Source organism: Triturus cristatus, chromosome 2_1 (genome assembly GCF_964204655.1).
Source record: "Triturus cristatus chromosome 2_1, aTriCri1.1, whole genome shotgun sequence".
Lineage (NCBI taxonomy): Eukaryota > Metazoa > Chordata > Amphibia > Caudata > Salamandridae > Triturus > Triturus cristatus.
Genome location: NC_140581.1, coordinates 359,758,491 through 359,830,203, shown reverse-complemented (window position 1 = coordinate 359,830,203; position 71,713 = coordinate 359,758,491). Strand labels below are relative to the sequence as shown.

Sequence of the window (71,713 nt, the reverse complement as noted above, 5' to 3'; positions counted from 1 at the left end):
AAGCTCTCCATCATTCTCCTTATGTGTCCCAACTCACAGATGACATCGCTGGGGCCACTCTGACTAGACAGTTGTTCTTGGCTCAGAGTCATGACACCAGCAATGTCAGCCATGGCCTGTTGTAGAGCAAGGAGCGGACAGTGTGTCCCCGTTAGGGACTGTGAGTGGTCCCTGATGGGACTTAGGCACCCACGTATGACATCTAGTTTGGCTGCCACTTGGTCGAACCCCACCCTCTGCTGGTCAGACATCTCCTCCTGGCACCCTAACACACGGCGTTGGAAGGCCATGTGTTGGTCGTGGGGGCCTGGGAGACAGCCGTGGTAGTGGGTGCTTCCTGCTGTGTGGTCTGTGCAGGGCATGGGGCTCATGGATGCAGCTGGGCTGCCTTGCTCCTGGAGGTGGGGTGCCTGAGCTGTCCCTGAGCTGTTGGAGTGCGTCGGTGTAGATGTTGGGGAGGTCCTCTTCATCATCAGTGCTGTGTTGTTGGGTCTGCTCTGCAGGAGGAGTTAATTCTCCCTCTGCAATGTGAAGGGGAGATGCAGATTGACATTGCGTTCACAGGTATGTTCACGCATTTTACAAGTTTACAGTCAGACTGCATGGCAATGTACATTGTGACCGTTTGTGAGGAGACGCCTATTTGAAGCCGGACAGTTGACATTTCTACACCATCAGGGATGTGAGGTTGTACTTGTACATTGTCATCTTGAAGTTTCCTGCTATGCCAATTGCGAATGGCCATTTTCTACACACAAGCGGCAGCAGTTGTGTCCTCTGTTCTGTTGTGAAAGTGTTGCAGTTTGTACCACATTGTTGTCAATGTTGGGGTGCTCTGCATCTTATGTGTGTGTGCTGCATAGTGGGTGAGTTGCCCTTTCAGCTCTGATTTGGCTGGCCCTTATCCCTTTCAGGTGGTGTGCCTTTCACTTCTGTGCTTATACAGTGCTGAGATGTTGCAGACTTGGGTAAATTGGGCTCTTGGTCGGAGTTCTGACTCTTGGGCATGGTTTGTCCGCAGATGTGCTCAACTTAATTGTGCATGTATGCTATTGTGCCCATCTCCCCCCGTCCCCCTAGTCCTGGTCGTTACTCACCCTGTTGCTTTTGGCTCAGGTCATGTTGTGCAGTGTCTGGTCCCTCAACTCTTGCCATCGTCTCCCCATTGATGGTCACAGGCTGGTCCTCCGTGGGGCTTGGGGGGTTCTGGTTGTCCTCTGTACTTGCATGGTGTTTCGCTGTTGTTTGTGTTTTTGGTTGCCGCTTTTATAGTGATTTTAGCTGCCTGACTTGTGGGACTTGCAGGCCTGGCGTTGCTTCCCGCTGGATTTTTTATCGCAGTTGTGCCCATTGCAAGTTTTTTCACGTTCGGGTTTAGATTTTTATCGCCGTCCAGGGACTTTTATCGCGGACATTTGACGAATTGTTGGGAAACTATTGCATGTTACTGCCGTGTTGAGTATACGACGTTGACATGGAGTTATTTCTCCGCGATAGACGGTGATATGAAAGATTGTGATTTTGGCGATGATTATCGCACGTTCTTGAGAATATACCCCTTTGTGCGGTAATCATTTATTCAAGTAAATATTGTTTTCCTTTATTTTTTCATTTGTTTTGTTTTCGTTTTAGTAGAAAGAGAAAAGGTGTGTTGTAAATTAGTTATTGTGACTTAGTTGTTCTCGATGTCTTTTATTTCTATGGAAATTGTAACCTCTGTCCTACGAGGTTCCTTGTGAAGGTTTGAACTGGAACGTTCCTCTGAGGTCAGTTTGCTTGCTGGTCAGCTGAGGAGAAAGCAAAACCAAAGGGGATGATGGACGGAGTGTTGAATAATGCAAGCACTCACCCCCAGTCAACTGACCTGGGTTTAATCCATCATCATTCTTGAGCTCACTCCACCACCCCAGTTCAGACATGGCCATATGCAAATCAGTCTGACCCTGTGCCTCATGGGAACAGTCCAGCCTGAACTACCAAGCCATGTCTTCCCTGGACCGAAAACAAGCATCCTAGGACCAGTTTCAGGCATTTCAGCCGTCTTCAGCCAGGCTTGCTTGAATCCAGTGGCAAAGTGAGCAAAGGACTCAACGTCTGAGCATACCCTGCCAACTTATGGAGAACAAAGCGGTACAAAAGGGGGTGGTGATGGACGGAGCATTAGAACCAATCAAACACTCACACCCAGTCAACAGATCTGGGTTTGATCCATCACCGTTCTTTAGCCCACTCTGCCACCCCAGTTCAGACATGGCCATATGCAAATCAGTCTGACCCTGTGCCTCATGGGAACAGTCCTGCCCGAACTGCCAAGCCATGCCTTCCCAGGACCGGAAACTACGGGGCGACGCCAGTGCAGTGAAGGTGGATTAAAAACAGCAGGCTGTGCTGATGAGTATTGAGCAGTGTGATATCGGTGGTGACCAGCAGATTCGAGTAGAGATCATTCATTCTTTTGGCTGAAGTGTCTTTTGGAAGGTTAATGTTGAAGAGGAAGGTGTTGTTCACACAGCTGCTCATAATCAGATCAGATATCTGAAGTTTGAATGCAGGGTTATTGTTTACTGGTCGATACATGAGGTGGGAAGTGATGGCCAGCGTGGCAGATGGCAGGAAGGTGCAGTAGAAGAGATTCAAAAGGTGTTCAGGTAAGATTGTTGTGGGAACGTCTAAGGCCACAATGCACCATAGATGTTTCCTTTGCCACCTCCTGATTTTATCAGTGGCTTGATGTGCTAAATGCTAAAAGTTTGTGAAACTAGGAATAGAGCATGAACTAGTCAGGCTGAGCTAAGCCTCCGTAATGAAGATATCATAGAAGTTGTTAGAAGTAATGATAGCATCTGCCTGCATGACTGCAGAATGAGCATTGATCAATGTGAAATGCAGCACAAAGCCAGTTTGCTTGCTTATGGTGGTGTTGAGTGGGATATCGATTTTGATACCTGGTTTGAGGTTTATGCAGGGCTGTGCTATACGCTTGTGTGTGAGATGGTGAAGATGTTGCAGGATGAAGTAGAGTGAATGCCCATTGAGAGCAGAGCTGTTAATCTGTGCAAGATAAAATGTGCAGGGGTTCAGGCGCTAAGTTTGCTTAGAAAGGTGTGGTGGGAAGTATGTGATTCTGCTTTTGATTGGCTCTAGGGTCTGTGTATAAACATCTGTGTTGTAAAATGGACTGTGTTACAGTGTGCCCCACATTTTGCTGCTAGATGCTGGCTGTGGTAGTTGATCTGAAAGTGTGCTTGGACCTGCTAACCAGGCCCAGCACTAGTGCTCTTTCCCTCAAACTGTAAATGTGAATTGGTACACCAAATTGGCACGTGCTTTTACACCCCTTTAAGGCCCTAGTATGTGGTATCAGTGGGACCCAGGAGAGGGATGTAAAAGGGGTACTAGGGCTGCAACATGTATTGTGCAACCCTGAGTGACCCGAGTAAATTCGAAGTCTGCAGGTCTGCCATGTCAGCCCTGCACGAGCAGCTTGCCTGCTCGAGTGCGACCCTGAACACCCCATGTGTGACAGGGTCACCTCACTGCTTTTAATATATGTCAGTCACCCCAAAGATAGGCCTTCTATAGCCCAGGAGGCAGGGTGCCTTATGTTATATGGTGGGAGTATATGTGCAAGCATATACTACCCCATGGTAGTGTTCTAAACGTATTTCTACCGCAAGTGACTGGCAGTCCATCAGAGAACATGGGCTGGCATTAGGACATTACTTATATATACATTTAGGACATTACTCATATATACATTACTTATATGTCCAGCTCCATGATGGCCTGGTCAATTTCTTTCCTGTTTGGTGTCACACTGTTTTTTAACCCCCGATATACTGGTGGTGTAAAGGTTTAACCAGCATGAACCCAGGTGGTACTTTCCAAAGGGTTTTGCTCAACTCACCCCGCAAGTACCTTTTTGCTAAGGTAACTACTTGAACACTGCAAGTCTGATTAACAGCTCCATTTGACAGCTGAAAGTGCACCTCTGCACCCCGCTTCCCTGAGCCAGGTACAATTGTGCTGGCTGTTGTGAACTGGTCTAAGGACTCTCGAGACTTTAATTCTAGTAGGTTCTGATGAACTCAATCTCTAAAGTATCGACTGCATATATGTCTTTTTCCTATTGACCACAGCGTTAATGTTTTTCACAATGTAAAGTATTGATTTATTTATTGCTTGAAAATTGATGACTCTGGTTATACTGTATGTATTGATTTCATTTTGGTGTCTCAAAATTTATAAAAATCATAGCTATTTTTATAAACTGGTGTCGGATTGCTCTCGAGTCGTGTCAATTATTTAGCATCCATGTTGGTATGAAATGCTTAATAAATGTTCCTCTAAGTAGCCTGTCTGCTCTTTACCACTCTACCATGACTGAGAGAAGGTATACTGAGAGAGCACCCGGGGTCCATCTTTGCGTATTTTTTTAGTATTACTTGGTAAGTCACCCCTGCCATACCACATAATACTTCTACCTTGCAACAATTAGGTCATGTAAACTGCCACCAGTGCTCCAGCAAGCGGTTTGGTGTTGCTGGAGGGTTTCCACTGTTTTTTGGGGAGAAGGGTAGATGGCAGGGTGAACATCAGTCTGCTTCTGGTTGACCCTCACAGTGTGTGATGGTCAGGTTATGTGACTAGTCTCTGGATCTTCAGCATTTGGACAGGTAACTCTGTCAGTTTTCTACAGTCTTATGGTCAGGGGGGTTGATGGGAGGAGTATGTAATCTTAGTTCTCATGTAGCTTTTGATTAAATGGTCTTTAAAGCCTGTATTCTGAAATGTACATTGTAACAACCCTTTCATAATTTTTCCTTTTCTTAAACATTATTAGAAAGGTAAGTCTATACTTACTTATTCCCAAGAATTCTTGAAGATAATTTGTTTCTTGATCTTGGAAGGAGGCCCATTATTCACATACGAACCCCCAAGCAAATGGTCTTGAAAACAAAATAGTCATAATATAGGTTCTCTGATACTTTTTCATAGATATACCGCCAATAATGTGAGATGGTGGGACAGCAGGCAAACTTGTGGATATCATCCGTGGGGACAGAGTGCACTCGTATGAATTGTAAATACTGTTGAATCTCAACTACATTTCGCTGCAGCAGTAGCTAGATTTCATCTCAATTGCTCTCCATGCCAGCACCATTAAATTTACTTACTGACTGTTCCAAAAAAAGGCATGGTACGCTCCCCAATGTTCAAACTTGTGTCAGAAGATGATGACATACCTATCACTTAAATAAAAGGAAGGCTGGTTCTAGATTGGATATTTGCCATGCTAAACTACTATCCATAAAATGATAGACATTCTTAATTGCTCATTGAAGTTATGAGAACATACTCTGACTTTATGAATGTGGATGGTAAGCCTCTCCAAAAATCCCAGTGCAGCCAGAGTGTGTTTTTCAAAAACTAGAATTGGTACTTCAGTGTGTTCATATCTGCTTAATTCTTTCTTTTTTAGCAGGTCCAACTGCGTAGACACGACCCAAAGTGAGAGCGCTTCACATGAGGCCATTTGATGAGTTATTGGTGTAAACTGAAGTACAGACTGCACTCAAGTAGATAGACCTTAATTTCTGACCGAGTTGGACACGACAGTCAATATATTTCAATAACGTGAAGCACATTAGGCCTCACAAGGATGACAGAGAACATTAGTTTTGCAAACCATGAAAGTTTATTAAAAATGAGCAAAGTTACAAACTCAAATCATCAAATTAGCTGTAAATCATCAATACTGGATTCATAAATGTATTAACCAATATATTTCACAGCAATTCAAAATTTAAATGCAAAAGCAAACTGTTATAAAGCTGTCACAAATAGGAGAAACCTGACTAAGTTCCCTGGGAGGGAAAACCCCACTCGGCGAAGCTTGGGAAAGTTGGGGAGAAGTCACGCACAGGTTTCTGCATGAACAGCCTCTGAAAGGCAGTATCAATGCAGCAAATAAAAATGTGTCTCGCAAGTACTGAAGTTGTCTGTCCAAGAGTCTAATTCCTTTGGGCAAAGGACAAAAAGAATCTGTTCTAAAGGAAACTGGAAAAATATCTAAGTGCAAGTCTACATTGCATGATTTCAAAAATACAATTTTCCTCAGTTTACTACTGATATACATGATTCCCGTCAAGGGAACCAATCACTTTAAGGTACATTCTGATAAGGTAGCCTAATAATTTCACAAACTAAAGTACAATAACATCTATACTACGCGTCTTTCAACTGCAGTATCTGGGACATTAGAATATACTCTCATTCCAGGATCTTCTCTCCCCAGCAACTTGTTAGCAGATACTTTGAGGATTGCGTAAAACTAAACAGTCACATATGAAAACATCAGCAAATCATACAGCATTCAAAGTTAAGGGTACAGCTTTTTTCCTGAAATAAAAACAGAAAGATGTGGAACCTAATGTTGTAATGTTGGACATGTTAATATGCGAACCATGTTAAATAGGCTAATTCATATGTGAAAAATGAACTGCTAATATATTTGCATGCTGCATGTTAATATTGTTATGTTCGCAAAACATTTAAATATGAATACATTCACCCATGAACATACAATATTAATTATGAGAGTTAAAATCACAAAGATAATGAGAGTAAAATGACAATCAATGCTCTACCTACACGGGCTATATGTCTAACCTGGGATCTAAAAACAAGATATAGTATAAAAATTTGTGTATAATAGAAAAATGTAATAATGTTGGTATATATATCTATATATTGACTTTTAATGCGCTCTTTCTATTGTTCTGCCGGCCCTCACTACACGAGGATATCCGAGGGGAGAGACTTACCCGAATTGCCAGGAGGGTGTATTCTGGGACTTGTGGTTTGCTGATGCTGGCTGCAAGGAAGCGTCAATCACTAACTCGGCTCAGCTGGCTCGAGGCGATTATCGCGAGAGCGAATGAACAGTTTAAAAGAAGTGTTGGGGAGCGATTTGTGTTGTGAAGGGCCTTTGAAAAAGGCAATTATGCAGAAACACGTCAGGCCATCAGCACTATTAAAGACATTCTCCAGATATCCCTGTTGTGTCCCTCCAGTTCTTTCAGAGTGGGGAGAGCGATATCGTCATGTTTTGCATGTTGGCCCTTGGCGTGCCGGAGGGACCCGTCCAAGAAGCGTCTGGATTATCATGGGGCAATTGGTGAAGTACTCCGAGGTATCGGGATTTTTTCCAGACTGCCGCATCCACAGTAAGCAAAATGCCGTTGCAGATGCAGTCCGTGATTTCATGGAGAGGCTCCAATCATGGTATGGTAGCCTCAGGAATTGCTGGTATGTGGAACATGCGGCTGGACGTTGGGGACACGGGAGAGGCTTTAATTATTGCTGCAGCATTCATTTTGCGCACCCATCAGCACTGTTAAAGACATTCTCCAGATATCCCTGTTGTGTCCCTCCAGTTCTTTCAGAGTGGGGAGAGCGATATCGTCATATATATATATATATATATATATATATATATATATATATATATATATATATATATATATCAATTGTATGATGTTGTGGCTCTCCAAATATTGTAGGTAGTTGGCATTGGTATATGTCCTTTAGAGTGTCCAGTGTCCTGGAAACAGCAAACCATTCAATTTGTTTTTAAGGTGTCATTAGAAGTTAATGTCTTGGGGATGGATACAGATCCTGAGAGCACAATCTGAGAAAGATTGCTTCAGTGACTGAGAGATGTGGTGTTATAGGATTTTCTGTAGGAGTGCGTCTGCACTTTTTATTTAGTTCTAACTTCCTGACACTGTCAGTTTCATAGCTAAATAGTATGGGGAGCAAGAATGAAGAGCCTTATGATATCTTACTTTTTCCTTTGACCTAGTATTAGCAATATATAATACATAAGATTCTGCAATCTGGGTATAAAAACCTGACTCTAATTTCTTTATAATGCATTATTCAAAATTCTGAAGTTTGCAAATAAGAGATACAATCTACATCAAGTCATAGACTAATCTACAAGTATCAAATTAAGGGGGCAGGAAAGGGCAGTAAACTGAAAGGCTTTCTGTCCTACAAAGTGACTGGTTGTGCAGCCGGGCCACCAATTGTTTTGAAACTATGACAAACTTCTTTGTGGTTTGGGTGAAAGTCAAGCCCCATTTCTTGAATTGGGGCAATTTCTGTTCACCATGCCATTCTCTTACTCACACTATTCCCCCAGATGGTAAACTAACTCCATTGATTGCCTCTATGGTATGAGCACAAGCATCTGGGTGCCCCTCATTATTATATTCTGATAATGAACATCTTACTAATGCATACGTTTAAAACATCAACACTTGAGCGAACAGATGAGGGGGCATATTTACAGGCCCATATCGCCACCACAGCGTCACTTTCAGTGACGTTGTGATGGCAATAGGGACATCGCCTTATTAACTTGGCAGCGTTAAGCCACTTAACGTGGCTCGACGCTGCCTTGTAAATAAGGCACCCTTTCACGGTGTACTTAGCGTGAAAGGGGAGGGCAATGGGTGTTGTGGTGGGCGTTCCACCGCAACACCCATTGATTTTGAAACTGCCCCCTATTTAGAAGGGTGGCATAAATAGGAGGCAGCAACAAAATAAAGACTAGGAAAAACCTGGTCTTACCCTGGCGCAACGAGGAGAAATGTTTAATTTCTTCTTGTTTTTGCTGTTTTCATGTGTGCTTCATTGTGTGGATTATGTGGAAGAAGGGACCATTTTCAAAAACTGACGTTTTGCAACTTCTATGTGTGCTGCATTAAGCAGCACACCTAGAAGTTATAAAACGCTATTTAAAGATTGTTTATATGCAGGAAGGGAGACCTTGCTGCACATAAACAATCACTCCCATCAACTCAGGCACCCTTACAACATAGTGCAAGGGTGCCTTCATTGGTGCTAAACTTAGTACCAGCGCAGAGGAAAACGCAGAGCCGCACCAAATTCTTGTGAATATGGGGCAGCCCTGCATTTCTAAAGTGATGGAGCGTGTCGTTAGCCTTGTAGGCTTAACAACACACTCCGCCACTGTTTTTGTAAATATGCTCCTTGGTTTTTTGATACTTAATGAGGCACCATGCAGTAACAATTGTATACCCAGTTATGTTACTCTAACCCAACTTTTTTCCTTTGCACATACACACCCATACTCACTTTACATTATTAACTGGGTATCACTGGGGGCACTGAGCACCTGAGCTACTGTCTAGTTGAATACACTGATTATCTCTTTTGATTTCCCAAAGCATTCAGTGTGTTCTGCTCTCCATAGTGAAAATAAGTTCCTCTATCATTACTGCCCACAAGCATCACGTGTTGTAGAGAAAATGAACAGCATGATCAAACTTAACGTTGCCAAGGTGTGTCCCTCCACAAATATTAAGTGGCCTGATGCACGTCATCTTGTTCTCATGAGCATTAAAAGTACTCCACACAAAAAGACTGGTCTCTTCCCCTTGAAATCTTAATGGGCAGACCCATGAAAGTATCATTCATACCTTCAGCAACACTTGTATCAATAACTGATGACATTCTTTTAGATTACGTTAAAGGTTTGGCTGATGTGGTGAAATCTGTCAGGTTACTTTGGCAACAATACGGACGATAGAAACTCCGTGCCACTCACAATTAAATGAGGGAGCTGGATTTTGATCAAGAAGCACATTAGCAAGAACTGCCTGGAGCCGAGATGGAGACTACCACATCAAATTGTGCTTGTGACTAACAGTGCTATAAAGGTTTTCAGAATCCCACAGTGGAATTAGAGTGAGGTATTGATGCAAAGACTTGAGTAACATGAAGAAACAGTCTCTGATCTAGTTTTTGAAAAAGTTACATTGAAAATTCAAGCCTTGAGAACCCCCGTGGGAAAATGATTCACAGTGCGTCAGGTTGCTGATTGAAACACAAGTTCGACTATGAGTGAAGAAGATTCAACAGGACAGGTTAGTGAGTAGTTATGGAGAAAATATTTAGGCTAATTTATTAAATGAGTACGTCAGGATTATCAGTAGGGAAATTCTTTGCGTGTTTTCTCCCTTCTTTTGCGGGTGAAGGAGCAACCATTATCAACTACAGTTTGGCTTCTATTGTTTTTGTTAGTATATCAAATAAGCAAGAGTTTCTATAACCGTATCTTTTGGACTTCAATGGTTTGTTGAAAGAGCTTCCGGTTCCTGAAATTTCTGGGTATTTAGTGGCCTATTCTAAATATCTCAAACTTGTTGCACAAACTAAATCAAAAACTAAATTGACTAAAATGTAGTATGTTTTTTGATTTGAGTAAAGAGCATGAATTTGTTAAAGGATATAATGGGAGGAGAGTCAAAGGTTTGTGAAACTGGAATGATGAGAACAAGATTAGAGAACAAATTGAGGTTGAAGACAAATTTAGAAATTCAAATTTACATCCAAGATTGAGAATTGAGCACGGGAGAAAAGATGAATAATGTTTGGTGTCTATAGGACTTCAATCAAAGGAGTTTGTTGGAAACTGTGAGTGTGAAAGGAAATATATTGTTAGTGGTTAATTTCTGGTTGGTGAGGAGCCAATACGTAGAGAAATCTATTATGTGTGTGAATAAAATGCTTATTTTAACCTGCCTTGTAATTGGATGGGTCCTTACTACCTTGCTATGGTTTTCTCAAGGGTTTACCATGTGTAGGAAATGAGAGATGCTGCTGGTCTGAAAAGAGTGAAACAAGGAATTAGATAAATTGTGTTGGATGTGTTAGAAACTATGGGGCAGATTTATGAGGCCTGTTGCACCATCGGAACGTCACTTTTTGTGACGTTCCGTGGCGCAGAAGCCTGCGTGATATTTATCAGGCAGCACTGAGCCACTTTTTTTGGCTTAATGCTGCCTCATAAATATCAGTCCCTTTAACGCAGTGTTCTGCGTTAAAGGGGCGTGCAATGGGTGTTGCTGGGGGCGTTCCCAGCAACATCCATGGTCTTTTGACACTGCCCCAGATTTACGAGAAATCGTAAATCTGAGGCAGCGCCAAAAGCTTCCGCCTCCCCAGGGGAGGCGTAAGGGAGGCGCAACGGGGAGAAATATCTTCATTTCTCCTCGTTTTTCCTTTTTCTATGTGTGCTGCATTCTGCAGCACCCATACAAAGAGGAAAAACCTCTTGTGATTATTTATGTACAGAGAGGTTTCCCTTCCTGTACAAAAATATTCATCTCCGCAACGCAGGCACCCTTGCACCATGGTGCAGAGGTGCCTGCGTTGGCGCAGGCAGCCCATTGTGCACCGGCGCAGGGGAAAAGGACTGGAATGCGCCGCATTTTATAGATAGGGCGCATCCCTGCCCTTTTCTTTTGCCGTAGGGAAGCGCAGCAGGAAGGCCTGCTGCGCTTCCCTACGGCAAAACCTCATAAATCTGCCCCCCTGATTTCATCTATTGGAGTAGCTATAAATGATGTGAAATTTAAAAGACTTTCCACTAGCTCTGTTGGTGTATGTATACTGCAAGCTACTTTGGCTTTCCAAGCCCCCATAAAGGCACTCAGGCCTTTTGTCTGTATGCGATCATGGAACTCCTCCTTGACTTTTAATGGCGTTGTAATGTACAGGTGAGCCTGCATTAGCCGATATATACAGACATCACTTACCAGCTGTAATAAGAAAGTTACAGTTACTCTACCGTAATAACAAATGATAGTTGTGTTGTGATCTTACAATGGCAACTGCCAGAGCCAGCAGACAGAGCGAAATTTAGGCTCCTCAGCTAAATTACAACTTCTTCTTACGTAAACAAATGAAAAATTCAGATTTTCACATCCCGTTTTTTAAAGTTTTTCCTTAGAAACTCACATCCATTAACCACTGAGAAAATATTTATGACAGTATGTTGTTTTATTGTACAAAAAGCTGGAATCTATCTATACATTACTACATATGCTAACCTATATCTGTTTGTGACTTACATTAGACTGCTTTACACATGTCTGCAACAAGTTATACAATGCAGGTTGTGTTATTTTATTTTCAACATACAAACAGCTAAATGATGTCTAAAATACGGAGAAGTATGACACCATGAATTTTAATGACAATTTTCAGGAAGGTAATGGTGTGGGCTAGCATGTACTATAAGGAATAAAACACCCCCTGTGATACTTCAAAATGATATTATAAGTCACATCAGCATTCCACTAGCTTAAAAAGGAAATTTGCATTTGACCTTGCTCATCAATATTATGCGAGAACTCCTCAGACACTTGCAATATCCTTATATGTAAGAATATAGGGTATTTTTTCCCATATATTCACCAAAAATTCATTTTTTCAGTTTTTGAAATCATCTACATGATACGGAGTTATTGATATACCCTTAGATGCACACTTCCTAATTTACACCTTAGTACTAATACAGAACGAAATTATCATTCCAAATCTCCTCCGGTCATTTTTCTTATCCAGTTCAGATAGTCATCTGTCAGAAGTGTGTACACAGCAGGCTTCCTTGAGCCACATGGTTGAGGGCCAAATGAGGTGATGCCTCTGAGTTCTCTATTGCAGATCAATGGGCCGCCGGAGTCTCCCTAGGAAGAAAAATGTACAGTGCTGAAGAATGTAGAAAGCCTTGGCAACATTCTAAAAGACCTGCTTTTCTTTAAGCCAATCATTTGTCAACATTTAGAATTGCTTGACGTGGAAAATGAGTCAACCTAGCTGCAGTGAAGATAAGTTTTGTTTTTGGATGTTTGGTGCGTGTGTGTATGTATGAATATAAACATGTGTATTTGAGTGAGTGTTGTGAATGGGTGTGTGTGTGCATGTGTGTGAATGTATGGATGTGAGTGAGTGTGTATATGTGCGAGTGTGGCCTCCCACCTTGCTAAAGTTACTGTCTGCCACTTATTTGAAGTGTTTTATTTGATTGCTTTATGGTGACATAACATTGAATTAAATTACTCACAGTGCATGTGTCTTTCCCACCCTTCTTGTCACCCGCGCACAGCATGTTCGTTGTTATTTTCGGCTTTGAACGGTAGTGTTTCCGGTCATTGCAGGTGGTTCTGCTCACGACAGTGACATTGACTGCCATTAGCGCTTTAGACAGATTTTTATCCACGTTGTTTCTCCGGCCCCATCCAGCTGCCTCGCACACTGTCCCTTCTTTGACATCATCTCCTTTCCTCGGAGGTGGAAATGGAGATACAGCTTTACTGCGCTTCACTTTCTTATTCAGCTGTAATAAAAAACCCATAAAATTCAAATGTGGTTATGAAAAACTGTTGTGTTTCTCTCATTTCAATTTATAGAATAATTTACATTGTATGGACTGTGTACTTTTAATTTTATTTTCTTTTAAGAGGTAGAGAACTGCGTTTTTTGCACAATTGGAGTCATCCTATAACTTCTTTGTAGCTCTGGATAAAGTTACCTATTGTGGAAAAAAGAATTACCAACAACCTTTTCAAACCTGCACAGTCCCTTGCAATGCATCCCTCACAATAGCTGCTGTGCAACTGGCAATGCATATTTGGTTGCTTTTTGCTGGTGAAGATGTGTCAGTGAGTTGATTATTACTGGCCACATTCCCGAGATTTCGTATACCTGAGAATGCGTCAAAAGCTTACACGTACCCAGGGGAGACTAAGGGAGGTGCAACAAGGAGAAATACCTTTATTTCCCCTTGTTTTTAATTTTTCTTTTTTCAGGTTGTTATAGTTCGTACCAAAGATTCCATAGCAAAAGTGTTTTTTGTCTTGCCAATAACTTTGGCGCAGCATGACCTTTCTTTATAAAGCTTCCCCTTTTTGGTTCAGCTGCTATGTTGACATTTTTGGGGTGACCCGTCAAGTGGTGGGCCGAGAAAAAAGGGGGATTCCAAAATGCGTTTTCCCCAGGGTATGTCTATGGGGATTTTTCATTTTTTGAATATGACTACAGCCCGAACCGCTGATCGGAATTACACGAAATTGGTCAGAAAGCTAGATATTAGTCCAGAAAGCGTGCTTTGTGTGATTTGATGTAAATCCATTCAGTAGTTTCTGAGATATTTCACACACAAAAAAAAAAAGATATCTGGGAATCGAGTGCTTGCAGTGGACTTGCGGATCCTCCTAAAATTTGATTGGCTGCCATCACTTCAACCAGGAAGTGTTGCCATCCATCTTGGTACTCTGCTTGACAAAAATAGTAAAAAAATAATGAAAAAGGGGCATGGTAGGAAGACATTGACCCCTAGATATGGTGGTGGGTCACACAGGGACCCAGCTGGAGTTTAAAAGCCTTTTTTAAGTATTGTTATTTTTAAATTTTGCTGTGTATTCGTGAATACACAACAACCTTTAAAGAAAGATGGGCAGCACACATAGAAAGAGGAAATTGCCTCTTGTGATTATTTTTGTGCAGGAAGGTGCCCCACCTGCCCAAAAACAATCATCCCTTCAACGCAGGCACCATTGTGAACCAGCACAGGTCGAAAAGGAGAGGAATGTGTATGATAGATACAGCACGTTCCTGCCCTTTTCTTTTGCTGTAGGGCAGCACAGCAAGAAGGCTTGCGGCCTGCCCTTCGACAAAATATTGTGAATTAGGCCCTGCAATTTTAGGACTTTTAAACCAGGTACGCAAAAACAATACTTAATGAACTCTTTACAGTATAGAGCTACCTACCGCTCTCTGACACAAGATATTTTTGTACAACTGACTAGTCTATAGCTCTATGCAAGTGAAACTTTTGGCAGAAACCATGACAAGCTGAAATAACATGCCACAGCCCAACATATGCCATCAGAACTTATATTCCTTGAGAAAGAAAAAACAGTATATATATATATATATATATATATATACTGATATATATAAGACAATCAGATTTTAATTAGGTCTCTTTTGTTTTTTATTTTTCAGGTTTTTTGCACTTTTTTTGTTGGCTGGCTATCTAAACAACTTTATATCAAGATATCTCGGGGAGATATATTATTCAAGTTTCATAGTATGAATTGATGATATATTATGGACATGGAAGATAATCTCTGAATGTGACTGATTGTTGCAAATTGATATTGAACAACATGAGGAATACTATATACTTTGTTTGGTGATAAAGGCCCACTTGGGCAGTATTCAAATTCGATCTTTATTCTAATGAGATTTATTCTAATGAAATCTTCACAGCAAGACGGTGTGTTTGAAACAGAGGTGTCTCTTATACATAGAGGCCTATTGTATTGAGATCACACTGCTGAGATTATGGAATATTTATCAAATAGAATTGCTGAAATTCAGTATAATACGATGTTGTTTGAGATGGGTGAAATTACTAAAATGTATCTTTACATATTTACCCGCAATCTTCTTAATGTATATTGATTGTTGATTGATTTTTGATTGTCTTTCATTTCCAGATTCTTCCCTGAAATATGTACAATCAATGCAATGAGAGTAATTGGAATGATATAAATGCAAGATTATATATTACAAGATGGCCGCCGTTTTTACACGGTGATTTGAATGTTCACTGTCTGTCTTTTATGTTTGACACTGCATTTAAAATAATGTGCAAAAACGCCTGTCACTTAGCGTGATCAAGGCGTAAGCTGAAACGCGTTGCTATGCAGCCGGAATAAAACCTATTGCTGCAATTGCCTTTGTGTCCGTGATATTTCCGTAATTTGGAAAGTGGTGGATTAATATATATATATATATTGACAAGAGATGTGGATACTCTCAAAATAGACCTCTCAAAATTCCTGTATCAGACTATGGCAATCAGATTTCTTATATCTGTCAATACACAGTATCATAAAAGTGGGCCAGATACCACTACTAACAGACGAAGGGGCATATCAGCAAGGGCCGGCGATAATTATCGCTCAGCGCTCTTAGCGTGAGGATAATTATCGCTGGCTAGTGTGGATTTTTATTGCTGAGATAGCGTGCTATTAGCAACGCTTATCTCAAAAGCGATAAAAATCCTAGCGCTAACTGCCTAACGTGAAATTATCGCTGGAAACCCAGCGATAATCTCACGAAATGTGGCGTTAGCTTGTTGATAGGGCCTCACAAACTTAGCCATGATATCCAACTTCCATAGGATATCATGGCTAAGTCAGTCCTGAAGCAGGCGTAAAGAAAGTAGCGATAACAGGGGTTATCGCTTCTTTTCCTGCTGCTATACATCATAGCGTGGGGCTTGATGATGGGAGACATTTCTCCTGTCAGGTCAGGTCAGGAACGCCCACTTTGCATCTCATTAGAGATGCAAAGCTGGGCGTTAAGAATAGAAGCGCTAATGCAAAGTTTCACGCGTTAGCGTAACCTTGCTAATTAGGCGATAAAATTATCGCCGCTTTTCGGCCGAAAACGGCCGCAAAAGCGGCGATAATTTTCTATCGCCGCCTTGTAAATATGCCCCTAAGTACTGGCAATAGAAAAAAGAAAATGTTCCTCTCAATGCAATTTCCGATTCATTAGCTATAAATATTGAAGGAATATCCTTTGCAGTTATTGGCAACATAAAGCCGGTCCATCAGTCCATGTTTTAAAATGTCTGGTCATCTGGGAATGGGCAATATAAAGCATTCCCATCAGTGAGTGAGTCATGAGATGCATGCCCTCCAGTCACTGGTCCACATAATTCAAAACTGTATGACACCTGACCATCAGCTACTGGGCCGCGGGATGACTGTCCATCTGCTTCTGGGTCATATAAGGCATGGTAATGCGTTACTTGCAATAAGCTACTGGGCGCATAATACCCATCATTCAGTTCCTGGGTCATTTGATGCCTGGGCATCAGTTACTAGGCAGCAGGCTGTTTGCCCATCAATGTCAGAAAACAGGAAAATCAGTTGCTTTAATACCTGTATTTGACCACTAATTCTATATTCTTCCTCTCTTTCAATCTGCTTCTTTGTTCGGCTTTCCACCGAAACTCTCCTTCTTCTTTCTGTTTCCCTTTCCTCTTCTTTGCCTCCCTCTCCACTCTCTTACTCCCTCATTCTCACTCTGTCATCGGTGCTCTTTCATATTTACATATGCTCATTGACAATCAGGGGCATATTTACAAGCCCCTATCGTCATGGGAACGTCACTTTTTGCGACGTTTCCATGGCGATAGGGTCTTCGCCTTATTTACAAGGCAACTCTAAGCCACTTAACGTAGCTTAACACTGCCTTGTAAATAAGGCCCCCTTTCACGCTATGCTTAGCATGAAAGGGGTGGGCAGTGGGTGTTGCGGTGGAACGCCAACACCCATTGATTTTGATGCTGCCCCCTATTTACAAAGACAGCGTAAATAGGAGGCAGCGCCAAAATTAAGAACAGGGAAAACCTGGTCTTAACTTGGTGAAACAAGGAGAAATGCTTTATTTCTCCTCGTTTTTGCTTTTTCCATGTGTGCTGCCTTATGCAGCACACATGGAAAAAGCAAAACGCATTGGATTGTTTATGTTCAGGTTGTTGACCCTTCATGCGCATAAACAATCTTTTTAAAAAAAAAGATATTTTGTAACTTCCATGTGTGCTGCCTTAAGCAGCATACATAGAAGTGACAAAACAGCATTTCAAGATTGTTTATATGCAGGAAGGGGGACCTTCCTGTACATAAACAATCTTCCGTTGCAGGCAGACACCCTTGCACTACGGTGCAAGGCTGCCTGCATTGGCGCTACACTGCTAAGTGTAGCACCAGCGCAGAAGGAAACACAGGGCTGCATCATACTCTTGTAAATATGGTGCAGCCCTGCGTTTCTTAAGTGGCGGAGCGTGTCGTTACGCCAAGGAGGCTAACGACATGCTCCACCACGTCTGTTGTAAATAACTCCTAAAGTGGGGCTGACCACCACAGTTCTATAGCGCATTCTACCCCGTCGGGTCTCTTGAGGCTAATCTTACCGAGCCTTCCTAGCCAAACACGCATTTTCCTAAAACAAGGACTACAGCTGTCAAGCTGTTGTCTAGAGGGAGAATATTACACACATTGAGAAATTCTGCTGAAAAAATGGTTCAACTTTGTGAAGATAAACGAAATTTGGGTACTTTAAGAATAACCTTTTTAGATCGAGTCTACAAAACAGTGCAAGCCATCTGGTTGCAAACGACCTGTTGTGGCCTTGCCAAGAACTTACAGGAGCTTCCAAACTTATCCAATACTTACCATTGGTGTCACTCTCATGTGCTTGCTTCTTATTAGATTCTTTCGCTTGCCTAGATTGTCCATCTTGGGGTATATTCACAAGAAACTATCGCCGACTTAACAGCACTTTATCGCAGCCAAAGTTGCGATAAATTTATCGCCCCATTCCCAAGCTGGTGTTAACAGCCCACAGCACCAGTGTACCTGCGATAGCAGCCGCAAAAAAACATCGCCACAGCAGGGGGTGCTAGAGGGCGCACGGCAAGATGGCCCCTCTGTAGAGCAGCTCCGCCGGCCAAGCCCTTAATCCTGTCATTATCCTGCACCATCCGCCTTCATTTCAGGCCATCTCGGTGGAGTATACGCAGCGAAGGAGTGCTGCACGTATTAGCCAGAAATTCCGGATGGCGGTGCCAGACTTACAGCAGATCGGAGCCGAGACAGGGCCGAGAGAGGGCCCGGGCCTGCGGCAGCAACGTGACGGACTGCGGCCTGCCTTTTACGGTGAGGACCGCGGGGGTGCCGGCTATTGCTGTGATTGGTGTGGGGGGCGTGGTGCTGCTGAACCCGCTGGATCTGTGTCCTGGGGGCTGTGTGGCGGGAGCTGGGGGTTGGTAAGCTCCTGTGGCTGCGTAGAGCAGCGCTGTGGGAGTAGGCCACCCTCGGCTCTCTGATCTCGCGGCCCGCCGGGGCGGGTGTGCGGGGAGTAGTGTGGCCCACCTCCGCTCGCGGCCGGGGGTCGGATCCCTGCGGGGCTGTCTGTGTTCTGTGCTGGAGGGAGGACTGGCAGCTCTGTGGTGTGTGTGCTGCGGCCTTGCCTCCCGCTGGGAGCCCGTGACTGCTGCCTATTTCTGCCCACGAGTGGCTCCCTTATGCGGACGGCGGTGCCATTTGTGGGGAGGAGACTGCGGCGATCGGCGTGCTAGACTTCTGTAATCTTCCTGCGGCCCCTGAGGATCCTGAGGGACGTGATACAGTGGTGCTTTTAAGTGAATCCGGTGCATTTGCAACCCGCCGCTGTGGTGGGATCCTGTGTGGTGCTGCTTTGATGCGGATCTGCCCTGCTTCCCTCCTTCCCTCTCAACATTGTGGCTGTGGCTTGATGTGGGAGTGAAATTCATATCAGCCTTACCTGGTTCTCATCTACACACTCCATTCACTCCCTGCCACTCATCGCACTGCATCACTGCTCAATCTTGGCTTGTTTAGTTTGCAGAATTGCTTCTTCCATTGTGCAGCTGAGCCTCTCCTCTGGCCAAGTTCAGGGCCTATATTTTTCTCACAGTGAGCGGGCCTGGCAGGTGATATTAGAGGCACTTTGGGGGCCCATTGGCATCACCATTGTACTGCCAGTTGCTTAGTCTCTCCGTCCTCTCACCATCTCATCAGATCTTTGTGGCGGGCCGTCTGACGAAGAGTGACTCACCTTCTTTTTTATTTTTTTATTTTTCTGTCCGGGTCTTGCTCCCACTTTTTTAGGCTGAGTCACCAGCATGGGCAAATCCAAAGCGGCCAGCCCCGGCTCACGTTTGAGCCACATAAGACCAGCCGGGCCTCACAACATGCGGCCTCTGACTCTGAGGCGGACGCGCCCGCTGATCATCTCACTAATATTGATAAAACTCTTCTAGCGGTCCAGGCCAGTCCTCAGTCCATAGATGGTAAGATTGATCATCTTAATATACGCATGGATCACATGTCCACGAAATTGGATAAGCATGCGCAACGTTTGGGAGGACACCCGCATATCGGATGCCGAGGATGGTCTACAACAAGTTGATGTCAAAGCAGCATCTATGGAGAAGGTGCTGGAAGTCATGCAGGCCCGTAATGAGGACTTGGAAGCTAGATAGCGCCACAACAATGTGTGCATTACGGGCCTGCCAGAATCCACGAACATGGGATGTTCAGAAACATACGTGGGGAATCTTCTTCGTGAGCTCTTTGGGGCGGACCAGCTGTCTCAGGTCCTGATAGTGGAGCATGCACATCGTTCTCTGGCTGCCCGTCCACCTCCAGGTGCGCCTCCGCGCCCTATCATTGCCTGCCTTTTGAATTATAGGGACCGTGACACTGTGCTCAGGCTTGCACGCGAGAGGGGTTCCATCACACATCAGGGAAACAATCTAGCTTTTTACCCTGATTTAACTGTGGCGGTTCAAGAGGCTCAACAAGAATATCAACCAGTAAAGAAACTTCTCATTGCAGCAAAAATACCTTATGCCATGCTGTATCCTGCACATCAATGGGCAGCACAAGATCTTCACTTGCCTGAAATTGGCGATGACTTTTGCTAAGAACATTACACGATGTAGTCGCTCCCCGACATCTGGTGCAGGGCCTGCTGCTGGAGGAAGTAGTGAATTGATGGCTGAGTGATAAGGTTCACTGCCTGCATGTGATGTATCAACCTGGTTTATAGTGGTATTGCTGTGCTGCAGTGTTGTTCCTTGACCACACTGCCACACTGGCCTTTAATATTAGAGGGTTGCTAACTGTCAGGTACTGTTATACTGCGATCACTGCTGTTTGGTGGAAATATTTGCTACGCGCTGATGATACAGTTATTGTTAGGTGATGTAACAATTGAAGAGCGGATGTTTTCATGACGGCTTGGCCACCTCCTGTTCTCACTGGGAGGGTTATTGTGCTCAGGCGCCCCCCCTTATGAGTGATCCCCGCAACTGGGTTCTCCCTCGGTGTTATATTTGGGGATTGTTCTTGGAGATTTGGGAAGGCTTTGGCATGTTTGGCTCTCTGAATTGGGTGGGGGGTATTGGTGGGTGTGGGGATGAGGTGGAGATTGATAACGTGACTGACTTTGTTTTTAATTTATGTAACTGTGGCATGTATGTATGTTCAAACCCTCACAGCAGTGCTTGCTTCCAAGGGAGGTTAGGCTTTTTGGTGCAATGTGCGTTTCATATATAATTTGCTGTAGTTGTTCATAGTAATGTAATGCCTATCTCCTGTTTAACATGGAATGTACGGGGGCCAAATTCACCCAAAAAGATTCGTCAAGAGCTCAGCACTTGGATCGCCACGGTATTGGCATTGCCAGTATAAAGAAAACGCATCTGACACAAAACAGGGATGGGCTAGTAGGGTGTCGCTGGGCTGGATATCGGATTGCATCTTCACATTCATCCTACAGCCGTGGCATCCTCACCCTTGTCAAAAAAGTTCTCCCATTCACTGCACTCCAAACTCATACTGACGCAGTGGGGCAATATGCTATTCTCCATGGGAAACTGATGGGCACGTTTGTTACTATTGTCAATACCTATGGTTCGAATATTGATGACCCTATTTTGTATGAGCAGATTTTTGCTGTTCTCCATGCACTTCCGGATGCTATAATACTTTGGGGTGGGGATCTTAATACACACTTGGATCCCAATAAGGATAAGTCTAGCGGCAGGGAAGGTCATTCTCCTGGGGCGGCCTGTGCATTTAGGGATGGAATGGCAGGCCTGGGATTGCTAGCTATATGGCGCCATAGACACCCGGACAAACTAGAGGGCACTCACCTTTCCACCGTAAATGGTAGCTGGTCCCGTCTCGATTATTGGCTACTGAGTGAGGAGGCCATGGGCTGGGTGGTGGACGTGTGGGTGCTGCCGTGCACACTCTCAGACACTGTCCCATCCGCCTCGTTATCTCTGTCCCACAAGCTGCCCCTCGGGCCTTAACATGCCCCTTTAGGTCTGAAGCGCAGTTGGACCCGGTCTACACAGAGACTGTCCGAGAGGCCATAACTCAATATTTCGCACATAACTAGGGGTCTGTAGATAGTGCTGTGGTGCTTTGGGAGGGGTTTAAGGCCACTATTCGGGGCACCTGTATCAGCACGACCTCTAGTATATTAAAGGATTTGAGAGCACAATTGGCAAAGCTTGAGGCTACTTTAAAAAAACTGGAACAGGATTATGAAACCGCACCTTGCGAGTCGACCCCATAAAGGAGGCTGTTCTTGCCCATGCGGCTTTCGTGGAGGAAGAGATGAGATATATTTCTAAACAATATAAAGCATGGGCCTATGGTGAGGGTTGCAGACCGGGACATCATTTAGCCAATAAGATTAAACTTCGTCTGGAGAGGGAGATCATTACTAAAATCACAGATGAGGAGGGCCAAGAGTATTACAGTGTTCCGGACATAGCAAATCAATTTAGGCAATTTTATGAGAAATTATACACCTCCCAAGGCGAGACTGATGTTGCTGAACTTGATGACTACCTCTCGCAGATCGCCATTGCATGGCTATCAGATGGTCATAGGGAATACCTTAATCAACCGGTCACGGTGGAAGATATTCGGATGGCGATCAAAGCATTACCTAATAGGAAAGCACCGGGCCCTGATGGCTTCCCTTGTGAATTTTACAAGGCTTATGCTGAAGAACTCGCCCCTTACTTATTAGAAATGTATGCTGAAGCGTATGATGTAGGCCGCCTACCACTGTCCCTCCGTAAGGCATTAATCATAACACTACTCAAGAAGGATAAATCCCCTACTAGTTGCGACTCTTACAGGCCTTTGTCACTCATTAATTTAGATTTAAAAATCTTGGCGAAGATCCTGGCCACTCATTTTCAGCTGCTCATGCAAAACTTGGTCCTACCCGACCAATTGGGCTTCATTCCTGAACGCTCTACCTCCCACAACTTGCGGACGCTGTTCGCTACACTCCACACTCTTAATCCGAACTTGCCTGCAGCGGCGATCATGCTAGACGCCGCAAAGGCATTTGATTCTATAGAATGGGGCTATCCTTTTTATGTGTTGCAGCGGATGGGCTTTTCACCTCTCTTTATTAACTGGGTGTGCCTTTTGTGTGCAGGGCCAATGACGCATGTGCGGGTGGAGGGCTGCACATCGGACCCGATACACATCACCAGGGGCACGCGGCAGGGATGCCCGCTATCACCGATGTTATTTGCTCTGACACTGGAGCCCCCGGCCTATCTTATTAGACAATGTCACAAGTGCGCGGCTCTTAATTTTTTCCACAGGCCTGTCATCATATCTCTTTACGCAGACGATATGCTGCTTTTTATACGAGAGCCCCGCATGTACTTAGCACCAGTTCTACGTGAATATATCCGCTTTGCCCGTTTTTCTGGCCTCCATATTAATTGGTCCAAGTCTGTAGTGATGCCATTGACGGAGAGCACTAACCCTCACGAACTCGAATTCCACCATCGTGTGGGCTGCGGATTCTGTAAAATATTTGGGGGTATGGATTCACCGTAATCCGAAGGTGGTTATCCGCGAAAACTATGGAACTGCCATAGGGATGCGGGAACAACAAGTAGATAGATGGGTAAAACTCCCGCTTTCGCTTGCAGACCACTTTGCATTGGTCAAAATGGTGGTGTTGCCAAAATTTTTATATTCTTTCAGTAATATAGCGGTTCCACTCACGCAACAATTTTTTAAAACTCTGCACACTCTGTTGCTTCGCCTTGTCTGGGGGGGCCGACAGGCACGGGTGAGCTGGAAGACCATCACACTGGATTCCAAACACGGAGGTTTCAATGTGCCTGATTTTTATTATCTTTGTGTGCATGCACAATATGCACATTTCTGGTTCACCCCGCTTGTATTTGTCCCTCATGTGGCCGTGGAACACTGGGATGCCCACCCCATTCCTTTGAGCTCCTTATTAACGCATGCCCATAGGCCTACATCCCGCAACACTTTCAACACTATTAATTCTACGATTGCCGCTTGGCAAGCATTGGGTCGAGATGCGGGAAAATTATCATTATATTCCCCGCTTTTACCAGTGGCATACCACTCGAGCATCTCCATAACACATGAACAGGGAGCGATGCATACACTTGCGAAAGTGGGTATTACTAAGCTGTGAGAACTGTATCCGAATAGCACTTATCTGACTACCACTGATATGGACTATATTCAGAATAAGACGCCGCTCTTTGGGGCAGATTTACAATAACTGGCGCATCCCTGCATATCAGCAGGGATGCGCCAGTTACTTTGCGTCATGGCAGACTCCTCTTGCGCCACCAAGGATGCGCAGCATTTACAATGCGGCGCACCATGGCGCATGAATAGACAGATGCGTGACGCATCTGATGTCGTAAAGGTGAGACAGTGCTGGAGTTGTGGCAAGCGCGACGCAACTCCAGCACTGCTCGGGGGTGCCCTATACCAGCTGTGCTGCCTCACTCCTTACGTCTGCTATAAGCAGGCGCAAGGTTTTGACGCAGCGGGGTCGGAAAAATCTTGTAGATTTCTCTCAGCCACTTTTCCGAGGCGTTCCTGCGCCAGAACGCCCCCCCCCCCGTGCTAGAACGTCCACATGAAACCTGACGCAGGTTTCATGTGGCGCAGGGCTTTACAACGTAACGCATCTCCCTAGATGCGTCACGTTGTAAATACCCTGCAGCATGGCACTGGCTTTGCGCCGCGTCACAAAAGTGACGCAGCAGCGGTGCAAAAGTGGCATGCGGGGCTTGTAAATCTGCCCCTTTGTGTTTTATATGCATAGACTAAAAAAAGCGTTTACAGATTCACTACCCCACATTCCCTACGGAGCTGCCGGAGACATTGGTGCTGCGCACACTTACTATGGCTCCCAACCGCCACAAGCTAATTACTAAGCTATATCGCGCTGCTCAGGAAGATGGGCCCCTCACATGCGACAAGAGCCTTGACACCTGGAATGAGTATCTTGACCCACCACTTACACAGAGAGAATGGGAGATCTGCTGCCAACTAACTAGCACCTCACCTCGAATGGAAATTTGCGTATTATACACTTTAAATACCTGCACCAGGTTTATTACACTCCACATAAGCTTTTTAAATATGGTCTGCGGGACTCAGACGCTTGTTAAGAGATGCAGGGCTTTGGGTGCAGATTTCTGGCATCTAGCTTGGACATGTAGACGGGTGTCGGAATACTGGGCTGCTGTGATTATCACTCTGTCAAAGATCATTGGGATAGTGTTGCAGTGCTCTCTACAGATATGCCTATTAGGTCTTGTCCCCTTCATAAAAGGTGCTGCGGGCAGGTTGGTAAGAGTGGCACTCCTTGTTGCCAAACGTAGGGTGGCGATGGTGTGGGACAGTGCATTGAGCCGCAAAATGGAACAGTGGCTTAAGGATCTGTCCCTCTGCAGAGAAAATGTAGGGCCATATTATCAAGGAACGGCGATAACATTATCGCCGCTTTAGCTGCAGGAAACTGCAGCTAAAGCGGTGATAATGAGCTTGATAATATATGCCCTTGTGAATTCCCATAGAAGCCCAGGTTCTGGTGTGAACCTGGTCTTCTATGGGAATTCACAAGGGCGTATTATCAAGCCCATTATCGCAGCTTTAGTGACAGTTTCCTGCCGCTAAAGCGGCGATAATATTATCGCCGTTCCTTGATAATATGGCCCATAGTTCTGTATGGAGAGGAGCTACCATCGTCTTCCAGGCCCAAAGACATCTGGGCGCCCCTGTTAATATACCTGTGTAACTCTGCCCAGCCCGGCCCCCCTGAAGCTGATTCTGTGTAAACGTGTATGACACATGCTGTATGTAATGATGTCAGTCTGCTTAAGTTTATTTTTTTTATGTATATTACGGATATAGTCACGTGCCATTTGTTTCTGTTGTTTTCCTGGTTTATATTTCAACTTGATTAAGATGCACTGTATGCTTTTGTTCCTTTATTGCTTTTGTTCCTTTATTATTCTGTTTTCCCTTTATTCTCAGTCACTGTACATTGGATGAGAAGCTGTGAAAATCAATTAAAAAAAAAATCGCCACAGCAGACCCCCGCAACTATCGCTAATGAGATGCAGAGTAGGCGTTCCCGTGCCCAAAGCCGCGACAACACCACTCCGCAACATTCTCAACGACCAGACAGAACTGCGATAAGAACACAAAACAGGTGATAAGGCGCATTAGCTGCAGGAAAATAACACCTGCTCTGACCTGCTGCTAAGTCAGACCACAGCCTGCACTGCGAAAGGGAGCCCAGCCCAGAGCCACACAAGAAGAACCAGAGATGCCCCCGAGAAACTGCCCATGCAGAACGGACACCCAAGAGGGCCACAACACCCACCGACACCACACCCAGGCCCGCAACCCACCTGGTCCCCCACCCCGCCCCCCCCGGACAAATAAACTGCACACCAACACCACGAATCCCCCCCCCAAAATCTTTTGGACTGATGTCTCACAAGCAGGAATACCAACACACATGCGTGTCCAGGAAATGGAGAATCTGTCATACAGCAATGCAATCACCAACACAAAACACCATTCAAACCAAAACCCAAGAAGCATTCGGAAGAGTCCAAGCGGGTCCACACTGGACAATCTGTAGGACACAGCCTGGAAGACAAAATCCAAGAGAAGGAGTGCCATGCGCACAACAAAGGAAAGAGAGGGAGGGAGAGAGCGAGGAAGGGAGACGGAGTGAGATTGCACAAGCAGCGCAAGGCCTCCCGGGCACCTGGCCCTACATGCCAACATGTCTGTGTGTATCGCTATCGGAACACCATGAGCCCAAGGCCTTGCCTCAATCTCTGCGCCAAAGCCACATCACATTCCGAAAATGCAAGTAGTAGTCAGACACACATCAGGGATGAAAGCTCCTTTGTACCACTGAAGAAGGCTGGAGGACACCTGCATCTCTGACCTTGGTCCTGAACGCAGCTGGAACACCCTGAGAGAGATGCCATGGCAGACGTGGACGACTCCCACACCACGCTTTGGGCAAATGAACAGTCCAACTTATCCACACCCCACACACAGATGGCCCTTGACACTCACGGAAACAGCAACCCTTTCTACCCAGCGTGGCACACACAATCTAATCATAGCCCAGGGCTGTGGCATATCCTCTAAACAACTGCCGCAATCCGGAAGAGTGCCGGTTCCACGAAATGCAACAACGTAATGTCAGGCCATCCCTGGTACATGCACAACCCCCGTCACGTGGAACAGTACTGTGCACGTATGCTGCATTCACTGGGTGCACTGCAAACTGGCAGTGCTGCGGATCAGCTACCAGCTGAGCTTCCACTTGGCCTACGTCACCTGCGTCCAGCCCTGGTTCCACTGCCAAACATGCACATTCAAGTGGCCCATGGATGTCTGCCTATCCAACACAACCGTAAATGAATTGGACTATGACTTGTGTCTGCGCCCCCTGTTGGAACACATGAGTGTAATCGAGACTGCCGTGCATGGGATGCATTGACATACTGAGTATGTATTGGCAGTTGTGCATGGGAGATTGCACAATTCCTTCCCTATTGGGCTGTGCTGCGGATTGGGGAAACGGTGTGGGCTGAGCACACCTGCCCGGACCAGTTAATGGATTGGCTCACCCTGGTGTTCCTCGAACACGACGACGACTGGAACACATTGTACATGAAGCTGCGCTGGCATTCATGGACGAGTAACTACGTCCATGCAGCCACATCTGATTGTCACCAAGGAAAAAGGTCCCAACAACTTGATGCATCATGAGGAATGCTCACATATCCCACCACAACAGAGGACATGTTTGCCATCGTCAGGACTCTGGATGCATGTGCGTGGAACTACGTGTGTGTACACACACCTGTGTAAGGTGATGCCGGTCCATGCTTGGAGGAACACAGTGTCATTTTGCAACGTTACCAATTCGGACCTACTGCTGGGGTGAGTGAACACACATGGCAATGCAGGGCGACATCTGATCCGGTTGGACCCCTCCACCTGATCACTGTCAGCAGAGCAGACAATCTGCGCACTCCGGTGGCAGAGCACTATGCTGATAACATGGGCAGTGAGTCGAGCCCCCTCACACGGGGCAATGGGCAGACGCCAGACAACACATGACTCGTCCATAACGGCAAGGTGTGCTGAGACCGTTGTCCATTTTTGCCTCCCCATTTCGTGAACCTCGACATGTTCCCATGCTGCGTGTAAGCGCCTTAAGCCTGTCCCTGCCTGTTGTGGCTGCTGCCTCGTCCGTACTGACATGCACATGCCAATAAAGTCTATGCTAATCGACTGGTGTCTAACTGTGATGAGATTTGAATCAAATGTCCACTTGTGTGCCACAATGTGCATCGTCCTTACACAGGGAAGAACTGACTGACACATGTACAATGGGGGTGGCTCCCTTTTGCTATCACCACCTCTGTCTGGGATAGTTGGTGGCCGACCTGTGCACTTGCGTGACTTCTGAAATGTGAGTATGGGGTCCAAACTCAGATCATGTGTAGCTATGTCATGAATTGTAACAGGACATGGCCACACAGATGTGTGCGTGTAGGTATGCAACGTGTGGTCCGGTTGTCACATGTGTTGTAAGACACTACCTCTGGCCTGCTACCGATTGGGCATTCCTACACACAGCCCTATTCAATACATGTACGTGTGCCTACGTTGGAGGGTTGTGAGACTGTAGTTAATGTGCAATGGGAACACAGCTAGTACTCACCTCCACAGTTATCCAATTGGCCATGCGTCTCAGGGATACACATACGCATAGATGTCAGTTACCAGGGTGTACCTACATGTGCATCATTGTCCCTACGTCCCGCCATACCTGTATATGTAAGTGAACAAAGTCATTACACATATGTGTGATTTAGAATGTTTTATTCACATTCAGGTGATTGACGGAGCTGGAGTTGTACATAGCCATCCTAGCACACATTACATGGAAGCCTAGCGGTGGGCCAAGCAGAGTCCTTTGGGGAATGAAAAGTGTTTTGGACGAGGGGGAGTGCAGTCCGCAGCAGGCTTGCTGTGTGATTGACCAGCAGTGAGGATTAGGCAGTTTGTGACGGGGTCCGGGTGAATGTCACAGAGTGTTCCATGGGTCAGTGGGAGGTGTTGTCCCAGGGCAAGGTGCATAGGTCAGAGCCCGGCAGGGACAGGCCATATAGTGGTGATGGATGCTACTGCCTCCTTCCTCACACAGTAATTTCCATCCCCATCTTACTCCCCTGATACAGGTTCTGTGTCCGGTGTGTGTGGTGGGGTAATGGCTGCATCACTGTGTGCCACTGACACATCGGACTGCGAAGGTGATGGGGCTGCATCACCGTGTGCCACTGACACATCAAGGGTCAGAGCTGTGTGTGTCGATGTTCCCGCTGCAGCCATCTGTGACAGGCTCAGTGGCATCAATGGTAAGATGATGTACTGCAGGGCGTTGAAGTTCCCAGCTAATGCTCGCTGGTGTCCAGACGTGGCAGCCAGATGTCCAGCCTGCATCTGCTCCATGGTCTGCATTGCCCTCCGCACCTGTGCCAACTCTGTGCTGTCATCGCTGGTGCCTGTCTGACCAGACAGTTCCTGTATCTGATTAATGGCCCCAGCGAGGTCAGCCAAGGTCTGTGGTGGAGCATGGTGTGTGCAGGGGGTGTCAGATAGGGACTGTACATGGTCCCTGATGGGACTCAGACACCCACGTATGGCATCGAGTTTGGCTGCCACAAGCTCGAATTCCATCCGTATCTGATCAGCCAACTCCACCTGGCATGCCCACACACGCTGTTGTAATTCCGTGTCTTGGTCGGGAGGTCCTGGGAGACTGCCGTGGTGGTGTGTGTTTCCTGCTGTGTTGTCTGTGCAGGTGGTGGGGTCACCTCGAGGCAGCTGGCCTGCCCTGCTCCTGTGGATGGTGTGCGGAGGCTGTCCATTATCCGTTGGAAGGTGTCCTGACATATGTGCGGGTTGTCCTCTTCATCATCACTGATGGGAAGTGTGGTGTGCTCTGCACGAGGTGGTCTTTGTCCCTCTGAAATGTAAAGGGGTGATGCAGGTTAACAGTGTTGCACATGTATGTTGCAGGATTGCAAATGTTTACATTCAGACTGCATACCAATGTACATTGTGACTGTTTTGGCTGAGCTGGATATTTGATGGGAGACAGTATGTTTACCGACTACATGACGGATGTGTTGTAGTACCCGTACATTGTCATCACACTGTGTCAGGCAATGCATGATGTGAGTGGACAGTTGATACGCACGAGCAGAACATGTTGTGAGCTCTGTCCTCTGGTGTTGCGCATTGCACCACGTTGCCGTCATTGCTGATGTACTGTGATTGCTATGTGTGTGTGCTGCCTTGTGGGGGAGTTGCCCCTACAGCTCTGATTTTGTGTACCCTTCTCCCTTCGAGGCGGGGTGCCTTTGAATTGTGTGCTTTTCGGGGCTGTATTGTTTTTGACTTGGTTCATATGTGCTCCCGGACAGATTTTGTGGCCTGGTGCATTGTTCGTGTGTTGTGCGACATGGGTTGTGGGTGCCCATGGATATGTCAGTGTGTGACCTGCTCCTTTACGGATGTGATCCACACTGGGACACCTCCATGTCGATTCGTGGGCCATGGCATGTATTGTGACTGCAGCCATGCTATCTGTCATGCAGTGTCACTTGCATAGTCAGTGTGGCTGACATCCAGGCTTTCCTGAATTCAGCACATGTGCATGGGTAGGTTGTGATATTGGTGTTGGGGAGGGGGGCCCCTTTGTGCACATAGTGGACGGGAGCTACTTGGTGTTTCCATGTGTGGCTGTCAGGGATGTGTGGCTGTTGGGGATGCCAAGGCTGTCAGGAACATGTTCCACGATCATTGTGGGTGTGGAGTGTGCGCCACATATTTGTGCATGTCTGCCATTGTGCCCATCTCCCCCGTCCCCCCAGTCCCTGGTCGTTACTCACCCTGTTTGCTGTTTGGTCAGGTCGTATCGGGCTGTGTCCATGCCCCCAACTCCTGCCACCATCTCCACACTGCTGACTGTGGCCACCATTTACTCCAGCTCGTCCATCTCCTCTTGTGTCGCAGGACTCCCACCTCCAGAAGCCGTTGCTGCATTCCTGTTGGCGGCGAGTTTCTCCTTCATTTAGCTGTGCACTTCATGCCAGCGCCTCCTGACCTCCTCCATTGACCTCCTCGACACTCCGTTTGCATTGACTTTTGTGACAATGGAGTGCCATATTTCAGTTTGTTTTGACAGTGCCGCAGGGGAGATGCTGAACAGTTGTTGATAGTTTTCTATCACCTCCGTGACGATGATCTGGTCTTCCTGCAGACTGAACCCCGCCTTCCTCTTCCTCTTCTCCTTGCCCTTCCCCGATCCCGGGGTTCCGTGCTGGTCCTCCGTGGGGCCTGGTGAGTTCAGCATGTCCTCTGTACTCGGTCCAGGTGCATCCATGGTGCTACGCAGTTTGAATTGGTTTTGGTAATTTTTTTTGTTTCTTTTATGGTGAATTTTCCCGCCAGTCGCATGGAATCTGCAGGCCTGTGGCTGGTTTTCGCTAATTTTTTTAACGCGATTGGCCTCATCGCATGATTTTTTGCGTTCGCGTTTCGTATTTTGTGGCGTGGCGTTGAATTTTGCGCATCGATTTGACGCGTTATCTGGTGACTATCGCATGCTACCGCCGCGTTATGAATACTTGGTTGACACGCCGTAATTTTCCTGCTTTGGGCTGCGATGTGGAGAGTTGCGTTAGACTACTCTTTCGGTAGTTATCACACGTTCTTGTGAATATACCCACTTGTCTTTGTCCCTCCCTGCAGCATAGCCTCTAACATCTCTGTGATTGACCAAATTCTAATCTTATCACTGCTCACATTTAGGAGATTTTCTTTTTTTTTTTTTGGTAAAGCACTTCATGAGAGTGAATATGTATTCCATCTCCCTCCCTCTCTCCACCCAGTGGCTCCCCCCAAATGTCCACTAACATGCTCAGAGTTTCTCTTGTGCAGTTCTCCCCATTCCCTGGGTTGCTTTCACTTTCATGTGCTTCTGGCTTTCTCAAGAAGAATACTTTTACTTGATTTTGTAAAAAACCATAAAAGAGTGGAAAAACCACCATGAATAAAACTTACAAGAATTTACATAGTAATTATTTTTGTAAAAAATATAAAAAGTTAACATGTAAGCAGAACTTTCGGATGGTTTCAAAGCCAGATGTTCTAATACTGCATAAGTTGGTTAACAGGTTCTGCATTGGCCAGGTCTCTTGCCGCGTTTTAAAAAAAGTTTATGGCTCTGCAGGACAATGGGATAGATGAGCCCATGAGACAGTGAATTACTGCTGCTCTACAAGTTCTTATTTGTTCCTTCCTAAAGAGCTCCCGAAGGCCTTTTTTGCGCGTTTCTGCCAAAGCAGGGCAGATGCATAGTAGGGGCAGTAAGGACTCATCCCAAGCTCCACACAAGCGGCATTCCTTTGATTGCCATACATATTTCCGTTTTGGGGTCAGGTCCTTTGATGGGTATGACCCAAGCCTTAATAAAGTGAAAAAATGTTTTTTCTGGTGCGAAAAGTGATCTAGCAGGTAGGATTGAGGTTGCAACCTCTGGTATGACTGAATCACGGCCCAGGCGTGTTTGTTTTTTGCTAAGGCAGTTTTGTCTAATAGTATGGAATGCCGTTTTATGGCTTTGTTGACCAATAATTTAAAGCCGACGTAGGTCGGAGCTGTAAGCCATGCCCCCTCTAACTTCAGTGCTGAGAGGGATGCCTTCAGAGCTTTGAAGATCGAATTTTTGAAGCTGGCTTGCTTTTCGATTTCTGCCCAACAATAATGTGCGAGTGTGTTTTCCTCTGCATCCCGCATCCTCCAATAGTATTTGACTAGTGTACCTTGTTTTTCAGGGATCTGGTTTTTTAGACCATACTCAAGTCGAATTTGGGCTTGCAGAATGTGGCGGGGGATTGCAAACAGCTTCTTAAAAAGGATTGATTGTTCCAGGTTCAAGCCTTTAGTGTCCTTACCATTCAGGATTTCTGTACCATTTGAGATAGAAGGCAGGAATTTTGCTGCTATAACCGTTAATAGGTGCCCAATAGATCCACCTGCAAGTTTATTTTTTTAAATTTTGAAGGCAAACTGCAGCTGTTTGGATTTCGTATGAGCTTGGGACAGCTGAATCTTGAAGATGAGTTTGCGATCAATTTGGAAGCCAAGGTATTTGTATGAATCCACCTCGGTCAAAGGTCGCTTGTCCAAAGTCCAAGTAAATTTGCGGTCGGCTTTATGATGTTTGTTAAAGCACATCACCTTCGTTTTTTTGTAGTTGATGGTCAATTGGACCAAGGAGGTATAGGCTCCGCGTTCAGTAATTAATCGTTGCAAACCAATTGACGTTTGTGCCAGTAAGACAATGTCGTCCGCGTATTGAAGGCTGGGTATGGGTGTTGTTCCAAGTTTCGGAGGGTCACATTGGATAGACCGAAGGTGATCATCCAGGTCAGCGGTGTAAATATTAAAAAGGCACGGTGCCAACACACACCCTTGTTTTAGCCTGTTGAGTGTGTGGAACTTCTTAGTAATACTGAGTCCATCTCCTTTCCTAATATGGACCCACGTCTGGGAGTACAGATTGGTTATGGCCTCCAGCAACTTAGCTGGGACACCCCAGTTGCGCATTTTTACCCATAGCTTAGCTCTTGAAACCTTGTCAAAGGCCGCTTTAAGGTCAATGAAACATACGTAGAGAGGTCTTGATTTTCTTAGGGCTTGATTGGCCATGAGTGTTACTGCGGAAATATTCGTCAGGGTGCCCATCCCAGCCCTAAATCCGGTTTGCGTTGGGGGAATAAGGTTTGTTCGCGCCACCCAGTCCTCTAAATCAACCAGCAAGTTTGATGCATAGATTTTAGCCTCCACGTCAATTAACGCGATCAATCTGTAATTTGCAGGATCGGAACGAGAACCCGATTTATATATTGGGCTTAGAATGCTTCCCCTCCAAGAGTCGGAGATCATGTTAAAAGTTAGAATGTCCGAGAAAAGAGGAGACAAATGATCTGCCCAAAATGGTGGATTGTGCCGAAACAGGGCATTTGGGAGGCCGTTAGGCACAGGGGCACCCTCAGATCTTAATTTTTTTATTATTTTCAGTACTTGTTCTTTAAGGATCCGTGGGGGAAAGTCTGAATCAGAGGGAGAGTCGTTTTTCGTTAAATCTCTAACGGTAGCTCCGTTACTTAGTTGGAAGCCGCAATCAGCAATGCCTGGGGGAAAGATTTCGTTATATAGTGATTCAATGTGGGCTCTCCATGTGTCCTCCATGATGTCCAAGTTATAATGTCGGTTCCTGCCGTTTGTTAACTGGTTGATGATTTCCCAGAAAAGCTTGGAGTCTCTTTGTTTGCAAGAGTAATGGAGTTTTGCCCAAAGATGTTCCTGGAATACTTTCTTGGCCACCATAATGTCTTTTTTAAGATCTTTTCTGGCTTTGGAAATTAAAAGCAATTGGTCTTTAGTAGAAGGTGAGCCCTGTGTTCTTAGTTTTCGTAGATTTTTGTTCAGTTGTTGTTTTTGAATTCTGGGGCTTTTGGTAAACCATGCTGCCCCCAACGGTTTACCTGCTTTTTTGCCAGTAGCCGGTTTAGACCATTTTTGATTTAATTCAATGGTGAATGACTCCCAGGCCCAAATGCTGGATGATTCGAATTTGGATTTCTCCAAGATGCTAATGCATATTTCCATAAAGTCATTTATGTTATCCTTTTTCTAAATGAGGCGTTTGAGATTGTAGCAATGGAGTTCTTGAGACTGTGCATTATTGAGAATTGGGATTGTATTATTTCTTAGGAGTGTGAAGGATTGCGGTTGATGGTCACTCTCTGCTCTGTCCAAAATTTGAAAGTTTGTAATCTGGGGAGCGAGATTATGATCTATGAAAGAATAGTCAATGATAGAGGCTGACTTTTGGGTGACCCTTGTGTATGCCGCTGGGGTGTCAGTCGGGCAGTGCCCATTAAGCATTTGCAGTGAGAGGTCATGCAGATGAACTACGCATTGCTTGCCGAGAGTGTCATGTCGAGTTTTAGCCTGAGTGTGCCGCCTGTTGCCATTTGTTTCTTGCAGTAAAGACATGTTAAAGTCCCCTGACAGAATGATGTTAGCGTCGGGGTAAGCAAGTTTTAGAGTGGCAAGTGAGGCTAATAAATGGTCAATGCTTGCCCGTTTTTGTTTGGACGCGGGATGAATGTAAATATTTATGATCAGTAGACTGTTCGAAGTCGGAGTGTCAAGTTTGACGCATAACAGCCAGGGGGAATCAAGGTCTATGGCAACGGCGAGTCCAGAAATATCGGTTGAAATGAAGGTGGAGAGGCCCCCTTTTGCTCTCCCTTGATTAGTCCAGTTTATGGCCAGATTCTGGAAATCCTTATAACCTACTAGGGGAGTAGATTTTATTAGCCAGGTTTCCTGTAAGCGGAGTATTTTATACTGTATAATAAACTCCATGAAGTCAGGATCTTCTAATTTCATCCCGAGGCCAAACACGTTCCAGGAGCAGATTTGGTAGCTTTTAATTGCGGCAACTTGTGGATTTTTTCATGCCCCGGCTTGGAAGATTCCAGGCTGGTTAAAGTGCTGGGGTCCAGTGGGCTGACTGACTTCAGGGTGAACAAAGGTGATTGTGATTGTCCTGGCCTTGGAGTCTATGTCAGAAAGAGGACTTCGATTATGCGGGCCTTTGGCACCTTTTAACAGGCCCGCTGGATGTTTGGGCATGTGTAATGGACTGGGATAACGTGGAGGGTCGATCCTTTTTAACTCAATGCCCCATTTTTCAAATGGGACCCTCTGCTGCCAGATTTGCTCAATGACAAGGGAGTCGGTGAACGTGGCGGTGGTTGATTCTTGGAGTTCCACTGAATGCTGATTCTGGTAGAACCCTATGCTTTCAATGTCCCTAGAGTTAATGTGGCTCAGAGTGGGCAGTGCCTTGAATAACTTCAACAGAACACTTCTGTTAAGGAAGTCATGGTTGCCCCTTGAGACATCATGGGGGATAAAGTCCAATTTTTTATTGTTTGGGAAGATCTCAAACTGCGGCACGCAGTCAGAGCCATGTACCATATTGGTTGCTGCTTCTGTAGGCCCTGGAGGCGTCAACGGCAAGTACGGGGAGACATTAGTATGGTCTTGTGTTGGAGTTTTATTAGCCTTTATGTTTGTGGTGACGTTGCATCCTGGACTTAGCTTATCAATTTTTTTTTCAATTTTTCCAAAGTTACGACAGTCTTTCCAGGCGTTGTCCTTTGGCATGTTCTCCCCACTAGGGCACATTGTGGTTGGATAGTGCGGTTCGATCCTGGACGAAGATACAGAATTTGCTGTTTGTTTAAACGAGGTGTTAAGGTGTTGCTTCTCTTTCTTAGTTGGTGGTTTAAATAAACTGTATAGATTATCTGGCAACGTTTGTTTGATTTTAGTATAATTTGAACTGCTGGGTGTTGCGACGGAATCAAGTGGGGCAATTAGGGATTCTTTATTGCTTGTTGCTTCCAAAATATTTGGGATCTCGTCATTTGTTTCCTTCCCTCTTCTGGTTGGACAGTAATTTCGTTAATTAAATGACTTGGTTGTTTACTTTTTCTCGCTTTTCTAAGACGTTTTTTCTCCCGCTTAGTTAGTGGCTTGGTTGGTTTAATCGGCCTTCCAAGAGATTGGTCATGATTATCGGAAAATTGAGAGGCCGAGGTATTGGAATTATCATGGCCATTTGTGGCCGAAGGTGCAAATGTGTTTTCTAAGATTGACGATGAAGATGGGCCCATGCTGCCGATAAGTTGTCCTTCCGTGGGCCTAGGGCGTGCCGTATCCTTTGCCCGTAGGTCCTCGTGAGCTTTCCCTGCCTTGGGAGAATTGTTTAAAAGGGCTTCCTTGGTGGTGCCCAAAAGGTCTGTCAGTAAGATTGGAACCACGGCAAGTTTGTCAATAATTTGAGTGCAGTGGCGCAATTGGTAAGTGGTCTCTTGGTCTCGCTGTACCTTCACGATCATCTCGTTGAAGCTATGTATTTTTTGTTCAATCCTCTGGACGTGAGTAGCTAAAATGTTTAAAATATCTACTTGACCGACAAGCTTGTCAGCGTGGAGGGTCATAGCTTTGCTGATTGTGTCTAAGGTGTTGAGCAAGAGTGTCCAGACAAAAGATGTTGGGGAACAGCTGGTTTCTTCATTAGGAACCTGAGCATGGTGTTCCATGTTACTGGTGGAGGCTGTGAGCCGATCGCTCTGGCTTCTAGGTGGTGTACGAGATAGGTCCCTTATTCTTGTGCCCTTGGATTGAGAGAGTAGCAGAGCGGGGGTGGATCTGTATGTGTTGAACTGAAAAAACGACTCCTCCAGTGGTTCAAATTGGCTAGGGTGTTGATATTTATTTTGTACAGGTTCCAGCTGGTACGACGATTGTACAGGCCTGTCTCTGCTGTTTGTGTTAAGATTGGTAGGCTCTTTCGCCTCGAGGTGGCGGCCGCCTGATAGCATGATCAGGTTGCCAAGTGGACTCGTAGTATTTGAGGTCAATTGGAGATTGGTGGCGCCGTCATTGAGGCTTTTGAGGTCTTGAGAGCCTAATAAGAATAAGGGTGAGAGTGGTGATTGCAAGCAGGGAGGTGCTGGGAAAGACTTAGACGACTGAAAATGATGATGAATTTGGGCCTCAATTGTGACGGGTGTTGGCTTTAGGTGCGAATCCGAGAGGTGAAGTGCATTAGAAGATAGAGTTTGGAGGCTTGGGACTACGGTGGTTGTTTTGGATGTGGCAACCCAGCCACTCCTGTCGTCCTCGCTCCTTATGGTTGTTCCATTCCATAAGGGACCCGTGAGGGCCTCGTTTATGGAGGCTGTGGTGGGTTGAGTTAATTTTTTGCAATTCAGAGTCTCGGGGTCATTGTAATGTTGATATTCCGAGGTAGTTTTGATGGCGATTTTTAGAAAGTCAGTAATCAGGGCCCGTTTACTGCTGTTTTGGCCTGAGTGGGACCTTATTTGGGTCATACAAGAAGCTGTGGTGCCTTTTTTCCACTTGGCATCCGGGGCTGATGCTGTATGTTTGCTCGGAATCGCTATTGACTCAATGCTTGACTCAAATTGGGTTGCACTGGCAGAGGCTATCAGGAGTTTCGAGGATGCTGGCTCGCACAAGAAGTCTGGATCTCTACCACATAGTGGATCCGATCCGGACGACGGCCTGCTACGAAAGGGCTGTAGTAAGTACCGTGGGTACCTCCTTAGCTTTCTGGCTTTCTCATGTACTTGTCCCCTGATGCTCTGTGTTCCTTTCGCTATGTGTGCTTCTCCCCAGGCCCCTGTTTTGTTCTCTTCCTCATTCAATGCTTTTCCAGTATTTGGCCCTACCAGATCCCACTGTTACCCCTCCACTACAGCGGTCCTTTAAAAAATAAAAATGCACTTTTGTGCTAAAAGCCTTTGTTACTTTCTTTACTCATCCAAGTGGAGCCTATCATCTTTGATGGTTAAGGAAAAACAACAAAGCAAAAGGTGACCCTGTCATTCCGCTGGTGCCACATACGTTATGGAGCATGCATGCGCCAGTGGAATGACGTGACCGCCAGTAATTGTTTTGATGCTGCTGCACACTGACAGTAAAACACCTGGGGGCAGATTTATGTTTGACTTGCGCCTCATTTACGCCGCCGTTGCGTCACTTTTGTGACGCAGCAGCGGCGCAAATCCTGCGCCATGGTGCGGGGTATTTACAACGTGACGCATCTGGGAGATGCGTCACGTTGTAAAGCCCTGCGCCACATGTAGGCGTTCCAGGGCAGGTGGGGGCGTTCCGGCGCAGGAACGCCTCCTAAAAGTGGCTGAGTGAAATCTACAAGATTTCACTCAGTCACTTTTGAGCCCATGCTGCGTCAAAACCCTGCGCCTGCTTGAAGCAGGCGTAAGGATTGACGCAGCATTGTACAGATAGGGCATCCCAGAGCCTTGCTGGAGCTGCGTCGCGCTTGCGACGCAACTCCAGCAATGCGCCACTTTTACGGCACAGATGCGTTACGCATCTGTGCCGTTTTTGCCCCATGGTGCGCCGCATTATAAATGCGGCGCATCCATGGTGGCGCAGCTGTGGCGCATAATAACTGGCGCATCCCTGCTGATATGCAGGGATGCGTCAGTTATTATAAATATGCCCCCTGATGTTTTAGAGCATTGCCAAAAGGTATTGGCAATGCCAATAGTTCCTAAAACGAGGTGGATTGGCTTTTTCAATGCTTGTTTTTGCAATGAAGATCGCTGGAAGGGAGAAATGGCCAAGGTTAGCAGTTAGGTCAGTTGAGGCCAAATCGATAAAGCACTTGAAAGCAAGACGGGCACATTTTAAATCTGCCTAATCAGTAACAAAATCCTGCTGCTTCGGGCACTAGAATGTTAGAGCGTCACTTGCTTATAATTGGGGAATGCTAGCCAAGCAGCCATTTTCTGTGGCATGGCTGTCAGTTGACACTTCACCTAATGAACCTTATTTTTGGTCAACTTTTCTGTTTCAACTCAGAATGTCTGAGAATATATTTTAAAAGACGTCGACAGACGTTTTTTAGGTCCTTTTTAATTCCCTTTCTCCTTTGAAAATGACCATTAAACATGCCTATCAGTTTAAAAAACACACACGCTCTCCTGCACCAATATACTTGCCTCCCCTTTCAATACAGATAACCTGCGCTACTCTTTAAAAAAAAAAGTCAGGGATGGGCCAAGGTCCCAAGTAGGTGAAGCAAATTATTTCTATAGGTGGAGGGAGCGCATCGCCCCCTTCTCTCTGTGAGGCCCCTGGGACCACATCCCCTAGGGCTGAAGTGAAAATGAGAGGAGGGGGCAAGCGTCCCCAAGTCTTATTGGGACCTGGGGACCCACCCCCGGGCTGAATTCTATGAAAAAAATGGAAGGAGGGTTGTGCGGTCTCCCTCCCAAGACTTAAAAAGCCCTGGGGACTCTACCCCCCAGGGCCAAGCAAAACTTAAAAGGGAGGGGGGCTGTGAGGCCCCCTCACTGAGCCAGTTAAAGCCTCGGAGACCCCATCGCTCATAGGCTGTATCCCAGTGAGCCCGCCCCCAGGACACAGTAGTTTTCCTGCTCACATCAGTACGGGTAGAGGAACATATGTTTGCTCTCACCTGGCGACAGTATTTTTAAATCTCACACTGGATAGAAGCGAACCTGCCTTCCCTGCCTCCCGGTGCACTCCGCCGTGACTGTCCTGGAACAAATACTGTTTTCAACATGCAGCTCTGCTAACGCTGATCTTCTGTCCTGCGGAGAAGGATTGCCAATCCAACTTCTGGCCACGTCATTAGGTATGGCGTCTAAGGCTAACCTAAGAGATTGGGCAGACGGTACATCCATGTTATACGGTTCCCCCTAGAAAAAGTATGCCTGCATTTTAGGATGACAGTACTTCAGAATGTAGGGACTGAATCCATCTTCACCATCAGCGACTGTTGGCCCAATTCCTAGCTACTTCACAGTGCCTCACCCGAACTCCTGGGGTGGCAGGTAATTTTGACAATCTCAAACATGACTCTCTGATCCCCAAGGGAATCGGGGAAACATATCTTACCCCTTTCATTGTTTACTTATGCACTCCCGTGGTAAACACAAGAAAGAAACGAGTAAAGATTTAATTACATTTATTGAAACAATCATAATCTTGCATAGAAAGACGGAGCTGCGATTATAAGGCAGATAAAACAAAGCAAAGTAACCTGCATTATGAACATGGTGAAAAGAATAATCAGTCCAACCGAGGCAGTCGGATTTCTACCTATTCCTACCTATCACTACCCTTACCCTGAGAGCACAGTGGGTGTCCCTGGCCCCACTATTGGCTCAAGAAGGAGGGTGGTGTGCCTACCTAAAGATTCCAGGGGTTATGGTCCCCAGGGGCGCCTTGTGACTTGTGGAGAGGAACTAATCGCTCCCCTCCAAATATCTTTTGGCCCCAGGGAATGTGGACCCTGAAATGGCTCAGGGGAGCTGCACGCCCCCTCTCTTTAAAAAAAAAAAAAAAAAAAGGCCTCAGGGATGGGGTTTCCAGGGCCTGAAGTGCCTTAGGGTGGATGGGGTGTGCCAATGAGTTGGATGCAATCCCCTGCCATGCACGGTTGAAGGCCATTCACTGTGTGAGGTTGTCTTTACGTATGATAACAAAATATTACTTTAAAAAAAACTAGAAATTCACTGAAAACAACAAAAGTTAAAGGAACGCCAAAGTTAGGAATTTAAGTGACAACGTAACATTTTAAACATACTACAGATGTGGCTGAACAGCTAGAGTGGTCGACCTCGAAGCTGCGGAACCGGGCTCGAGTCTCGGCTGGGACGCTTGACATCCTGTGATTCTCGGAAAATCACTTAATTTTCCAGGGCCCGATTCACAGAACTAACTTAGGACAAAATCCTAAATTTACTACCATTTTGGTATTCACAGAAGGCACTTACTCATTTTGGTATTCACAGAAGTTAGGAGTCCTAACTTTAGGACTCCTAAATGCCTTCTGTGAATACCGAAAGTCTGAAAGTTAGGATTTTTCTCAGTTTAGGAGTAGTAAAGTTAGGAGTCCTAAGTTTACTACTCCTAAACTGAGAAAAATCCTAACTTTAAGACTTTGGGTATTCACAGAAGGCATTTAGGAGTCCTAAAGTTAGGAGTCCTAAATTTACTACTCCTAAACTGAGAAAAATCCTAACTTTAAGACTTTCGGTATTCACAGAAGGCATTTAGGAGTCCTAAAGTTAGGAGTCCTAACTTTACTACTCCTAAACTGAGAAAAATCCTAACTTTAAGGCTTTCGGTATTCACAGAAGGCATTTAGCAGTCCTAACGTTAGGACTCCTAACTTCTGTGAATACCGAAATGAGTAAGTGCCTTCTGTGAATACCAAAATGAGTAAGTTCCTTCTGTGAATACCTAAATGGTAGTAAGTTTAGGATTTTGTCTTAAGTTAGTTCTGTGAATCGGTCCCCCATGGATCTGTAATGCAATTGGTGCTCATGTAAATTGCTCCAATACCTTTGGGTCGAGTTTGCGCTATCTAAAAAAAAAAAAGGTTTTACACATACAAAATCACTGAAATTCACCAGTTATAATTATCTCAAGAAACTATAACTAAAACCCTAACTATAATCTGTGCCATTGCCATGCACTGCTAATTACTCTGCATATTACTTCACTAATTACATCTTCTATGACATCATTGATAATATCACTGCAACATTTGCAATTAAATTATTGATGAGAAAACTGTGAATGGCAGGGGTACACATTACTGTTACCTTGTGGCATCAGTTATAGTGACTTCAGATAACTATAACTGGTGAATTGCAGTGGTTTTGAACATTTAAAACATTACGCTGTCACTGAAATCATCACCTAACTATAATGTTACTTTAATGTTGGGTTTTTTAAGTCAATTATGAATTTAGGAGTTTTTCTCCACCAGAACATGTAAAACTCAAATGTACAAATTTCTAAATATACTGCACCCTACTGTTGGACTTGGCCCTTTTTGGCTAAAGTACCCTAAACTTTTTGCCTTCCCCCTAGACCTTTTTTCTGACATGGTGTTGCCAATTTAGATGCTTTGGGCACTTTGCCACTGCTGATCAGTGTCAAAGTACAAGTGCTCCCTGTGTAATGGTAATTGGTTGTTCATGATTGGTATGTTTGCCTTACTAGTAAAGTCCCTAGTAAAGTGCATTATGTGTGCCAGGGCTGGTAATGCAAATGCTACTAGTGGGCCTGCAGCACTAATTGTGCCACCCACACCAGTAGCCTTAAAGAGAGAACTCAGGCCTGCCCCTGCAGTGCCTGTGCGCAGTTTGTTAAACTGCCTTGTTGTCCTGACAAGTGCACCCACTTGCCAGGCCTTACCCTTCCCTTTTTATGCACATCTGACACACCTGTGGTAGGCCCAAGGTACCCACCTGGGCAGAGTGCAGTGTCTGTGAAAGGTGGGACATGTACTGAGGTGTGTACCATGTCCTGACAATGAAATACTCTCCATTTCGTTCTTCACTGTTGAAAGGCCATCTTGCCCATAGGATAGAATGGGGAGGCTGTGCAATATGTTTCCAGCCTATCTTCCCATAGGCTTAAGATGGAGAGGTGAATTTTAGTATGCCTGAACGCACAATTTAATAACACATCTTTTTGTGAAGGTGGTTTTTGCATTGTGTGCTTAGAAACCACACGTTTAGAGGTAGCTGTTTTTTTGTGATCTCACATTTCTGTGTGTCTCTGCCTGGTTGTGGATTGACTGTCTGGATTTGAATGTGATAGGATCTGGGGAATTTCTTGACCCAGGGGAGGAGGTGAGACAGAAATAGGCTGACCTGCATCTGGAGTGTCGGGGGAGTAGTAGTCCCTGGAGGTGAAGAGGCCTGGGCTGCCCCCGTAAAACAATGGCTCCATCTCCTGCTGAGTGATTAAGGATCCAGACCCCCACTATCAAAGGAAGAAGGTGTCACTGGCAGGGATACACCCAGGACTGGTTTGGATAGGGGTCAGTGCACCCCTGAACACAAAGACTTCAAATACATTTAGGGGTATAACGATGAGAGCTGAAACCCCTGGACTTTGGACTGCTCAAGACTGAAAAGGATTGAAAATACTTAGTGGTCAGGAGGAACCTCTGCCGAGGAAGAAACAACTGAAGGAAAGGACTGACCCTTGCTGTGTGTTCTGGGGCTGGTCTGCAGTTTGCTGATTTAACCAAGGAGAGGCTAAGGGACTTTGCTGTGTGCTGTGTCCCCATGCTTGAAAGGACTTTAATGTGACCTGTGTACTGAAGTAACTTGTCCCCAAGGGCCCGAGGAGAGCTGGCTCCCTGTTGTGGAAACTCAGGAACATAAAAGGTGCCAGAGGTGTCTCAGCGACGCTGTGTGCGTGTGCTTTTTGCACCCTGAGACCTTCGTAAGAACTGCCCCATGATTCTGTGCACACGGAATCCAAGTGAGTCTCAGCGACGCTGTGTGCGTGTGCTTTGTGCAGCCTGAGACCTTCATGAGGATTGCCCTGTGGTCATGTGCACCCGGAGTCCAAGCGAGTCTCAGCGACGCTCTGTGTGTGTACTTTGTGCAGCCTGAGACCTTCGTGAGGATTGCCCTGTGATCGTGTGCACCTGGAATTCAAGTGAGTCTCAGCGACCCTGTGTGCGTGTGCTTCGTGCAGCCTGAGACCTTCGTGAGGATTGCCCTGTGATCGTGTACACCCGTAGCTCAAGTGAGTCTCGGCGACGCTGTGTGTGTGTGCTTCGTGCAGCCTGAGACCTTCGTGAGGATTGCCCTGTGATCGTGTACACCCGTAGCTCAAGTGAGTCTCAGCGACGCTGTGTGTGTGTGCTTCGTGCAGCCTGAGACCTTTGTGAGGATTGCCCTGTGATCATAGGCACTCGGAGCTTAAGTGAGTCTCAGCGATGCAATGTGCGTGTGCCCTGTTGCAGCCTGAGACCTTCGCCATTGCCATCGGCCCGGACCGGCATCCCCAGAGGAGCTGTGCCACCGGTCTGAGCCTGTCTTTGCCAAGGAGGGACCTCAAACCATCCTTGTGTGGGGGGGGCCGTGTTCCACTGCCCAAGATCAACGAAGTCGCATCGGAGGCCCAAATTGAGAGGAGAGACGAGTGAGATCGCACCCCCCAGGTAACGCTCAGCAAGCGTGCGTGTGTCGCGCCTGGGACGGGATGCGGGCGACGAGAGAAACACTCTCGGCATTTCCTCACTTTGCAGCACGAGCCGCCGCTGAAGTCCATATTGCAGCCCGTACTTGCCGAGGAGTGGCAGTACCATGGCCGGAGTGTGGAGCTACACTCTGTTTTACACCATACCCGTGTTGGGGGCATATTTTGGCAGTAGCTGACCACAAGTCAGCAGGAGTGGCATAGAGACTATCCCGAGCACCGTGACCGGTGCCGGAGTACATTATTTTGGCATTACGAACTGCCTGATTGTTGCATTACGCGCTACATCATTTTGGTATTACGAACTGCCTGATAGTTGCATTACGCATTGCATCATTTCTGCATAATGATCTACCTGTATGTTGCATCACGCATTACATCATTTTGGTATTACGAACTGACGGATTGTTGCATTACCCATTGCATTATTTCTGCATAACAGACTGCCTGATTGTTGCATTACGCATTGCATTATTTTTGCATAGCGAACTGCCTGATTGTTGCATTCCAAATTGCATTATTTTGGCATTACGAACTGCCGGTTTGTTGCATAATGAACTGCATTATTGTTACATTATGAAGTGCCTGATTCTTGCATTACGAACTGCATAGCATTGCATTAGGACTGCATTGGATCATCTAGAATTGCTCAATATACTGCAATAAACCTACAAGGGCTTGCTGGCCTAATAACCGGCCAGGTGAAATATTACAAATACGCATATGTTGGATTTGTATCGTGTGGTCTCATCGTATATCTTTTTATATAAACATATACTTGTTTTTTTAGGAAACTCGTGTGGAGTCCATTTGTGGTGTCATCATTGGGTTACTGAGAGCGGGGTTGCAAATACATTACACATTTGCCTTGGAGATGAGCCTGGCTGCTCGTGCCAAGCTACCGAGGGGTGAGCAGGGGCTATCTGAGAAGGTGTCCTCCTTTCCCTGACTAAGAAGCAAGGGTCCCTATTTGGCCTAAGGTACCTACCTCAGCCAACTACAGACCCCCAGTTCTAACACCTACCCTATGGACTACTTATGACCTACCATAGAGGTGACTTATTTGTATTAAAAAGGGTGGTTTAGGCCTGGCGAAAGGTTAAAGGATAAATTTGGAATAATTATATGACTGCCTTAAAGGCACAATTTAGCTGTGCGTTTGGTTTGGGGCGAGATGTCGCCCCTGCTTTGAGAATGTTATTCTAGGTGCCATTAGGGCAGGGCACCAACCAATCTGCACGCACTCTTTAAAAATAATGGACAATATTTGATTAGAGGAGTTATGATAAGATGGAGTGCATCCCTCACCCCCAAAAGTGAATTCTTGCTGAACATACTGCCCGACGTTGGGATTGCACCCATAGAAAAAGTCAGAAGAAAATCTAAAATTCACTAACTTTGTTTGAATCCACACGGGGCGAGACATCGGGGTTTATCATACAAGCCGACGTTTTATTTACAAGAAAAAACTTTAAGGACCTTCATTCGCATGTAATAACGATTGACTTCAGCAAACAGATGTTCAAATTATGTTAATTTTGAATAATGCTAATTTCTTAAAAATTACGAAGAAACGGCATGCGGTCAAGATTTTGTTAATTATTGAACGGCATTGTGGGAAATGAAGTTTTATGTATCTGTCATATCGCTACAATGTAACTAAGGTGGCGGGAAACGTGGGAACTGTGAACCAATCAGGAGCAACAAAAAAACAGGAGCGTGTGGTTAAATAGAGGTTGGAGAAGGGAGGGAATGATTGCTCGTTGAGGACAGCTGTGTGGGGAGTGAAAATCCCGGCGGATGGGAGATGATGTGGGCCGCTTTTAATATTCATGGCAGGTACGAAGTGTTATAGAAGGTTTAAGTGATGTTGGAGCACATTAGAGTAATAGAGATGGTATGGAGTGAGTCAAGTGGGGAGAGAGTGGCATGTAACAGTGCGGTGATGTGTGTGAGTGAAAAGGAGAGCGTGAGGTGAGACACAGTGCAAGTTGGGCTGCATGTGAGGGAAAGGAAGGTTATGTGAGGTTGATAGAAAGTGCAAGGTGGCAGGAGCATACAAAGAAAAGGGATACAGAAGTTTGAGTTAATCGGGGTGAAGGAGCATGAGCCTCATGAGGAATGAAGGGTTTCAATCATAGTTTTATTTATTAGATGGAGCACTGTTCCGTGGGCTCACAAGGGAGTTACGCTAAATATATGGTGGGAACAGTTAACATTACAGGCAGGGTTCATTGGTTTCGCTTTGTAGATTACGTTTTGAGGGATTTTTATTAGGACCGAAACGTATAACACTTCGCAATGTAGTTCACAGATATAAGAAATGTTGACCTCTGATCAACAATGTTATGATATGCTACATATAATCATGACTTAAAGTGATAATGGTTATTGTTTTGCTTGTTATTACAGTGACCCCTGACGAAGGGCAATTCTGGCCCGAAATACATTGGGTTTTTATTCAAATAAAACACTGTCTTGGATGAATTTGCGTCATTCGTGTTTTTGGAAGAGGTTCGGATGGCCCACCTTGAACACAAGAAAACAGAAAATTGGCATTCCATTCCACGTGTGGATATATATAATATTGAAATAATGGAAACAAATAATGTAGATGCTTGGATTAATAGGATTACATGGATAAATTTGGAATAATTATATGACTGCCATAAAGGCACAATTTAGCTGTGCGCTTGGTTTTGGGCGAGACGTCGCCCCTGCTTTTAAAAGGTTTATTTTGCCATGTCAAAATGGTGATTTAAACTGCACATACAGGCTGCAATGGCAGACCTGAGACATGTTTAACAAGCATTGGCATAGCCAATAGGTCTCGCTTTTGGGACCTTATAAGTATTTAGTTATGCAACTGTTGCATAGTTCAACACTTATAAGGTCCCAAAAGCGAGACCTATTGGCTCTGCCAATGCTTGTTTTAATCAGGACCTGTGAGATCGATGTTGAACAGGGTACTAGATGTTATTATGCTTGCCAACAAGCAGGCGTCGGTTTCTATCTCGCTTCTTGAGTGCCTTAACCATGTGATCTGGCTAGTGATGAAACGAAACTCAAACTTTGATACCCATCGAAATACGGCTGCAGGGAAAGCATTTGTTGGAGATCGGTCTCGAGGCGGATGGCTTGAAGAGGACTGTAAAGTACGTGTTCTTTATATTATATGTGTTTTTTTTTTTTTTTACGAAACGCTTCAATACTGCAAACGCCGGTTCACCCACATTCCCATTCTAAGGATGAGGGAAATGCCTCTCATAATGTTTCCCAGCGTCCAACTCACTTTCATTCCAACACGGATGTGGCATAACAGCTTTAGTTGCTGGTTTTGGAGCTGGGGAACCCGGTTCGAATCTCCGTGTCAACTATTTTGTGATTCTGCGTAAATCTCTTAATCTCCCCGTGCCTACAAAACATGAATCCGTCCTCGTGTAATGTAACTGGTGGTCATGTAAAGCACTCGAATACCTTCGGGTCGAGTTGGCGCTGTAGAAAACTGAATTGCTGTAATTGCTGGTGAGGAAATAGAAGGTTCTCAAAATGGTTATGCAATTGAGAGGAGCGTGAAAAGGCGACGTTTGATAACATTAGAACGCAATTAAAGAACGGAGTTTGTCATGCAGAGTTGAAACCCGGTTCGAATCTCCGTGTCAACTATTTTGTGATTCTGCGTAAATCTCTTAATCTCCCCGTGCCTACAAAAACATGAATCCGTCCTCGTGTAATGTAACTGGTGGTCATGTAAAGCACTCGAATACCTTCGGGTCGAGTTGGTGCTGTAGAAAACTGAATTGCTGTAATTGCTGGTGAGGAAATAGAAGGTTCTCAAAATGGTTATGCAATTGAGAGGAGCGTGAAAAGGCGACGTTTGATAACATTAGAACGCAATTAAAGAACGAAGTTTGTCATGCAGAGTTGAAAGTACATGTAGGATAGAAAAGGCAAGAGTGATAAAAAATAGAAACCCCTCACTAAAGTACTCACATTGCTTCCAAAAGTAAAGGAGCGCCGCTTCAAGGTAATAACAAGCATTGGCCGCACGCGCGCCTCGCGCTTTAAGTTTAAAAAAAATGTAAGGAAGACAAAACAAGCGGCCTTGCGGCCGCAAAACTGGAAGTGATCGCGGTCGCGATCAAACATCAAAGCGGCCGCGAAAGTGAAAGCAAATGGTGTGCAGGCTGCCAAATGGTGGGGGATCTGGAAGTGCAAACGAGTGCTTTTAGGCTGCCAAATGGTGCGCGCGCCCGACACACATGCACTGTATTTGGAGGCCTGAAAGCACTCGTTTGCACTTCCAGATCCCCCATTTACAAAAGCTCTCGCGAGAGCAGCGCTAAAGCGCTGTCTCAGGCGAGACCTAAAAAGCTACTAAGTGGGTGGTAGAATGAGTGTTGCATGACGACTAGTAGCATTTAATATACGGACGCTGTGTAAATGTAGTACCTATTTACTAGGAACCTACAGGTAATTTAAGTGTGCCAATTGGGTGTAAGACAATTTTATCATGGTTAAAGAAGAGAGCTTTAGCACTTTCGCACTGCTTAGCAGTGGTAAAGTACACAGAATCCTAAGGCCCACAAAAACAAACTCAGCAAAAACAGGAGGAGTAAGGCAAAAGGTTTGGGGGAAGACCAACCTAAGGCTGACAGGTCGTACAGTAGGTGTAACACACTTCTGAAAGTGTTTGTCAGTGGGCTACATAGCTCTGGATTTTGCATCCTCACCAATCCACATTGCATCCCTTCTAACTAAACTTACTTATTTAAACTTTTCCCTGGTATAGAAATGGCAGGCACATCAAGCAACAAGGCACTGCTGCAACAGCCCACATGCAGTGCACACTTATTACCTTTGGCAGGGATTTAGATAAATATACTGGCAGATGTTAAGATTCTCAGGAGAACCCTTTAGAATGTGCCTCAAGATGTGCTGGACTTTGGGGTCATCAGAGACCTGTGTCCCTGCCAAGCTGCATGTAGCAGAGTGCCAAATGTGGGGTTTTGCTGTTTTCAACTGTGCTGCACAGTGCAGTACATGGAAACAGCAAACACGAGGAGAAATAAAAAATGTCTCCATGTTGCGCCAGGGTAAGACCAGGTTTTCCCTGGTCTTAATTTTTGCGCTGCCCCATGTTTACGCCACCCTTGTAAATATGGGGCAGCATCAAAATCAATGGGTTTTGCGATGGAACGCCACATCAACACCCATCGCCTTCCCCTTTCACACTAGGAATAGCTTGAAAGGGTGCCTTATTTACAAGGCAGAGTTAAGCCAAGTGAAGTGGCTTAACGCTGTCTTGCAAATAAGGCGAAGCCCCTATCGACACCACAACGTCGTGGAAAGTGACGTTGTGGTGGCCATAGGGGCTTGTAAATATTCTCCAAAATGTCTCCAAATATTAAGAATCACCTTTCATTGACTGTGAATGCGGGTGTTACACCTGTATTGGATGATTTATGGTTAAACTCGACACCCAGTGGAGACTCCTTAGATTAGCTCATGTTATTCCCCTTGCCACAACACTATGGTTACTCATCTTTCTCTGCATGGAATTGGTTCACGGTTTTCCAGGATGACAGCATTTTTCCACTTGCCTGTTATGGATCAGGGTGACAAGATCAGGTCTAGAGGAAACTGAAGAACATGGTTAAACATTTTTAAACAAAAGCACATCAACTTTACCTGCAGAAGCATGATGTCATTGGTACGTGTGGTCCAGTTGAAATGTGGGTGTGGAATAGATTGTTTGATTTTGAATTTCTGCTGCTTTGCTTCTTTTTTAAACTGGAAGTGAACTCCAAGAACAACTCTGCTTGTTTTTCCTGTTCTGAAAGTAAATGAATATGTATTAATATTGCTCTGATGGGTGCTAAAGCTCCCGAGAGACAATGTTTTTATGATTGGAAATTAATGTACTCTGGTTCTGTCCCCATGGACAATGGGTTCACACTGCGATGTGTGAGTGTGTCAAGCCACAAAAACACCAAGCCCCCCATCCTTTCTCTTGCTTTATTTTTTTTGTGTGATAGTACCACTGTCAATGATTCCCAGTTGTGATATTACTGCATGTGACAAGTAATCCTCTAGGGGTCTTCAGCGGGATAAACATGTAGACAATAGTGAGATACCGCCCATTTCCATATGCATTTCCTCATTCCATGCCTTTTTCCTGGACAAACGCCTCCAGGTACAACCTGATCCTGTTTCATCTGCTATAAAAAGGATGACTATATGCTATGATTCATTTTAGGGCTTCTTTTATAATATTTGTAGTCCGCGAAGTAGCGCTTCGCGGAGCTACACAAAGTGCACTTCGCACTACGCGAGCTACGCGTAGCACTTCGCGAACTGCGTAGTACCCTGTTCGCACTGTGCAAGATGTCGTTTTCAATGATTGCACAGTGCGGACAAGCAACCGGCACTGTGCAATCATTGAAAACGGCATCTTGCACAGTGCGAGCTGTAGTTTTCTGCTGCTCAAGTAGATTTTTACTCAAGCAGCAGCTTTCGCAACGCGAACTGGTAGTTTCTCATGGCGAGCGGTCGCGAGCATACGCGACCACTCGCAATGAGAAACCTGACCTCCTCGCGTTGGGAATCTCGCCGGGAGGTTTATTTTCCATGCTCGCAATCGCCAACTTGATGTTGCTGATCGCGAACGAGGAAAAAGTCTCGCCGGGATGTCATTTTGCTTGCTCGCGGTCGCCAACTTGACGTTGAGGACCGCGAGCAAGCAAAAAATGACCGCTGTACTACGCAACACTACGCTACGCGTGTTTGCACTGTACTACGTGCAATTCGCGTAGTGCGAAGAAGCGCAAACTACGCAAGCGTAGCGTAGTGTTTTGCCCAGGCTTAGTTACCAACACTGCAATCACCACTGCGCCTTTTATTACTAAACCTACTTCAAATAATAAAAATATTAGTAATTCTTGTAATAATAATGAAAATAAGATTCTATTTTTATATGGCAGTTATATGAATAAGTGGCAATCGTCATAAATAAACAGGTGATTCAATATATAATATATTTGTACGGGGTTTAATTATCTGTCAGGTACTTTAAGCAATTTTTGCTGTCATCTAATCAATCAAACTCCCAAACAATAGCTCCCAACAGAATAAATTTCACTCCAATTTTGTTAGACTGTGTGTGAGTCCATTCTGGGAGGGAGAAATTATCCCTTTGAACTGACTGTGGCACGTTGGCATTTGTGTGACCTTTGAATTGTTTCTAGAACCTTTAAGAGAATATTCTAATGTTGCGAATCCCCTAGGGCTGCCATTATGACATCAACCCGAAGGTGCAAATGGCAGAATCCAGCATGGCTGGTTTAGTCAGGGTATATTCTAGATCTAGGGGCTACAAAGTAAAACATAAAAAGTTATTTATCAGTGTGATAGCAGAAGATCCCCTCCACCAGCCATAACTGGATCAACAACTACCCCGTAACTGGATCAACAACTACCCCGGATGGATGACAGTCTTCCAGTCCAGACACATAGGAGTCTGTGGCTTCTGGTTTAGAGTATAAATGGTACCTGAAGCAGTCGGTCATATATAGCGCCATAGCCGCTGGGCTATATGTGGCAGTAATGAAGCAGACAGGGGCAGGCACAAAAAGTTTTTCAGCTTAAGTTATAAATGCTATCAGGTCTTAGGACCTACAAGGCCTTTCGAAAAAGGTACTTTGTTAATGCAAACAAAAGCTTGAGAAAACGGTAAAAATGAAGATATTGAAAAGGTGGAGGTCTCTGATATTGTGCACGTGTGAATGATTTTTGTAATGTTTCAGGGTAAACATCAAATTAATGTTATGCTATACTAAGAAATGAAGGGGCATATCAACAAGGGCTTTATCTCTGCTTTTTTGGCTTTAAAAGCCAAAAAAGGAGAGATAAAACTAGCGCCCTATCAACAACAGGGTGCTAACATGCAAATTTGCATGTTAGCACCCTTTTACTGTACGCTTCCCCTTGCATCTCTAATGAGATGCAAAGGGGGCGTTCCAGAGTAAAATAATAGGAGAAATGTCGCTAAGCGACATTTCTCCTATTATCAAGAATGTCGCTAACCCTGTTAGAGACAAAAAAAGCAGCGCTAACCGCGGTTAACGCTGCTTTTTTACGTCTGGTATTTTTCTGACTTAGCCATGATATCCTATGGAAGGAGGATATCATGGCTAAGTTTGCCTGTCCCTATCAACAAGGTAACGTGAGATTATCGCTGGGTTTCCAGCGATAATCTCACGTTAGCCTGTTAGCGTGAGGATTTTTATCGCTATTGAGATAAGCATTGCTAATAGCACGCTATCTCAGCGATAAAAATTCACGCTAGCCGTCGATAATTATCCTAGCGCTAAGTGCGCTTAGAGATAATTATCGCCGGTTGTTGTTGATATGCCCCGAAGTTCCCAGTGCCCATCCTCAGACCTAATTGCAGGCCAGTCTCTTGACTGTGGTGAGTATAGCTATCTGACCACATACATCTCACCCACAGGGGTGGTGGGATGACTGATCCCAATCATGGCAAAGCTGGATGTGAATTTTCCACACAGGGCTGGTAGGCATTATACCCACTAGGGTTAGAGGTAAAACTCTGACCATTATAACTAGAATAGTTTCCACCAACCAGTAGTCAAGGGGTTGACGAGTCTCCCTTGATGAAAGAGATGTGCACTCCCGTCTCCTGCAGAGTTGAGCATGCCAGTGGAGAGCACAATTTTCCAGAAAGTATTTCTTAACGAACATCACACGTTTATGTCTAGCATTCTTCAGTATCTATTTTCAGATAAAGTGAGGTGCAAAGCTTACATTTCTTTTTTTAAATTAATTTTTGTTGTATCCCCTGCATACCGTGAATTATATCAATGTTTACATGCAAACTTAATAAAGCTATTTCTGGAAACATGCTCTGCCTTAAAACCAAGTATACAAAAAGAAACCAAGTATACAAATAAGCGATGGAGGCAATGCTTGAATTAATTTCATCCTCATTTAATCACTTGGGGATACATCCCAATCCATTGTACTGCCCTAAGTCGCATGGGTTATGCCAGATGTGGGTTCCGTGCCCACTATGTCACTGGAACCAAGCTGTGTTCGGCTGATGAGCCCATTTCTAGGGTGAAACAGGTCCTGGGTTGCTCGGAAGACCAGGGAAGACCTGGCTTGGCAGTTCTGCTTGGACTGTTCCCATGAAGAGCAGAGTCAAGGCTGTTTTGCACATGGCTGAGTCCAAACTGAGGAGGCATGGTGAGCAAAAGAATGATGGGTTGAAGTGCCAGAACAACCTATTGCTAGTGGATAGATGTATTGCAGGTTCCTCCCATCACCGTTTGCGTGTTTCATGTACCCGCCTTAGTAGCATGGGTATGGGGTATGGTGAGAACAGAATTGAGTCCTGCGCTCACTATGTCAATGGAACCAAGCTGCACCCAGATGATGAGCCTATAATTAGGGCCAAAAACGGTCCTGGGGTGCTTGTGTTCTGGTTTAGGGAGGACCTGGCTTGGCAGTTCGGCGTGAACTGTTTCCATGAGGAACATGGTTAAGAATAATTTGTGCATGCCTATTCCAAACTGAGTGGCATGGTGAGCAAAAGAACAATGGATTGAAGTGCTACCCCAAGCTATTGCCAGTGGTTAGACTTATTGCAAGTCGACTCCCATCACCTTTTGAGTGTTTCATGTGCCTTTCAATCAAGCATTTCAGAGTCCAGGGCTAAGGGTTTTTGTCCCTGGCCTCATGACAAAGCAAAAGGTCACAGCTGACTGTGTCGTTCTTATTTTGGCCTTGAAGTTATTTGCTAATTTTGTGGGTTCATGACATTCCTGAGTATTTGTTTTGAATTCATCACCAGTAATAATGTTTCCACTTATCCATAGAGGGTGAAAGGAAATTTGGGAAATAGTTTTCCTTTCACAGCAACATTCAAATATCCATCCTTTCAATGCTGTAATATAAAGTAGTCAGTGCCCGTCTGCTCCAACAGGGCCCAATATAGAAAAAATTTGAAAATACTCAGAAATATCTTACAGTATTTATGCCTGTGCCTCAGCAGATAATTCTAAATTTATGGTCATTTATAGAATCATTTGAATGCACAGAAATCTATACAAATTGTAGATTTCCTTTTGTGCTCCTCCCCCACTTGTGCAAACATGACCCAAGGGTATCAGAGCACTGTACATATGATAGATAAACATAAACAAAGATCTGATACATAAAAAGAACTTCCAATAAATACAAATATCAACTTTTAAGAACTACAGTAAGATATGGTATTGCGTTGTTGGAGTAGGTTCTCCAGGGTAGAATTCCATGATTCTGCTCTGCGTCGGTTCCGTTTCAGGAACTCGGGGGAAAATGTTTGTGTGAGTTCCACTGAGCATTGATGTGCTTTATCCCTGTATTGGTATTACAGTCATTGTACCCACCAATGGACCCGGGGGACCGGCTCATTCTGACTTTTAAGAGAGGAATCCGTTCATTAGGATCTATCTTTTTCACCTCTATTTTGAAGACATGGGTCGGGGGGTCAGACCGATCCTTGGATAGTAGGGAGTTCCAAATCCTTGGAGCTGAACCAGAAAAACAGCGTGTGTAGGTTGTTTGTTTCCGGAATCTGGAATGGGGGAGGTGGAGGTTTCTAGCCTGAGAGAACTTGTGCGTCAGAGTGAGCGGTTGTCTCCTGAGATTTGAATCTTTTCTGCCAGGTACCCTGGTTTATTACGATGTAAGGGATTGTGCATGAGGCAAGCAGTTTTCAGTTGAGTTCTGGCCTCGAGAGGGAGCCAGTTGACAGACCTGAGTGAAGGGGTGATGTGGTAAAAGCGTCTAGTGCCAGTTACCAGTCTAATTGCTGCCTCAAGGGAAGCTTTGAGTTCAGCCGTTCTTGTTCTGGAGAGACCTGAAAGGGTTGCAGAAGCATGCTCTAGTCTTGAGACCACTAAGGATTTGCTGCTTGCACTGCTCCTGAGGACAAACCACATGGGTCGGGCAGAGCATTTGAGTATAACTCAAACTATTTTTCTCCCCAAAGAAAATATTCTTGTGTGGAGAACTTCTTCCCTTGCACCCCGATGAAGTTCGGAGCTGCTCTCTTCCCTTTGACACACTGGAGGCACATGTGCTAATGCCGGGTGGTAGAGTAGCTTTAGGTGTGTTCAACAGTGTGAAAAACCAAACAAATGTTTGTCAGTACTTCACCTCAGTTTTAACGGTTCTTGCTAATTCCAAAAGCACTCTCTCCCACCCAAACTCTAAAGTGCCTTTTGAGGCGCTTTGGGGCATATTAACAACGGCCAGCGATAATTATCGCTGGCCGTGCTTTGCGATAAATATATTATCGCAGGCTATCTCTAGAATGTATCGCCCTGGTAGCGCGTTATTAACAACGCGTTACTCCAGGGCGATAAAAATTCCAGAGATAGCGAGGTTATCGCCCTTTTGCAGGGAACAGCGCCGTTTTTTCAGCGATGTTCCCTGCAAAACGGCGATAACCTTGCTGATACGACCCACAGGGTTGTATCAGCATAATCCACCACAATGTTGGGTATAGGTAAGTCTGCATTTTAGCAGACGTTCGTTTTTAGAGAAAACAGCTGTTTTCTCCAAAAACTAACATGTGCTAAAATGCTGGGGCAGCCTTGTAAATATCGCGATGTGAACATCAGCGATATTTACAAGGTTGTCCATCTGGGATACGCTCAGTGACGCCCACGTTCCATCTCATTAGAGATGCAAAGGGAGGCGTTGGGTTAAAGGGTGCTAACATGCGATTATGCATGTTAGCCCCCTCTTGTAAATAGGGTGATAGTTTTATCTCCGCTTTTTTGGCTTTTTAAGCCAAAAAAGCGGAGATAAAGCCCTTGTAAATATGCCCCTACGATGTTTATAAGTATTAGCCCTGTTAACAGATCCTGTGATTTATTTAAGTGAGTTAGTGATGTGAGCCTAAGGACTGCTTTCATGAACCAGGAGTCTGTGTGCCTGTCTTTGAATGGCCTCACTGGGGTGCTTATTTATGAGCCCTTGCGACAGTTTTGCGCTTCCGTTGCACCACTTTTTTGACGCATCGGCGGCATAAAATATGCCTCCTGTTGCACCCTATTTACAAAGTGACGCATCTCAGCAGATGTGTCACTTTGTAAACCCCATCGCTATATTATACCTGCGTCAGGTATAATGTATGCAGGGTGGGTGTTCCTACGTAAGTAAGCCTCATAGAAGTGACGCAGTGAAATCTACGAGATTACACTGAGCCACTTCTAGGGTGCAAATGCGTCAATATCTTACGCCTGCCTTACAGCAGGCGTAAGTCTGACGCAGGCCCTTTCACATGGGGCTTGCCCCGTGTTAAAGGACACATTGCTGGAGTTGTGTCACTTTTGTGACACACTCCAGCAATGCGTCACTTTTGCACCTACAGATACGTCAGAAATACTGACGTATTTGTAACTCCTTGCGACATGATGCGTCATACAGTAAATATGACGCATCCATTATGTTGCAAGGAGGGTGCACTGAGAAGTGACGCATTGCTGCTTTCATGCAGCAATGCGTCACTTCTCATAAATGAGGCCCTGGGTTTAGAGCACGTTCAATGCTTCACTGACAGGCACCTGACAGGACTACCGGAACAATTCAGATCCCTGGTGACTGACACACTGTTGAGTTTTACCCCCAATCCACCTGGGCAGAGTAAGGAGGTCACCTTCTTAGGTTAGAACCTACTTTTAGATCCTACTTGATGCCTGTATGTGTATGACCCCCTCATGTGAAGATGCTGGTTCAACTGAGGTGCAAGGCACTCACTACACGATATAAGCCTGGACAGACCCCCTCAACCTGTTGCAGACACACTCCGAAGTACACTTTTTACTTTCATATCTCCCCACTCTGCTGAAACTCGTTGTTTTGTAATTAAAGTACTTACATATTGCAGTGCGCAGCTGTTAAGACCCATTTATCTTTGATCAATGTCCCTCCACAAATGAGGAACCCTCTGTCCTTTATCAGAGCCATGTAAGGTCTGGAATGTGGAACCACTTCCGTCCCACCAATGATTTCCATGCATGGACCTGTGGAAAGCACAACCCAGTAAAACATGGTTAAACATCAGCAGCAATCTTCACAAACGTGCTCTACCAAGCCCAGTATTTTACAAGCTGCTGCAATGGAATTGTCAACTCGTGGGAAAGGCATGTGTGCCGAGCCAGGGGTGGACTGAGGGAACAAGGCTTAGAATGGGGCCAGCAAGGGCTTTCCAAATGTAGCCCTCAGTCCTAAAATTCAGTTTGGAGACTTTCTATTTGTTCTTCCTCTCTGTTCGCTCCATCTAGATATTGTTCATAGTGCTCCCTGGAACACATATGTAAGGAGACTCCCCCGATAGTCTTAACCCCATGTGTTTTCGTGCTGTTAGTTAGTTGGCAACAACCAGCATAACATGAAAACCATTATGCAGTGAGATCACCTGATTAGCAGATACCATTGTATGCAGCCAATAAACAGGTCGTGGTCTATATTTTGCGGATTCTGTATCTGAGGGACCACGAAGAAGCCTGGGTGGGCCAGCAGGAGGTATGGGGAGAGGTATTGCTCCGGAAATCTAGAAATTTGGTCCAACTTTGGCATGTCTAAAAATTCAAATTATGTATCTTTTGTGAAGTTAATTCTGATGAACCCATATTTTGTGTGACCATGTTTATGTTGCTAAACATTTTTACACGGTAACAGCACCCTGGGCGGACTCTGGGAAATGAATGTCTTATTGAATATCTGTGCCCACTGGGTACTCTAAGAAAGTGTTCCCAGCAAGTACATGGGTACAGATCATGCCCATGCCCACATGGCAAGTACTGGGAAGCGGATGACAGGCACAAAACAAGGGTGCAGCTAATGCCCTTTGCCCAGTGGCCAGTGGCCAAAGGGGCACAGTCATGGTCCGCTCTAATTGTTGGCAGGGGTATCACGTACAGGACATATCTGGAGTGCATGATTAGTGAGTTAGAGTGTACCTTGGTAAAATACACAACCATGGCTGCCTGACATCAAATTATATAAATACAATGGTACAACCATTGTATTTATATAATACGCCTACCCAGGTTCTGAGGGACACCGGGTCACCCCATTATTTTTGCTCAATGCCTGACATCAAAGGCATGTTTGGTTCATAACCTGGAATATTCTGTCAGCAGTGGTTTCAAAACCAAACTTCATAAGAAGGATGCAACACTCAGGAATAACTGATTTCCCATAACTTTCAGAAATGATTATTATTCCTAGGAATAATGGATGCCAACGATGAAGAGTCCTAGCAAGTAGTGCTACACTACAACATGCAACAGTATTATGAAGCACTACTTTCAAGTACATATTTCCTATTCCAAAAACAGTAATAATAGAGACCAGTAGCAGGTTATGGGGTGATGGTGACACTCACAAACCACTCAGGCTCATGTTTGATCATCTTGCCACCAGAACATCCTCGCTCCTCATTGGTACTTTAGGACCGAAATATTCAGCTCCCTGTTACCCACGTCCCTTTCTGACAGATACTTATTATCATAGCGCAGTAGTCTAGGTTAAGTTACACTTTCCAAAAGTTCTTCAAAATCTATTGTGATTCTAACATTTGGAATCTAGTCTCACCAATTTCGCATAACCTCAAAGGATGTTAATTTCCTTACACGTGCAATTTGCTCAGGTATTTCGTAGACACAAATTTCTTAAAGTTGTTTGCAACAAGTTTAATAAAATTCGCCTGCTCATGGTTTGCATGTTTGGTTTGGCGTTACATAAAAAAGTTGGTACAAAGCCCGCTTAAATAACTCTTTGGATCACATAGAACTTGCTCTAATGATTAACGCACAAACAATTGTAAATGATGTCTAAACAATGTACACTCTGTTCATCAAAGTACAGTACTACCTGCAAATGGCAATTGCAGTAAAAAAACTATCAATGAATGTACATCGACAGAACTAAATGCACATTTGTAGCATTAAGAGCACAAGTTTACATTTACAGGCGTTAACTGACAACGGACAGATTGGACAGCCCATTAAATATATTTATGAACAGTCCCTCTACTAAAAAAAATGTGTAAAGACTCATATTCAGACTGCACCTCTCTGGACTGTACACTGTGAACTACATAACTCACTGTCTTTCATTTTAACAACGTTTTCAGCTGGTGTTGAGGGTAACATTGGTGCAAATCGTTAAACATATAACTCCATGGTATTAAAATAGAAGGAAATATGGGGCATATCAGCAAGGCGAGGCGATAGAATTATCGCCGCTTTTGCGGCCGTTTTCGTCCGAAAAGCAGCGATAATTTTATCGCCTAATTAGCAAGCTCACGCTGACGCGTGAAAACTTGCGTTAGCGCAGGAATTTCTAACGCCCAGCTTTGCATCTCTAATGAGATGCAAAGTGGGCGTTTCTGACTTGACATGACCGGAGAAATGTCGCTAAGCGTCATTTCTCCTATCATCAAGCCCCACGCTATGAAGCATAGCGGCAAGAAAAGTAGCGATAACCCCTGTTATCGCTCCTTTCCTTACGCCTGCTTCAGGACTGACTTAGCCATGATATCCTATGGAGGGTGGATATCATGGCTAAGTTTGTGAGTCCCTATCATCAAGCTAACGCCACATTGCGTGAGGTTATCGCTGGGTTTCCAGCGATAATCTCACGTTAGGCAGTTAGCGTGAGGATTTTTATCGCTTTTGAGATAAGCGTTGCTAATAGCACGCTATCTCAGCGATAACAATCCCCGCTAGCCGGCGATAATTATCCTAGCGCTAAGTGCGCTTAGCGATAATTATCGCCGGTTGTTTCTATGCCCCTATGTTTTTGAGGAAAGCAGGCAGGTTCCTATATAAAATTAGTAACGAGTGCAGAATGCTCACCAATACACAACGAAACATGATTTAAGGCATTTATATAGGTCTGAGAAATAAATAAGCAAGTCTTCCCCAGTACACAGATTAAAGGATCTAAGATTTACTCCGTGCAGAGAGATAGTACTGCATGTATCAGTGTGTCACACTGTGAAAACAAACTTCGCGAGATTTTGATGAAAAAAATTAGTCGGCCAGTACTGCTATATTCTAGCAGAGTGTGTGGAGAGTGTGTGTGTGAGTAGGTGTGAGTGCGTGCGTTTGCATATGTATGTGCACACACGTGAGAGTGAGATTGGGTATGGTTGAGCATGGTTGTGTGTGTGCGGTTATGTGTACTCGTCTGTAAGTACGCATGTGTAGGTGCCCATTGTGAGTGCATGGGTACGTAGTCAGACTGCGTTTGTGCGTGCTTGTGTGTATTCGGGAAATGCTCACCTCCTGGAATGATCAGAAATAGAAGGGCTGCAGAAGCAGCGAGGCTGACTGAAAGACGCATCCTTCCGGACCTCTCTTCTGTCCTCGGGGCGGCAGCCGGCAGGTGCCCTCAGTTATAGCTCAGTGAAGGATGTGCTGCGGGTTTTGGTTAACTCGCGTCATGACCGTTTCGCGGCGCAGTTTCATTCTCAGCCTCGCGCACCCTGGCTTTGCCTCGCGCTGATGTGGGCCTGAACGACGTGAATCATCGAAGGCATCGCAGGGATACTGTCCACTGACTGGAACGTCACCATGAGCTGGAGATGCCCTGAGGGCGCATGGATGCACATTACTGGCAAAGGAGACCCTGGGCCCAGATTCTGAAATCTGTCACAGAACGCAGGGTATCCCCAAAGCGAGTCTGCGCTGCGTTGTGTGACCGGAAAGAGCAGGAGGGCGCTATAGCACCAGAGCAACGGATCCTCCGCCCCTCTCCCCAGCGTCTGCGCAGCTTTAGCTGCCAAATGCCAGACACACACCTTAGCGCCATAGGGTGCCTGAGCCTACCATAAGTTTTTGTACAGGAAGGTTATATTTCCTGTACAAAATACCATGCTTAGACACACTTCAAGGCTTTTCCAACTTTGCATGTGTGCTGTACAGTGTAGCATGCATACATATTCTTAAGATAAAGGGGAAAGGAAAACATTTTTCCTTTTAATGCCTGCTTTCCAGCTTCATCAATTTTTGGCACCAAACACTGACTACTAATGTTTAGCGACTGGGGTACATTAAGGTGATTAAGCGTTAGACACACAGTACACAAGATATTATAGTGTATTATATTGGTACAGTGCTACAAGAGAAGGGATGTCATCCATGCATCCCTAACGTCAAGGTAAGGTAACTGAAAACAAGTCTCCTAGCACATGCAATTCTATATAAACACAAATAAAAGTCATCCATCATCTTAGTGTTCTTCAATTTTTTAAATTTTAATTGAGTTCTGATATTTCTTCCAGCCAACACATGTTTTGTCAAGAGGTGTGTCATCCTACAACTTCCTTTGGGGCTGGAAAATTAAATTAAATCCTAACTTACGTGATTATCCAATGTTATCAAATTACCAATTCTTACATACAGTTTGTTTCCCGACCAATTCCCAGTACACAGTGTTGGTTGGTGGTGAAAACATAAATTTACAACATTTGAAGCATAACATCACCTTATTCATTAGGGTGCATTGATATGCATCATGCCAAACACTTCTAAAGCACTTAACTCTTGATTGCCACCACACCCAGTGTATAAATCATATAATTGTGTTGCAATTAGAATACAGTATTATATTAATGACGTAATACATCCGGTCATGTGAGTTGTATATCTTAAACCATGCGTGTATAACATGCCAGCTATTTCTGTGTTCCCTACACATCACAATGAATAACCAGTGTATGTTGACATTTTCCTATTAGACAAAGTACCTCTGATCCGTATTTTTGTTCTGTAAATTAATAATATGTAATGTTATAATGTATCCTCACATAATACCGCTATAGTTCCTTATTAATTGCAAAGTCACATACCTCAAATTGGCCAGTAGAATCAAGTGTATGACAAATTCCCAATTTAGCTGTGCAGTGTAGCACTAAAATTCCCACCTATGAAGTGAATTAGTGGTCTTCTGTGCCTGTCAGACATAAATCCAAACAAACAAAGTCCCTGGCTCTGCCATGTGACAGAGTGGCCTCTATTTACAACATCCAAAATCTATTCAATATTTATCTCCATATGTTCCCAATTTCCAAATCTTACCCGTGTACTGGCCACAGAGATCACCGTCTGCTTGTCGACTCACACATCTGCACCTGGTAACAAAATATACGGGTGCGGTTTAGCATTAGATCTGTCCTTGCAACCTAGTTATACCCATCTGACAAGTCTTAAGTTATATGTAATGATTTCCCCCATAGACAGACTCCAATATCTTACCCATGTAGGGTAGAAGTAATTGTGTGTCCCCCTTACCCGTGTACGGGTCCGACTGAGCCACTGATTTCCCGGTCTCCGCGTCCATCTCGCGGATGTGATGGGCACCATTTTGACTGGTACTTTGATATAAATTCTCATGTGTACGTCCGTGAAAGCTTCGAAGATGGACCACTGAAATCTGTCAATGGTAACCCCATCTTTGAATTTGTCCGTGTATAACAAATCAATATTCAAAATCTCCAATATTCCATCCTTCTCATTATATGTGCTATCCACTCATATGTACTTATCAATCCTTTTCAGATAAGTATCGATCGCGGTATTATTTTCATGATCACGTATCCCGCTATATTAACCTGTCATTATATCTTCCTCTCTACTGGGATGTTCCCCTTTCTATAGCATCGTAAAATGGAAAATATGTTCTTTCTACATTACAATTCAAAATTTGTCAGCTCTAGATACTGTAAACCTGATGTAAAAATAATAAATTATGGGCTATATAAAAAGGGTATTATCAGTTATGTCCTCTCGTATTCATCAATATCTAATAGAGTGTCTGGCTATATACCTTGAAGGTCCCAACACCCATGGAATTTCTATTAGCCAAATCACTATACTAGATATATAGGGGTCCATTAGGATGGAGGGCGGATGTCCTCCGCCGGGCGGGCAGTAGCAACCGCTGGACTGGTGGCGGACATCCGCCCGCCATCTAAGCCCTGAACATCGACGGTCCGATTACCATTGCGGTCGTGACCGCAGCGGTGTGATTTCCTGCCCCCCACTTTTCCGCCGGTTGCAGTCCGCCCGCTTACCTGGCGTGTGGAGCTAGTCCACTAAAATTGTGGCGGATCAGGGCCAAGCACCGCCGGCACGATTATGATGCCGGCGGTAGCCAGCTTTCTGCAGCGGTGGAACCGCCATGGAAAGGCATGCGGAGAATGTCTCCGGGGGTCCATTGCGGACCCCCAATGTGTTGGGGGCGTGTGGGTGCACTGGGGGGTACCCATGGTACCCCCCTACATGTTCCTGTACCAGTTGGCAGGCACTGGGACATGTAGGACATGCTTGTTTGGACATCGTGGCGGTGCTGCTGGCAGCACCGCCCGCCACAATGCTAACCGCCGCTATCCGACCGCCGCGGTTGGATTTCCACTGTGGAGCATAATAATTGGACCGGCGGTTTTCCCGCAGTCCTGGCGGGCGGTGTTTTCCCGCTACCATGGCGGTCGGGGTGCTTTTCTGCCCGTCATTCTAATGGACCTCCATAGTGACAAGCAATCACAAATGAATACCTTATCATTGCATATGATGTGCAAATAGATCTTCATTTAGTTATTAAAACATTACAGTTTTTGGTAATCATTGTCAGAGACATTCATCCACATTGAACGTGTGCTGTAAAAGTGTCAATGATTTTGTAATCAGTATGCAATTTAACACTGTTATTCCAAGTTCATGTGAAATGTTGGTATAGAAAGATACCACATCTAAAGTCACCAACCTATGTTTGGTATCGTGGATGTGGGAAGGTACATTTTCCACATATAGCTGTAGGAATACGTACACATACTCTGAAAGACTCTCTGCTGGACCCCCAATACCTAATAGGATTGGTCTCCCTGGTGGAAAATCAGATTTCTTGTGAATTTAGGAAGTGTGTAGAGACAAGGGTATCTAGGACGGTCTAAACGCAAATAGTAATAGTCATCAATAGTTAAAAGGCAGTCATCATACCACTGTTTTAACTTGGCATTACTTTTTTTGGTTAGATCAAACATTGGATTTCTCTCCAGCTTTTTATAACATGAGGAATCATTAAGTTGTGAGTAAGCTTCTTGATTATAATCAAGACGGTCCATTAGAACAAATTTACCACCCTTGTTCGCTTCTCTAATAATCAAGTCGCGGTTATCTTGCAATGTCTTAAGAGCTACAGGTTCACGCTTGGTGAGGTTATCTTTCCATATGTTTCTTCTGCAAACCTTAGCAATATTACATTTATCTCGGTCTCCAGTGACTGATTTTTAAAAAACATACCAATGTTATTGCCACTGGCAGGCTGTGGTGTCCAACATGATTTATTTTTTAAACAACTGTCTATGCTAATATCCGTCTGCACATTCAGATCCTCTGTCACTTTGGCTGTGGGTGATGGGGTCACCCTCTATATCCGTGACAGAGAGCAATACTACTGTATCATGTATGTCCTGTATTGAAAGTTCATTGAACATCACATTAGTCTCTTGCTCAATGTTAATTTTATTGATATTTGGGTTCAAGGGAAATATTTTTTTCAACTTTAGGTGTCAAACATATTTGAATAAGTCAATTCTCAAATTGTATATGTCTCCTCCTGTGTTTGGGCAGAAACCCAACCCCTTTTGCAATGAGGAAATCATATCTGGGCTCAACGTTATTTTGGATAAGTTCACTATTGAGACCCTTGATTTTGCTACTCTCACTTTTTCTTCTCCCATGGTCTCATTTGCATATCCCTCCGTTCGTTTCCTTTTTCTGCCTCCTCTATTGCTCCTTCTAGTTTTCTAGATTCGTTTAGTCTCGGGGCCTGATTGCAGTTGCCTCTCCTTATCCTTTCTACTTCCTGTAAAAAAGTGGTATTACAGGGGATTTGAAATGATGTGCCCTCACCTGTACTTGACTCCCTATCACTACTATGGTTAGTGCTAAGTGAGGTCAGGCTGTTAGTGGAAAGAGATGTTGCATGTGAATTACTTGTTTCATCCTCTTTAGTCAGGTGATCAAACCGTTTCACAAAAGTAAATACCCTGCCATTGTGGTAATCTACCACATCCCTTTTTGGATCACTGTTAAAATATCGATCCCAGAAACACCGACGTACAAAAATATCGGGGTGAAAATATCGTATAAAAAAAATATCAATATCCTTTCTATAAACAAGTTTTTACACAAATATCAATATTTAATTATCGCCTTAATAAATATCGTTAACAAATATATAGACTAAAAACATATCGAAAACAAAAATTTCGAAAAATGTAAATTAAAAAGAAAGACTACAAAAATATTGATAACACTTATATTGACTTACAAATATGTTTATAACGTGTTCAAAAATTGCTACAATACTATTCAACATTAAATAAACACTCCTTTCAACTATCTAATTATTTAATATATTAAAACAATTAAAATGTTATAATACCAACATATATAAATGTAATATATTTAAAATAAATATAAATAAATTATAAAAATGGAAATAAATATATACATTCACAAGAATTAATATATATACTCACTAACACATATTTATAAACATATACATATCATATACAACAATTTTCTAAATAATAAAATGAAATTATTAACTCACATTTTTAAATATCTACAACATAAAATATATTATAATCAACCAACAAACAACAAATATAATTACCTAATTAAAAAGTAACTGCTACCAAATTCAAAAAATGTATCTCAACCAATGAATTTAAACTATAAGACCACAAACCAATTAAAATTTAGAACTACTTAACTAACCACTATAAACCCTATTACCTAACTTAAAGAAAATTAGGTGCCGATTCCGATCCTGGATTTTTTTCCCGTACGATTCGTATCCGTATTTTTTTACGTACGAATCGTACAAGGCCCGTACAAACGGCGTAGTACGATTCGTACGTGAAAAATACATACGAATCGCTACGGGAAAAGTCTATGAGACGTCCCCGGACAGTTTTAAATTAAATTCGTAAAACTGAAGTCCGAGCGCGCAAGTACGATCCGTACCGCCCGTCCGAATAAACTACCGCATGTAAAATTCCCCGTACGGAGCGAACGCTGTAGCACACATGTACATGGGTAAACTTGTGCCCGGATACAAGTCGTACAGCCCCCTCTCCCCCCGCATATGTCAGCACCGTACCGCCCCTCTGCACCGTACCCCAGGACCGTAGCCCAGCCCCCCACCTGTACGCGCCACACCCCAGGCCCATACCCCAGCCCCGTATCTGTACGTACCGTACACCAACACCGTACCCCAGCCCCGCACCTGTATGCACCGTACCCCAACACCGTACCCCAGCCCCGCACCTGTACGCACTGTACCCCAACACCGTACACCAGCCCCCCACCTGTACGTGCTGCACTCCAGGACCGTACCCAAGCCCCGTACCTGTACGCACCATACCCCAACACCATACCCGAGCCCCCCACCTGTACGCGCCGCACTCCAGAACCGTAGCGCCTGTACGCACCGTACCCCAACACTGTACCCCAGCCCCCCACCTGAACGCGCCGCACTCCAGGACCGTAGTGCCTGTAGGCACCGTACCCCAACACCGTACCCCAGCCCACACCTGTACGCACCGTACCCCAACACCGTACACCAGCCCCCAACCTGTATGTGTCACACTCCAGGACCGTACTCCAGCCCCGTACCTGTACGCACCGTACACCAACACCGTACCTCAGCACCCCCACCCAGCATCGCGTATGTACGGACCTTACCTACGCAAAAAACACTCGTACAGAAACAGGACATTGTAAAACAGCACAAGGAGGGTCAATTCGACTCGCACAACACCACAAAACACGTCTACATGACAATCTACATCTCAATGACTGACCTGGCACATCCAAACAGGCAAACAGAGGCCCCAAATCACAACAACCTCTTATAACACACCCACCACAAATTCAAACACAGCCACACCCACAAATGGACCAATAAAAAGGGCCCACACACACAACCCATGAGCCTCTGCAACAGACCCACTGCTGCCAGACCCCACAGACAAACAACTGCACCTTACTCACACCTTAACTACACCTTAACTTACACACCTTCACACAACCTCCTTCACAAACACCCCCTCTTCACATTCACAACCACACACCCACAAACATCCACACCCACACCCCACACCATGCCCACAGACAAGAATCCAAAGTTCACTAGGGTGGAGCTGGACCTCCTTGTCAACGAAGTCATCAGAGTCGAGCCACAGCTCTTTGGAACATTGGTCAGACAGACCAGCATAGCCCAAAAAACTAGCCTGTGGCAGAGGATCGTCGATAAGGTGAATGCTGTTGCGCCCATCAGAAGGACCAGGCATGAATGCCAAGCCAGGTGGTACGATCTGCGCAGGGCAGTCAAGCGGAAAAGGAACGAGGAGTACGCCCAGAGCAACATCACTGGAGGTGGGCTGCCCCGCAGACCCGTACATTACCATCCCTGGGAGGAGAAGCTGATGGCCCTGCTTCCGCCGGTGGGAGTACACAGAATCGAAGGAGTCGCAGAGCCTGGTGAGTACACAAACTACTTACGTTACATGGGGGCAATGGCCTCCACACCCCAAATACAACAAATGCACGCAACTATCCCCAAGCCCTCACTGGACACAACCACACTCAAAAACCACACTCATGCCACTAACATGTCCATGCCCCACTCACTAAGCAAGGCCATGCCATGTCCCAGGCTACACGAACCACAAACCCAAGACTGGATGTCCAGGATGCTGGGAGGGTGGGCCTCACAAAACACATCGTGACACTCAGAAGCAGACACCAATGCCCTCAGCCCATATGGCCTAGGTACATACCCATGCACCATGCCCAAGGAACAGGGATTGGCAAAGTACTGACAAGGAAGCTGACACGAGGCCCCGCTAAATGCAGCACAAGGCCCTCCTGTGACCACTGTACACTCAAACACCAACTCCACAAGCTCAGATATCTAGCACAGGAACTCACACTCACTGTCATGACAGCATGCACCATGAGGGGACAGACACATCACCTGGGAGACCCAATGACAAATCACACTACACATAACAGCAGGCCCAGTCAAATTAGCATTCTAGCCACAATTCCACAGGTCTAACACTCAGGAGAACATATCAGTCTGTCCCCCGCAACATACCCATCCACAAGTGGACAATGAGAGGAGTGCTAGGCACATACAACTACCTGGAGGAACTGCGCCAACTTGAATATGTATGAAACATGGATGTCGCATGAAACAGCATTGACATTGTCTCTTTCTCACACACAGGGCAATGTCATGGATCTCCCCCCAACAATGGAGGGGAAGAATCACAGTCCCAGGCCCGGCATGAAGATGATCCCACCGGCAGCGACGACTCTCACCACTCCGTGGATGACCCCGACCAACCTGGCCCCTCTGGTGCCCAAGCCCCTGCAGCACCTGCTTCAGGTACATCGGTGCCAACCACCACCCCCATTCCTGCCACATCCCAGGAGACACCCAGGAGCCCTGCTCACACTGAACAACACAGCCAGTCTGACCAGGAGGGACCAGGTTCTCCGGGCACCCAGGAGTAGGCAGGCAACCCCACAAATGCCATCCCTCAGGGGTCCCGTAGACCCGATGTGCCCACAACGGCAGGCCAGGCTCGCGTGGGCAGGGGTGGTGGGAGTGGAGGCAGGCGGAGGCACGAACCTGACCAGCCAGCTGAGGGAACCGGTATGTCACACATACGCCACATCCTGGACACATACCGGCGTGACACCAGGGGCATCAGCCAGGTAGTGGACACCCTCACAGACATCAAGGGGACCCTCGACGAGATGAAGAACCTGCAGGCCGAGCAACACGCCAGTCAACAACAACAGCAAGGACGGATGGAGGCAAGACTGGGTGAGCTCCTGGCGGTGCAAAGGGACATAAGTCATTCACTCCGTCGGATCACCGATGTTAGAAATGGGATTTCTGGTTGGCTAGGGCTTGCGCCAAAGCCAGGCAGAAACCACCACTCTAGTCAGGGCTGGGGAGTTACACGCCAAAGATAACCCCTGCTCACCCCCTTGGTAGCTTGGCACGAGCAGTCAGGCTTATCCCGGAGGCGATGTGTAAAGCGTTTGCGCGCGCACCCAGCAACAACACCCAAGGCACACCACAAAAGAAACTCCACACAAGGTATTATATAAAAATAGCCTTTGTATTATACCAAAACACATTAGATAAAAACACACACTTTACAATGTGCCAACAGGCACGGGCAGAATTTACAAGGGATTTTATGTACAGGGGACAGGGCCACATGGACCACTGTCAGGAATTAGCACTTTTAGAACTTAGCATTTAGAACCTAGGATATAAAATACTGTAGCACAAAATAACACATGTAGCACACAACCAGTAACTACTGGTAACAGGTAAGTACCACCTACGCAACCCTAACCACCTTAGGAGAATATTGTGCAGGTAACCAGGACCTCACTAGCACCACCTGTACTAGGAGAAAACAACCACCTAAGTATTACAATACCTGTAGGGGTATAAGCACATTACACATGATGCATCACAACACATTCAGAGGTGTAAACACAAGGCACATGACGCATAAAAACACATTCAGAGGTGCAGGTTAGGAACAATAGCGCAAAACTCACATTAGCCACCACCTGTGGCAGTCCCTAGGCCAACTGGCCTCGTAGGGGCTAGGACGCCCTGTGTCCAGCAGAGTCAGGGGCCTAAACGGAGCAGCTGCCCACGAAGTGCTGGGCAGCTGTAGGACACTGATGGGGCCAATGCTGGAGCCTGGCAGGCTCTGTCCAACTGACTGTACCCTGAGCCCCTCTGGGCTCTACACAAAGGACTGGCCCCTTGGAGCCTCGCTGGGCTCAAACAACTAGAAATGCCCCCTAGAGCCTCCGTGGCTCTGAACTACAAACATGCCCTGGGGCAATGTTGGAGCCTCGTGGGCTCTAAACCAACCATGCGCCGTCGTTGGAGTCCCTCTCGGGTGACTCGCGAGCCTCGCAGGCTCTCAAAACAATGTGCCCCTTCGTTGGAGTCCCTCTCAGGGACTCGAGAGACTAATAATGCCCCCGGGGTTGGGCTGCGCACGCAGCAGCACAGCGAGGCAGAACTGCCCTCTGCCTTCCCGGGCACTGCACAGGCTGGGGGCGCAAGGAAATGTTTCCAGCCACACGGGGACTTTGGGCTCACAGAGCGCCTCACCTGGCACAAGAGAGCTCCCGCTCCTCGGGGCTCTCTCACTCTCGCCGGCAGCACTCCGGCGGGGCAGCAGCGTCTCGCTGCTTCGCTTCCTTCTTCCTCTGCCGAAGCGCGGGGTAGGCTCCTGTCGCTTCCGGCTCGATGTCCCGCCCACGTCCCGACTCCGGTTGCCTGGCTTCCAGTTTCGCGGGGGCCGCGGCGGTGATCTTCCGATCGCGGTGATGTGGGGTGGGCACCCGCGAGGGGGATGCAGACAAAAACGGCAAAGTCCCTGGCGAAGTGGGCACCCGCTAGGGATATTAACTCTCCAATAAATCGGGGTAGGCTCCCGCTCAAGCACCACAATGCGGGGTGGGCACCCGCCACGAAACCCGGCAACAGCGGGGGAATCCCTACGTCGGAGTTCCCTCGTGAGGATCGCAGCTCAGCACTGCGGCCACAATGAAAGCGCTTTTCAGAGAAAGCGCTTCTCGGTGCTGGGGTCCAAATATAGCGCTCCTAGCGCTATAAGGCAAATAAAAGCGCTTCCAGGCGCTTTGAGCAAGTCCAGCAACAAAAGTCCTGGTAAAGTTTTAGGAAGGTAGGCAGGGGGGCAAGGCTGGGCCCAGAGCCAGCTCACTTGGCCTCCAGGCAGGGAGGTAGTCCAAGTGGCGGTCCTCTGGCCCAGCAACAGCAGCAGCCCCCTCAGGCAGGATCCTGGAAGAGAACAACTTGTAAGGGGACACAGCCCCTTCTTATACACCTTTTCCCGTTGTTGTTGCTCAGGGTGAGGGGAAAAACCAGTCGCA

The 71,713-nt window shown here is 45.5% G+C and overlaps 1 protein-coding gene across 1 annotated transcript; it reads right to left on the bottom strand.

The window, feature by feature from the left end:
* Positions 1–11,858: 11,858 nt before the first annotated feature.
* LOC146864199 (granzyme A-like) lies at positions 11,859–61,295 on the bottom strand. The gene is made up of 5 exons (XM_085640721.1): positions 60,977–61,295; positions 57,562–57,706; positions 50,304–50,448; positions 12,944–13,216; positions 11,859–12,566 (listed from the first exon to the last, which is right to left on the bottom strand). The coding sequence occupies exons 1-5, from the start codon at positions 61,035–61,037 to the stop codon at positions 12,408–12,410; spliced, it is 783 nt and encodes a 260-aa protein (XP_085496847.1). The 5' UTR covers positions 61,038–61,295; the 3' UTR covers positions 11,859–12,407.
* Between the last annotated feature and the right edge of the window lie 10,418 nt (positions 61,296–71,713).

Excerpts from the sequence above, each read along its gene's own strand:
- LOC146864199 (XM_085640721.1), bottom strand. The coding sequence starts at position 61,037 with ATGCGTCTTTCAGTCAGCCTCGCTGCTTCTGCAGCCCTTCTATTTCTG. Across the intron at positions 57,707-60,976 it reads ATTTCTGATCATTCCAGGAG|GTCCATGCATGGAAATCATT; the intron begins GTGAGCATTTCC and ends TGCTTTCCACAG. Across the intron at positions 50,449-57,561 it reads ACAGCTGCGCACTGCAATAT|AACAGGAAAAACAAGCAGAG; the intron begins GTAAGTACTTTA and ends ATTTACTTTCAG.